Source organism: Fundulus heteroclitus, chromosome 22, assembly GCF_011125445.2.
Source record: "Fundulus heteroclitus isolate FHET01 chromosome 22, MU-UCD_Fhet_4.1, whole genome shotgun sequence".
Classification (NCBI taxonomy): domain Eukaryota; kingdom Metazoa; phylum Chordata; class Actinopteri; order Cyprinodontiformes; family Fundulidae; genus Fundulus; species Fundulus heteroclitus.
Genome location: NC_046382.1, coordinates 35,171,514 through 35,243,602, shown reverse-complemented (window position 1 = coordinate 35,243,602; position 72,089 = coordinate 35,171,514). Strand labels below are relative to the sequence as shown.

At 41.1% G+C, this 72,089-nt stretch overlaps 2 protein-coding genes across 4 annotated transcripts; one reads left to right on the top strand and one right to left on the bottom strand.

Moving 5' to 3' along the window:
* Positions 1–2,428: 2,428 nt before the first annotated feature.
* Positions 2,429–9,432, bottom strand: cnrip1b (cannabinoid receptor interacting protein 1b). The gene is made up of 3 exons (XM_012872787.3): positions 9,020–9,432; positions 7,554–7,698; positions 2,429–4,841 (listed from the first exon to the last, which is right to left on the bottom strand). The coding sequence occupies exons 1-3, from the start codon at positions 9,196–9,198 to the stop codon at positions 4,677–4,679; spliced, it is 489 nt and encodes a 162-aa protein (XP_012728241.1). The 5' UTR covers positions 9,199–9,432; the 3' UTR covers positions 2,429–4,676.
* Positions 9,433–30,581: 21,149 nt separating this feature from the next.
* Positions 30,582–59,359, top strand: LOC105923476 (B-cadherin-like). 3 transcript variants are annotated; one of them, XM_036126629.1, is made up of 19 exons: positions 30,582–30,684; positions 30,768–30,934; positions 32,560–32,665; positions 33,191–33,279; positions 35,984–36,196; positions 36,595–36,735; positions 37,003–37,149; positions 37,401–37,548; positions 41,565–41,737; positions 51,988–52,116; positions 53,029–53,217; positions 53,865–54,109; positions 54,271–54,413; positions 55,103–55,194; positions 55,303–55,435; positions 55,717–55,935; positions 56,518–56,645; positions 56,869–57,012; positions 58,443–59,359. In XM_036126629.1, exons 2-19 carry the CDS (start codon positions 30,866–30,868, stop codon positions 58,647–58,649), a joined length of 2,715 nt encoding a protein of 904 aa, XP_035982522.1. In that variant the 5' UTR covers positions 30,582–30,684; positions 30,768–30,865; the 3' UTR covers positions 58,650–59,359. The 3 variants fall into 3 exon arrangements, with proteins under 3 accessions (XP_035982522.1, XP_035982523.1, XP_035982521.1); XM_036126630.1 differs by having other exon boundaries at positions 30,675–30,926; positions 32,552–32,665; XM_036126628.1 differs by having other exon boundaries at positions 30,675–30,934.
* The last annotated feature ends 12,730 nt before the right edge of the window (positions 59,360–72,089 follow it).

Below are 72,089 nucleotides of genomic sequence, written 5' to 3'. Positions count from 1 at the left end.
TAGTTTGACATTTTATCTTTAGTGATGAGCTCTGAGTCTTTGAGACTGGCTCATCCAAAATGGGGTAAATCATTTTGGGATCAACTGTAGTTATTTGGTTTCAACCATATGTAAAGCAAAAGGTGGAGAATGTCTTGAAATAATTTAGGACTGCCTTATTTTCTACATAAAAAAACCCTGCCAATTAAAGGCGCTTAGTCACGTAGTATGACTTCACAAGTTTCTATGCCAGTAGCTCATCCTGGTTGCTGACAAGTTGTCACTGTGAGGCATTGCGGTAAAATGGGTCTTACAGAAGCAGCGTCAATTGTTGCTTTCTGATAGGTCTGTGGTACTGCCAGCAGATGGCACAGCAACGTTTATGTCTGCCGATCACAAACTCAAAAAGGACTAAACACTCTCAGGATGAATGCTTGGCATATATTGTTTTATTAGAAGAACAATATATGTTTTTTGTGTTTTCTTTTGGTTATAATATGTGACTAGGCCCCTTTAAACAGGGGTGTGTACACTACTGTGGGGTCACTGCATCAATCACATCATCTGAACTTTGATCCCTGAGGAAAAGTCTGTTTTCATTCTATTCAGGTGGAGGAACATGAACACATTTTAAAAAGAAATTTTAACCTCACGTTGGCTTGTCTTTTTCTGCAAGTCTTGTGTTTTTTCCAGACGCAAGAAAAAAATGTAATGGAAAAAGTGCTTAAAATAGTTGCGTGAGCGATCAAAAGCACTGTTAAACACTTAGCTGTGTAATGTATTCAAAATAGTGCCTTTATGAAAACACCTGAAACAGAAATAGTTTTAATTTTATTTTATTATAACATAATAAACACCACTTTCACAAAAGGAAAGACCTTTTCTACATATAAATCCCACCAGAACAGTATATTGCACATTTCCCTGTCATTGTGTTGCCTTGATTTTCTGCATAGATCAGTTTCATTGAAAATTTAAAACATTTTCTGAAAGGTGGACCCACACTTTGAAAAGAATTAATGGTTCTGTGTACAAAAAAATAGTTTCTATATAATGTCACAAGAAATATAAAAGAAAAAAACAGTCATTATAGAGGTCACTACAGGTTTAGGCTCTTAATATTCCAAATACACAATTTTTTTTTCTTCATAATGGAAACGTAGCCAAGTCCTTTTAGAAGAGGTAGAGAAGACAAACACACTGTGGACAAAAACACAACTGCACCCAAAATTAAAACACCTACTTTTAAAACTGCATTTAACGTACAAATACAGTACATTGCATAATAAACACCCAGTGGATTTCCTTCCGAGATGCTCCTTTAACCCATTCTGCTGGGTACAATGTCCAACGGGTGCCAGCAAGCAAGAATTCACAAACATGGTTTCAGATGTAGCAAAACCATCCTGAGGGCATGGGGGGATTGTTCGCCTATCATCTCCTGCTTATAAAAGAACAGGTCCAGCAGTGAAACCCAGACGTTGTTCTCTCCGGTAACATTCTCCAGCTTGTTCTGGCCAATCTGAAGGCATCCCCATTACAGGAAGAATATACAGTATAATCTCTCTAGTGGGTTCGGGGTCTGCCCTGGAGTCTCCTAACAGTGGGACTTGGCTGGAAAACCTCCAAAGGGAGGTATCCTGTTCAAAAGCCAAAACCATCAAAACTGACTTGTTTTGATTTTCAAGAGCAGTTGCTAGGGCTGGACAATTAATCACATTTGCAATCCAAATGCAATAAAAAAAGAAAAAAACGCAATTTCCAAATGGCAGAGGTCTGCAATTTTTGGCTATGTAATAATTAATGGATCAGACGTGTCCTTTAGGTGCCGGTAATATGTTTATATAAGTGGGTTTGCCTCCACATGGAAGGGAAGAGAGTTGCAGCAATGAGATAATATTTTATTACTTGTTTTAGAGTTTATGTAACCAATCATTTTGTTCTGTTTTTTTTTTTTTAACCAGAAACTCTCAGGAATCCCAACATAGCATTAAGTACTGGTTTAATACATGGACTTGTTTGTTGCGTGCACTTTGTGTTCAACAAGGATTGATGTACAACTCAATTACAAGCTATTCTCTTGAATAACAATATTCTGTTTAATAAAAACAGTTACATTTCTTGTTTTAAATAGTCCTTGTTTACAAGCGTCTTTACCTACAGGCCATTTTTGTTGCTTGTGGTTAATGCAGAGAAAAGTCAAAATGAAATCACAGTTATGGTTGAAGTACATCGCAATTTAGATTTTCACTAAATCATACATCCCTGAGTGACTCTGCTTTAAGCTCCGCCTGAATCCTGGAGCTCCTCACTTCATGGCTAAGTCCAGCAACCCTCCCCAGGGAAGCTGATTTCAATTGCTTTTATCTGGAATCCTATTCTCTCAGCCAGGATCCATATCTTATTACCAAAGGTGAGGGTTGAAATTACACGGACACTAAATCAGGACTTTTTTTTTTTTTTTTTTTTACTGCATTCTTACTCAACCACAACAGTGGAACATCGCCCGAATTACTGCAAATAAGACCCCAACCTGTCCATCCATCTCCAGCTCCATCCTACCACAACTCGTGAACAAGACTCCAAGATATTTGAACGCCTCCTTCATAAGGCAGAGAGAGAAGCCTGACCCAGAGCAGTGTTCCTCAACCATGGTCCTCACAATGCGCTGTCCGGCGTGTCTTAAGTGTTTACCTGCTGCTACACACCAGACTTAAACAAATGTGTGCTTATTAGGCTACTGCAGCTCTTTACTGCTTCATCATTTGAATCAGGCGTGCTGAAGCAGAGATACATCTAAAACATGAAGGACATCAGGCCCTGAGGACCAGGGCTAAGGAACAATGATATATAGCAATCAGCTCATTATTATCTGAGCGAGAACCATGGCATCAATCTAAAGGAGCTGATGGTCATCCTGGCCACTCCACACTAAGCTCCGATCTGCTCCAGTGAATGCGGAAAGGCGTGGCTTGAAGACAACAAAAGAACCACATTATTAAGATGAAACCGTGAAATTTTGCAAACCACGCACTTTCCCCGAATATACATTGGGATTCTTTCCATGAACACCACAAACCAGATCCTGGACAACGGAGCTCTGGCAGCATCCAACCAGCACTGGGAACGAGCTCAAATGTGTGATGGAATTGCGGGCACAGCCTCCAGCACCACCTCCCCCTGTTGGAAGTCTTCTCAAGATCCACAAAACACATATCAACAAGAAAACAAAACACCTGTCAGCCCCACAGCCTCTAAACACCGAGTGCTTATCCATTACCAGGACATAAGGCTCCACTCCTCCCCCTGAATCAGAGGATTAATAGTAAATTTGGAGTTTCCTTTCCAAAACCCTAAAGTAAACTTTCCCAGGGAGCCTGAAAAGTGGGATTGCTCTAAACTCAGAATACACTCTCCAGCCCCCTTTCATGAGAATGAGTACAAACCACTAGATTTCTCACAGGCACAGATGTTGATGAACCATTAGAAGAGGCATCTCAGCTGCACAAAATCTGATCCTTTCAGTATATCAGGACAAATCTCGATTTCTGGCAGCAGGTTGCCAGGGGTCAAGGAGCTTTTAAAATACACAAACCATTACTGCCATACTGTTGGCCTTCCATCTGAATATAGCACTGGGGAATCATCACTTGGGCGCCCATTAAATAATAATATTTAAAAAATAATAATAAATTAAAATGCACCAGGCATAAGGGAGGTGGCAAACTGTAATAGGTACCTTAAGCCAATTGTTGCAAGTTTTACCTGACTTTAGAGCAGAAAATTATGTCCAAGGAAGAGATCAAAGACGGTTCTAGCAAGCACTGGATTTTAAAATAAAAAACTGACCCCGATTTTTATTTCTTTGAGTCAAATCAGACAGACTTTTGGGCAACCTTTCAGGAAGTCTTGATAAAAATAATCTTCTATTATTTTTCCTTCTCAAGGTTTTTTCCAAAATGCTAGTGCTAATGCTAGCAGTGTGCTAATGGATCTTTGGGAATCCTCCAGTTGGTGCTTAAATAGCACAATTTTGTATGTCAAACTGTGTTATCATGGGTATCTCTCTTAGATTCAGCCAAAGAGATGGGAATTGGGGATAATTGTGTCATTGTGACAGGCTGCTAGGAACAAAGTGTTTAAATATGTGGTTCTTTGCTGGGTTTTTCTGTTGCACAACATTGAATCACTGGTTTTGGTGACCTTTTTGTCTACCACCGCTCAGCGCTAGGCAACGTAAACTATATATATATAAGAAATAAGACATGGCTCAAGACTTTTCCACAGTAAAGCATGTAGTTTAAAAATGCATACATATCCATAACCGTATCTATAGCACCGTCTGTAAGACAAACACTCATTTTCAATGTTAGCCCAGGTAAACTTGCACAACTACAGTACAATACACATATTTGGATTATTTTCCTACTCTTGAGGGGCAGAGTTCCAGAGCACAGGGGGAATTTGTTTTGACATTTTTTCCCATTTATTTCTAATTCCTCAAACAAAAAACTGGTCTGACAAATGATCACACACATTTATATTTTCACGGCAGTAGTTAATGTAACCTTCACAGAAAGGAACAGGGTATGGGTACGCTTGGGCTGCGAAGAGCTTCACATTTTCTGACACTGACAGTCGAGGGAGGGAGAACACGCTGACGTACACACCGACATCTTTCCGCCTGCCTCTGGCCATCAGACGAACATCTCCTTGTTGATCCACATGAGCGTGCGCGTGTCGTTGGGTTTGCATTCGTACTCGATGCTGTTGAAGCTGTTGCCCCACTGGCAGTGGTCCCGCTTGTTGTAGTTGTAGAACTTCACCTGCCACACGGTTTCAAACGATCCCACTTCTGTGAACTGGAGCAGAAACACACATCCAGATATGCATTTGCAGACTTCAAGGTTTCAGCATCATTGAGTCTCCTGCTGTGAAAACAAGATTATTGGACAAAATTATTCCTGTACATCCAGATCTAAAGTGCATTTTGTGGAAAAGCCTTCAAAGGTGAGCGTAATAGGAAAATATTAGCAGGACTGATGGTTGCTGCGATATGAACATATTTAGATCTAATACTACAACAGGCTGCAGGGGGCAGACTTGTGGATGGGCTGCATTTACGCACGTTTACATAAACATGAAAGGAGAAAACACACTGAACTCTAATCAGTTTCTTCATAGCACACTAACAATCTATTACATTTAGGTTATACACAGGTCCATCCACAGTTATTGGCAACCTTAGAGAAAAATCTTACATTGCATGTGACAAATCTAGTGAGTCGTTTTCTGTCTAGATTTTGGCTATATTCATTCAAGTCTCAGTGATGACGCATGATTTATATTTCTGGCAGTGGCAACTGAATCTTTATTCAGAAAAATCCGGGATTTCAAAAAGCTCCTGATGCCGTGCCCTCCAGTGACGTTCCCAGCACCTTCAGAAGAAAATACAGCTCTACGGCATCACGGATCCTCCACCGTACTCAATAGTGGGCAAAAGGGGCTTGTCTACATATTCATGTTGTTGTAAATTCTCAGCAGAGCTTAGAAAACCTCACACATTTAAGTTTTCTGCCAAACAACTGCTTGGCATGTAGATAGCGTGTCATTTTTTTTTTTACACTACCAAGATCACGCTAAGTTTGTGCTAGATGTGGTTAGACATCTCTCTTGTTTACTCTTTCCACATGATATTTTCCCCAAAGTCTTGGGAATCTTAAAGATATTTTTGGACAATGTGAGACAGGCCTTAGTGCCTTTTTGCTTGCCAGTAGTTTTAGCCTCTGAACGCTCCAATGAACGCCACCTCTGTCCAGTCTCCTTGTTATCGTTGAATCCCAACAACTGATAATAACTAAGGCAGGTGGAGCCTGCAGCACTTTAGATGTTGTTCTGGTTTCCTTTGTGACCCTCTGGAAAAATTGTTTTGGTAGACCGGCCATTCCTGGGAAGGTTCCTCTCTGCTCCATGTTTTCTCCGTTTGTAGATAATGGCTGTCAGTGTAGTGAGACATGACGGGTTACTTTTTGGGTGTATTTTAGCCTACCTCATGTTATTAGATGGGTTTTGTTTAGGGGAATGTTACAACTGGACTAATGACCCCCCCCCCCCCCCCCAAAAAAAAAACAACAACAACAAGAAAACAGGTAATTTATCATTATAAAAGGGGCTATTACTTTCACATGTAGGGCCAGGTTGGTTTAGATGGCCCTGTTCTTTAAAAAAAGATAAAGAGTTTAAAAACTGCATTTGGTAATTACTCAGGTTATATTTTCCTAATTTTAAAATGCGTTTGATGATCGGCAGCAAAAAAGGCAAAACTAGAAAAGTAAAAATAGATGAAATATGTAACGGGACAAATATTTTTTCACAGCACTGCCTATTAAATAAAATGCCTCAGTGACATGCATTGTGAATAAATTGTTAGAGGGGGTAAAATAAAAGTGTGAATCAATGTACCCAGATGGAAGGCTGAACTCTTTCAGTGTGAGGTTATGCTACTGCAACGACTACTTCAATTATGGAAAACCGTTGTTTGGATCTTGACCAAAAGCGCAAATAAATTCAGAGGCCATTGTAAAAAGAAACATTATAAAGCTGCATTTGCATCAATTGTTGTTATACAGGACACATAAAAAAAAAAAAATTCAGGCATGACATGACAAATGTGTTTTTTTTAAACATTGATTAAAACGTTTTCATTACAGTATGAGTACTGCGCATAAACTCCTGCTTCCCAAGTACTGTTGTTTTTCTTTAAAAATCAGCCTTTGACCCGGAGGTGATAAGAGTGCGACGAGTCGCAGCGAAAGACAAAGTTTCACAGACTCATGTGATCCCTTGGGTACGGAAGGGTTGAAGGAGGGGACGACACATGTTTCCAAAATTATTAAACAAATCCAAGGTAAAAGAGCCAAAGGTGACAACTTCATTGCTCTATTTTAAACTTACTCCTTTCAATGAGCAATATTAAACAGGAAACAAAGGTGCACATTTTTAAAGAAAGAACAGAATTTGCTATAACCATGGCAATAACGAAATGGAGTTAAACCCTTTAGAGTTGATTGCTGTTACAAGCGTTTACATTTGAAAAAGATGAAGGATGCATACATACATTGAATTACCACAACATAACGTTATCATTACCATTATCTGTAGTAGTAGTATTTTTAATAACATAATGATTATTCTAATGTAGCATTTACAATGATAACATCTTTAAATAGTGACATTTTAGAATAGTAAGTATTACTATCAGGCTGCATAATCCCAGCATGCATTAATAAACATAAACAATAATAAATATGTGAGAATTATTGTTACATTTTTGCAGAATAGAAAGTGTACTGTTTGATATTGTATTTTATGACTGATCTAATCTAATTTCTTAAAGTAGTACAGAAGCAAACATTGGATCCGCGAGCTCACTACCTGTGGTAAGACCAAACGATAACAGCAGTGTTGTGTTGCTTGACTTGTAGAGGGATTTTCTTAATAATCCAAATCAAAGTAGATAAATCCATCCCCAGGTATGGATTCATATTCCTCAAGCATGTGCAGTGTACCCATACCTGGATATTGATTTGAACTGGTTGCCTTTCTCCACTCTTGGTGTGTGCCACCCCCTCAGTGTCATACTGACCAGTGTAGACCACAGACTGGGGGTCTTTGGATTGCTGCTCCAAGGGAAAGGTCACTCCACCCACACTCATGGAGCTGCAGGCAGAAACACATCAAAACACGCTCATATCAATAAACGCGACGCGAAGACGGGTAGATGACATATGCAGTGCCTTGCAAAAGTATTCAGACTCATTTTGTCACATTACGGCCACACACTTCACTGTAGTTTATGAGGATTGCACTCAAAGTAGAAAGAAGTAAGGGGATGCATCTATTTTTATTTCCAAGTAAAATCTTCAAAGCTTGGTGCGGATTTGTATACACTATTTATGTATATATACATACAGTATATATATATATATATATATATATATATATATATATATATATATATATATATATATATACTGTGTATATATATATATATATATATATATATATATATATACTGTATATATATATTTTTAAATGTCTGCTTGTAGTTTGTGGTTGTGAGGTGGAAAAAAAGGCTTAAATGGTGTAAATACCTTTGCAAGCAACTTTAGTCTTTTGACAGGTTTTTGTTACTGCCCCATTGATGAATCAGATTTGAGCTGCAGGCTCCCAGCTGTGCTTTCTGCCCCACATTCAGCTAAACAGTGCTTCTGCATCGTGCCATGTGTGACCTACATTCACATATTCTTACTGAGGAGCGTGCTCAGGGATGTTTTACAGAATTACGGCCAAACATCCATCTCTAATCCTTGTTTTGAGATGGCAGTACAACTGTGTTCGTTACATAACTGGGAATCCAAACGACTAGAGCCCAATGACAACACACAAAGGCCTGCATCCTGGAGTAATCCTTGGTGGATTTGACATGGAACTAGTAGGTATTTATGCTGCGTTCAAGTGCTGCACGTAAAGTCAGTTTTAGACTTGCCTTGATGATTTGTGGTGGCCTCTGGGCCCTAATGTTAGACCAAAAAGAAAGCTGCTGTAAAATGGCTGATAAAGCTTTATCACGTTATAGCAAGAATAATAAAAAAATATTGCTTTTGTTTGTTTTTTTTTTATATATGTAGAAAAAGGCCATGCAACTACTTTTTATTTTCAACAAATCAACTATAATCTATAATTTGATTTTGTCCACTAGTCGACAGAAAGTAGACAGAAAATGTAGATCATATGTTTTATGTTTTAAAAGGGAAACTAACTTAGGAAAGAGTGTCATTGCAGTCGAAATGCACTAATTATTTGAAATACAGCAACAGCTTCCAAGAAATGAATCAAATACAAGCACTGAGCTCAATATATATCCACTCCATAAAAAGGAACGCCAAATTCAAAATCTGATACCTGTTGGTTTTGCCTCTCGACATCAACAGCTTTACCCTTTTTGTGACCAGATCGGGATAATCCACAGAGTACCTACGTGGCCTGCACTGCTCCCGGTTTCACCACCACCTCGATCCTGTACTTGGAGCCGGTCAGCAGCTTGATGGTCCGCGTCTGTCCGAACCGAGCGCCGTCCGACTTGAAGTACACGGCGCTGTTGTTAGGAAGCATCTTCAGGGAAATCCCGATTTTGACGATTTGGGGAACGTCGGCCATGTTGCCATGCAGCTAGAGGCAGTGATTGAGGAGGGGAAGAGTCAGGGAGCGCCTCAGGTGTCGCGGTCAGTTGGGGTGGACGGAGAAGCCCAGAAGCTCATCAGGCGATGCAGAGCGGCACATTTGCGTCGCTCCCCGCGCAGCGCAGGGTAATCCACTCCAGCCTACAACGCGGGCCTAATCCCAAACCATTGCTCTGCTTGATTCCCCCCTCTGAAGATCCCTCCCTCTCTCACGGCTGTATGTGTATGTATATATATATATATATATATATATATATACATATACATATACATATACATATACATATATATATATATATATACACATATATATATATATATATATATATATATATATATATATATATATATATATATATATATATATATATATATATATATACATACACATACATCCCACAGGCCAAAAAGGCCCTATCGGGCTTTTTTGGCCTGTGGGACTCCGGAAGCAGCTGATGTGTACCGGCAGTCGAAGCGGCAGGCGGCTCGGCTGGTCGCCGAGGCAAAAACTCGGGCGTGGGAAGAGTTCGGAGAGGCCATGGAGAAAGACTTCCGTACGGCTTCGAAGCGATTCTGGTCCACTATACGGGATCTCAGGAGGGGGAAGCAGTGCAGTACCAACACTGTTTACAGTGGGGGTGGTGTGCTGCTGACCTCGACTCGGGACGTTGTGTTTCGGTGGGCGGAATACTTCGAAGACCTCCTTAATCCCACCAACACGTCTTCCATTGCGGAAGCAGAGCCTGAGGAATCTGGGTCAGGTTCTCCCATCTCTGGTGCTGAGGTTGCCGAGGTTGTTAAAAAGCTCCTCGGTGGCAAGGCCCCGGGGGTGGATGAGATTCGCCCGGAGTACCTTAAGGCTCTGGATGTTGTGGGGCTGTGTTGGTTAACGCGGCTCTGCAACATTGCGTGGACATCGGGGGCAGTTCCCCTGGATTGGCAGACTGGGGTGGTGGTCCCACTATTTAAAAAGGGGGACCGGAGAGTGTGTTCCAACTACAGGGGAATCACACTCTTAAGCCTCCCTGGTAAGGTCTATTCGGGGGTTCTGGAAAGGAGGGTCCGTCGGATAGTCGAATCTCGGATTCAGGAAGAGCAGTGTGGTTTTCGTCCTGGCTGTGGAACACTGGACCAGCTCTACACCCTCAGCAGGATTCTGGAGGGGGCATGGGAGTTTGCCCAACCAGTCTACATGTGCTTTGTGGATCTGGAGAAGGCATTCGACCGTGTCCCCCGAGGGATCCTGTGGGGGGTACTCCGGGAGTATGGAGCACCGGACCCTTTAATAAGGGCTGTCAGGTCTCTGTACGACCGGTGTCAGAGTCTGGTCCGCATTGCCGGCAGTAAGTCGGACTCGTTTCCGGTGAGAGTTGGACTCCGCCAAGGCTGCCCTTTGTCACCGATTCTGTTCATAACTTTTATGGACAGAATTTCTAGGCGCAGTCAAGGTGTTGAGGGGATCCGTTTTGGTGGCCTTAGGATTGCGTCTCTGCTATTCGCGGATGACGTGGTCCTATTGGCTTCATCAGGGCGTGATCTACAGCTCTCACTGGAGCGGTTCGCAGCCGAGTGCGAAGCGGCCGAGATGAGAATCAGTGCCTCCAAATCCGAGACCATGGTCTTGAACCGGAAAAGGGTAGAGTGCCTTCTCCGGGTTGGGGAGGATGTGCTGCCCCTAGTGGAGGAGTTCAAGTATCTTGGGGTCTTGTTCACGAATGAGGGGAGGATGGAGCGGGAGATCGACAGGCGGATTGGTGCAGCGTCTGCTGTGAAGCGGGCGCTGTACCGATCCGTTGTGGTGAAGAGAGAGCTGAGCCAAAAGGCGAAGCTCTCGATTTACGGGTCGATCTACGTTCCTACCCTCATCTATGGTCATGAGCTTTGGGTCGTGACCGAAAGAACGAGATCCCGGATACAAGCGGCTGAAATGAGTTTTCTCCGTAGTGTGTCTGGGCTCTCCCTTAGAGATAGGGTGAGGAGCTCAGTCATCCGGGGAGGACTCAGAGTAGAGCCGCTGCTCCTCCACGTCGAGAGGAGCCAGTTGAGGTGGCTCGGGCATCTGGTCAGGATGCCTCCTGGACGCCTCCCTGGTGAGGTGTTCCGGGCACGTCCCACCGGGAGGAGGCCCAGGGGAAGACCCAGGACACGCTGGAGGGACTATGTCTCCCGGCTGGCCTGGGAACGCCTTGGGATTCCTCCTGAGGAGCTGGCCCAAGTGGCCGGGGAGAGGGACGTCTGGGCCTCCCTACTGAAGCTGCTACCCCCGCGACCCGACCCCGGATAAGCGGAAGAAGACGGACGGATATATATATATATATATATATATATATATATATATAAAAGTTTAGTATACGGTTAGTGTATTTCCATGCAGCACAGGAATTAGGCATCCTCTCTGATCCACGTTCACTACAACAGAACTTAACTTCTTTCTGCCACATACAGTATGGCGGTGACGTTGACATACGAACCCGCGCCCAATGAGGCGTCTACGTATATGATGTCTGTGGAAGTGCCACTGGTAGCTGGAGCTGCCACCGGAAGTCCCACTATTACCTCCACCGGCAGTGCCAATATGAGCAGCCAGCTTTTATTGCAAATAATATAAATAAAATATGATTATTTGGAAGTAGTTATAGTCGAACAGGCATCTATAACAAACAGTTTGCCTAAAAACAGAAACAGCAGTACGGGAAGAGCCGTGGCACCTTCTTGGCAGGAGCATTCCAGTGAAAGTTTCCCAGAAGGTGTCAGTGCGAGTCCCAACCTGCCTGTGGGTTAATCTTGGGTAACCTGGAGGAGGGGCCAGTTCTCTTGCTGTTTTAAGCTAAATTCACAGTCAGACCTTCTGTAACAACCACTCAAAGAATCTGCATAACAAGCTCTGACTTTTTCTGTAGCGTTGGAAAAACATTCCAACATTGGGTTGTATTGATTATTTAGAATTGTCTTTGTAAACCATTGAGCCTTGCCTGTCCCTATTTAGTATTGAAATCCAGTTTTTTGCTTAAAACCTCTCTTGTCTGGCTGAATACTGGGTCCATCTGTCTCTGGTTCCTGAAATCCAGTGTATTATATAGCTCAGTCGTCGGCACGCCTCTCACCCGACGACGCAGCGTCTACGTATACGTCTGTGAGTAGCTGGAGCTGCCACCGGAAGTCCCACTATTACCTCCACCGGAAGTGCCAATATGAGCAGCCAGCTTTTATTGCAAATAATATAAATAAAATATGATTATTTGGAAGTAGTTATAGACGAAAAGGCGTCTATAACAAACAGTTTGCCTAAAAACAGAAACAGAAGTACGGGAAGAGCCGTGGCACCTTCTTGGCAGGAGCATTCCAGTGAAAGTGCCACCGGAAGCGCCAGTGTCAGATGCCGCTGCCACAAATTGAGCTCGGCCCTACTGTGAAAATATGCACAGGAATTTCTTCCACATGTTCACAATAGGACCTACAATACACAATAGGTCTGGCTGTTATATCTCTGCTTGTCCACCAGATGAAGACAAAGTCTTGTGTTTTTGCACATATTCTCTCCACTAAAGTGTGTTCTCTGCATGCTTTTAACAAACTCAGGTCACCTGGTTTGTCGGCTTTTGTTGTTTGAAATTTAGAGTCACACATGGTGGCAAAAAGTTACCCAACACCAGGAAGTGAGGTGAGTAAGGCCTTGTTAAATTTCCCAGAAGGTGTCAGTGCGAGTCCCAACCTGCCTGTTAGGGGCCAGTTCTCTTGCTGTTTTAAGCTAAATTCACAGTCAGACCTTCTGTAACAACCACTCAAAGAATCTGCACAACAAGCTCTGACTTTTTCTGTAGCGTTGGAAAAACATTCCAACATTGGGTTGTATTGATTATTTAGATTGTCTTATCACAACAAGGAATAACACCTCCCCTCATACAGCAGATGATGTGTTTATGATGTTTTTTTCTTTTCTTTTTTTGTTGTTGGAAGCAGCTAGGATTCCTTAATACTGAGCATTTTCTGTCATGATGACTAAGGCACACAGTTTTAGTTTGAGTTCAAGATTAGATACCTAAACGCTTAGTCAGCAGGTCTCATGTGATCAGTTAATATGATTAGAGAAATGCAGTCTCACATTCATAACAAGAGACATAATCAAATGTTATTTAATATTACTTTATTTAACCAGGGAAAACATGTTGAGATTTAAAGTCTCATAAAGGGTGACCTGGACAAAAACAGCGCTAGCAGGAATTTACTCATAAACTTGAGTCCCAACAAGTTTCCTGTAAGGTCAGATCATGAAATGCTTAGAGAGAAAAAACAAAACAAACAGAGAGCGGCATCCCAGACTCTGCAGGCCTGAGCAGGTCTTGATATAACTGGAGAAGGGCTGAATAAGCCCTTCTCCAGGGCTTATTCTTCTGTGTCGCACATTTGCATGCGGGCACAGAAGAAAAGAATGAAATAATAAAAGGGGAATGTTGTTTTTCACATATAAAGTTAACCTTTGAGCCAATGAGCCACCTGTGTTGCAGAACTCTGGTCTTACAGATGAAAATTGTGATCATGACAGCACATGACAGTGCCAAAGGGAAGGAACGGGCGTACTTAACGCCAAAGGAAAGGTGTCATGGTTTAAGTTTTGTTTGGCTTCTTTGTTATTTTATAGTTCACTTAGCTCTCCCTCGCTCAGCTTTAGTCACTCCTCTGGACACTAATTAGTTTTCATTCCCGTCACCTGTCAGGCTGCAATTACCCCTGATCTGTTGCCACCTGTGTTCACCTCTTTATAAGACTCACCTCATTCTGTTCTCGTCGCCGGTCCATAGCGTTCACTCCCGCTCCGTCTCTGCCAGAATCCTTGTCAGCTCAGTTTTTGTTACAGTCAGCCAGAAGACTTACTTCAACTTTGTTTTTTTGTTCTAGTCAGCCATTAGAGTTTCCGTCAGCTTTGTTTTTGTTCCAGTCTCTGCCTAGATCCAGCTCAGCTCTGTTCCCACTCCAGTTCTCAACTCCTGGTGAGCTGTTCCGGTCTCAAGTCCATGGTTCGGATGTTCTGGTCTCAAGTCCACGGCTCCGACGTTCTGGTCTCAAGTCCAAAACACTAAAGCAGAATTATGAGACTAAAGCTAAACTAGAAATTAAGGCAAAACAAGAAATCTAGGACATGAACAAGTACACTAACGTGAAAACCAGAGAACTAAAGCTATAATGAGAAAGCAAAGCTAAAAAACTAAGGCAAAATCTAGAATCCTAAAACAGAGCAGGAAAAACAAAAGCAAAACAGAGACAAGAACTCTAAGAAAACAAAGAACCCCCTAAATAATTCCAAACTGAGGAATTCTAAATAACTCAAAACTAAGGCCGAGCTTTAACAAAATAAAACAGAAAGCACTGGCCTTAAGGGCGCAGGCAAAGACGGCTGCTAAGCCAGGCCCGGCCGAAAAGGTGGGTCTGGATCTGGCGTCGTGGAGGACGACCCTGATGAGACAAAATCAGGTGGCGCGCAGACCGCTGTCCGCGGCCCTGGCCGAGTTCAGAAGTCTGGCGCGCAAACGGCGGCCCCGGCCGAACAGAACCAGAGACGAGCGTCACAAACGGTGACCCCGACCAGAAAAACAAGAAGCAGAAGTAACATCACCAGAAGTCATGGATTGAGGCGAAGCAACTCCCTCGGAGGCCTCGGGCTGAGGCAGAGCGGCTTCCTATTTTCGGATCTATTTCCTTGGCGGCCGGCGGAGCGGAGCTTTCGGCGGCCGGCAGAGTGGAGCTTTCGGCGGCCGGCAGAGCCGAGCTTTCGGTGGCCGGCAGAGCGGAGCTTTCGGGGGGAGGCGGAACCATCTCCTCGGCTACCTCGGGCGCTGCCGGGCTACAGGCTTCAGAGGGCGTCGCTGGACTACAAGCTTCAGAGGGCGGGTCCTCGGAAGCCTTAACGCGCCGGAGTGACACGCTTCCTTGCCAGGAGGAGCCAGACGGGGAAACAGAGGCTGTCTGAGGGATAGCAGCAGGCCCACAGGGAAGATGGTCATCTCAGTCACCATAGTAGAAACTCCACAGCTGGTCCTCCTCGACGTGTGTGGCTCTGATAGATGGAATGATGAGCTTCACTCGAGGGGCCAGCTGGGAGTCATGGAGGTGGTGACCTAGACGATGAATGGATATGCGGTTTCTCTTCTCGTGCTCTGGGGTAGCCGTAACAACGCCCACGTAAACCACCTGGGGAGTGGAGTCGGCCCTGATCGGTGGTGCAGGGTCCCGGGCAGAAGCCATCTTGGCATACCTCTCTCTCTTCAGGCGTTTGCACATGTCCAGATATGCGCGGATCTCCGGGGTGTCAGCCCCTGCAGGTAAGTCCCATGTGGTGTCTGAGTTCATCCTTTGGCCGGTCCGTACTGTCAGGATTTGTTTAACAATGAACTCAGAACACACACACACAGGACAAAAGTTTGAGAGGTTTATTGAAGGGTAGATGATTGATGGGAGATGTAACCAGAGATGCAGAAATACGGAGGCTCAGGGGTGCAGGTGAAGGCAGAAGCTGACAGCCTGGAGAGAGAGAGTCCAACGAAACTGGAAGGCATGGCACAGAGCAGAGCCTTCTCAGAGCGGCTAGTCAGGTTAGCAGATCACAGGAGGCACCATGGCATCGAGCTGAGCTTTCTCAGAGCAGCTATTCAAGTTAGTTGATCACTGGAGACACCAGAACACAGAGCAGAACTTTCCAGGAACAACAGTGAGGTACAAAGTCTTTCAACGAGGCAGGACTAACCTTAAATGAGGAAACAAAAATAGATCTTCCAAGGTGAGGACGAGGACTGGCATGGAGTGGATGAAAACAGAAGACGGACCGGCACAAGAGTGAGACAGAGGGAGGCTTAAATAGGGAGACTATCAGGTGAAATGCATCTGACTGAATAATTATCAACAGGTGTGACTGACTGCAAAGGGAGTGAAGGGAAAGCTTAAGTGGCGACAGTATTAGCTTCGATACATTTTTCAATACTTTTCAAAATTTCAGTCTGATTATCCATCTTTGTGTTAAGCTCTCCTATCGCATGAAGAATGGCGTTCACTGTGTCCGTCTTACATTCAGTCTCCTGTAGCTTTATTTTCTTTTTCTTTTTGTTCTTAATGGCTGTTTGATCCCGATTTACCTTCTGTTCTTTACAAGAAGGATCAGACGTGGCCCAGACCAACTCAATTTCTTCAATAATTTCTTCGTCGCAAGCCTCTTGAAGAGCCAACTGGTTGTAGTCGTGGTCAGACATACTTGCCTTTGTATACAAATTCACAGACGGTGAAGAAAGAACTCGAACACGGAAATGGTTCAAAAGTTGTTAAACTAAGGGGAAAAAAACAAGGCGCCTTAAAAACAGGGGCTTAAGTACAAAAATTAGTAGTGATGTTACGTGAATTGCCGAGGCTTCGAGGCGTGTGTCGAGTAATGGAGGAGGCGTTTCCGTAATGCGCGTATCGAAGCTTGCTTCATTTAGGGGAGGAGCCGAAAACGATGACGTCCGAAGCCTTGCTGCCCGGCTGTACCACGTGACTGCTTCGGGAAGTGGCTCAGATTTCGGTGCAGGGTTTGACAGCTTTAGAAACCCCACAGGCTCCATTCAAAATGTGGGTTGTTGTAGGCGAGTTGCGGTCAGTTGAGAGAGTGGATAGAGTTTTGATAGTTTCAGTGTTTCACGCAGCATAATGTCCCCCCCCCCGCACCGCCAGCAGAATTTTAGATAGGAAAAGAAGATTAGATATAGGTCTGTAATTTAACTAACTCATCTTGATCAAGAGAAGGTTTCTTAAGTAAAGGTTTAATAACAGCTACTTTAAAAGCCTGTGGTACATATCCATTTACTAAGGATAGATTAACCGTGTCCGAAATAGGGCCACTGATCAATGGGAATATCTTCTTAAACAACTTGGTTGGGATTGGGTCTAACATACAGGTAGAAGGTTTAGATGAAGCTAAAATTTTAGATAGCCCAGAAAGCTCTACTGCTTCTAAATAGTTCAGACACTGTGCAAGTTCTAAAGATTCCTCCAACGCTGCCTCACTTACTGAGGACTAGGTAATCATGTTTGGGAGGATGCCAATTATTTAATTTTTGATGGCATCAATTTTATTTATGAAGAATACCATAAAGTTGTTACTGCTAAGAGCTAAGGGAATTGATGGATCAACAGAACTGTGGCTCTGGGTAAGTTTGGCAACCGTACTAAAGAGAAATCTAGGATTATTTTTATTCTCCTCAATTAATGATGAAAAATATACTGCTCTAACTCTGCAAAGGCTCTTATTATACAACAATAGACTGTCTTTCCGGATTAGGTAGGATTCCTCTTGGTGTGTAGAGCGCCATTTTCTCTCCAATTTCCTAACATTGTGCTTCAAGGAACGCAGCTCTGAATTAAACCAGGGAGCCAGCTTCCTGTGAATTATCAGCTTCTTTTTCAAGGGAGCTACATTATCTAATGCAGAACGCAATGAGGACATCACACCGTTAACAAAGGTGTTGATTTGTGAATGGGAAGAAACAGCATTGCTGCCATCTACAGGGCATTTCTGCAATACTGAGGATATTAAAAAGGGGACAGACTCTTTAAGTTTTGATACAGCATTATCCGTTAAAGATCTACTATAATGGAACGCTCTTTTGGGGGTGGAGAACTCAGTTAGATTAAACTCAAAGGTTATTAAAAAATGGTCAGAAAGGACAGGGTTGTGAGGAAATATTGTTAATTCTTCACAATCAATGCCATATGTCAGCACAAGGTCTAAAGTATGTAACCAGGAGTGCGTCGGTTTATGCACATTTTGAACAAAACCAATTGAATCTAGAATAGTTTTAAAGGCTACACTAAGGTTATCACATTCAGTGTCAACATGAATGTTAAAATCACCCACTATAATAACCTTGTCAGTGTTTATCACCAAATCAGATAAGAAGTCTGACAGCTGATCCAGAAAGGGCCTGGTGGCCGATACAAAACAACAAACAGAAGAGGTTTTATTGCTTTGAAGTTTGGGTGAGGGAAACTGAGGGTTAAATGTTCAAAATAACTGTAGTTATTAATTGGCCTGGGACTAATTAATAAATCAGACTGAAAGATAGTTGCCACTCCTCCTCCTCTTCCCACAGATCTGGGAATGTGGAAATTTAAATAACTGGAGGGAGTTGACTCATTTATACTAACATAGTCCTGTGAGACAAAATAAATCAATCTGATTATCGGAAATCAATTCATTAACTAACAAAGTCTTTGAAGGGAGAGACCTTATATTTAATAAACCACATTTAATTGTTTTATTTTTTGGTTCAAAGTGAGCTGTATTGATTTTTATTAGATTTTTATGATTTGTTCCTTTTAGATTAGTTTTTGATCTGTTAAGTTTTGGCCGTGGGAAAGACACCGGTGCGGAAAGCCTGTGTTCCTTTAAATCAAGATTAAAAACACATTTGTTTAGGATTGCCTTCAACTGTTCTAGTTAACTGAATCACCACTTTTTTGTTCTATTTTCTATCTACATTTTATTCCTACTTGCTTTTATTCTGTTTCATTTTGCTATATTTTAATCATGTAAAGCACTTTGCATTGTCCTTGTACTGAATTGTGCTATATAAATAAATTTGCCTTGCCTTGCCTTGCCTCAATAGGGCAATGGGTGGGTAACAGTACAGAAGCTACAGAGAGGTGTGTTAAACTACGGCTCTGCTTCCTGGTCTGGGAAGATGCGTTGACGAAAATATTTTCGTTTAGTTTTCGTTAACGAAATTAACACTACTGCACAAAGCTCTAATCTTGGAATGGTCAATTCGGGGTGAGGTGCGAGCTTGGCTTTACCCATTACAAATCCAGCATAGCAGTTGCCAACTGGATCAATGACTCTCACATATGCCACTGTAGCAATAGCTTTCATGATGCATCACAGAAGACATGCAGCTCACTTCTGGAAGCAGCTGAAGGTGATGTTTTTGTACACAGTCTGGGAACAGAAAAATCAGACAGTTCGGACAAGGATGCTCTCCATGATACCCAGATCTGCTCCATGTTTTGAGGTAATGGTGAGTCCCAATTTTCTTTTCAGTTGTGAGTTATCTCAGGATAGCCTTTTCTTCGATAGTCACTGGTGCTACGAACCCAAGAGGGTCATAAAGTCTGTTGACAGTGGATAAGACACCCCTAGAGTTTAACTTCTTTGGAGACACTTAATATGAAGCAGTCTGTTTGGAGGTTCCAGTTAAGACCGAGACTGTGCTGCACTGGCAGTGCATCATCATCAAGGTCAAGATTCTTGAAGATGTTTGCATGATCAGTGGATGGAAAAGCTTCCATGACTTTCTTCTTGTTTGAGGCTATCTTATGCAGCCTAAGACTTCACTTAGCGAGAATATCTTGAGTCTTTTTTAGCAGGTTTACTGTTGCTTAAACTGTAGGCATAGATTTAAGACCCTCATCACGTGTGACAAAGTTCTTTAAATGTCTTGTACAGACTGATGGAGGCCGGGAATAGCCACTGGTGGCGAGGGTCTGTTTCCAAAGACATGGGTCACTGTCCTGGAACAACAGAAAACGTAAGAAGTTTCTGTCATCTTCCCTCACATAAAAGCAGTAGAACATTTGCTCTATATCCACTGTGAAAGCCACTGCTTCTTTTTGTTAGCGCAGTAGTACACCCAGAAGTGAGTTGTTTAGGTCAGGCCCAGTTAGCAACACGTCGTTGAGTGCTACCCCTTCATACTGGGCACTGGAGTCAAATACAACCCGAATTTGGTTGGGGTTCTTCGGATGGTACACACTAAATATGGGTAAGTACTACTGCTCTTCATCTGCCATTACAGGAGGAGCCACCTCGGCAGGACCTTTCATGATCCATCCATCCATGCATGAGTGTGTGCGTGAATGGTTGTTCTGTCTGTCTCTGTGTTGCCCTGGGACAGACTGGCGAGCTGTCCAGGGTATACCCCACCTCTCACCCATTGACAGCTGGACAGCTGGTTGCCCTTTGACTTCTAGAAAACAACCAGTACACCCCCTACAAAACGGATGTATAGATAATGGACCTGTGGATAAGGGAGCAGCTGAAATGACTTACACTCATTGAGTTTCATGGACACTCTGTATCACAAACCAATATGTTTTCACAGCTCAGCCTATCCTTTAAAAGTAGAATGGGAGGCTCCTCTCCTGTGGAACCAACTCCCAGTTTTGGTCCATGAGGCACATACCCTGTCTACTTTTAAGACTAGACTTAAAATGTTCCTTTTTGACAAAGCTTATAGTTAGAGTGGCTTAGGTTACCCTGAGCTATCTCTGTAGTTATGCTGCTACGGGTTTAGGCTGCTGAAGGACATTAGGGTCTGTTTTTATCGCTCTGCTAACTTCTCCTACTGCATTGTTTGTTGTTATTTCAACTTTTACCTTTTTGTTCTCTGTAATTTTTCTCTTCATAGTAGGTCCACGTGTATGCCGTTCCGTTTGCTGTGACATCATCCAGGGAAGGCAGATAATCTGTCATTACCATATAACAAAGAAAGGATTCCTGGATTAATGTGTGCTTCTGTGCTTTGTGTCTCTGCTCTGTCTTCTCTAAGTCCAAGTTGGTCAAGGCAGATGACCGTTCCAATCCCACATGCAGTGGATGACAGGAGAGCATACTTTAAGTTTCCAATTTCTGATCAAGTGTTCAGGTTTTGCAACAAGTTGTTAAAGAGCAAAGGTTGAAAATGTTTAATCTTAGATGTTTCATATAAAACAAACTGGAATAAATAGAAAATAAGAAACAAAATCCTTAAAAAGTATTTGAAGTATTTGCTTCGATGTCACTTAATGCAGGTTGGGTTAAAGATTATCCTCAGGTCGCAGCCCTCTGTGCTCGTGGCCAATTAGCACTTTTTTTGTCCTTCTTCATTCATTTTTTTCTCCCCAGTGTCCTGTCTAGCAATGTGGCAATAAAAATTGATGTCTTAATTCCAAATAGAGCTCAACAAATTTTACTTTCACAAGTGGAGCAATCAGCTTTCGCCATAGTTCCGCTTGATTTATGCATGTAAATAGTTTCATTGTGATTCCTGCGGGGAGTATTTCAAATTATCTGGACACTATAATGGGAAAGTTGGAGAGTAAAGGAAGAACAAGAAGAGAAAAAAAAGAAAGAGAAGAGGTGAAAGAAAGAAGAGATAGAAGGGAAAGAATGGTAAAACGTCTTCAGTCTGCTTCATCACCTGGAAAGAGAGATGTAAAAAGAACAGCACAACCAACGGATATAATATAACAGATACAATAAAGTAACACCTTGATACCATTGCTAAATTATATGTATTATTATTTAAACTGACATGTATAATGTGATAGCTGAGAAAAGAAAGTAAATAAATAAATTATGGGCTTTCTGTATAGAAGTGAACACTGAGTACCTGGAACCCAGCACCTGTGGGTGTTTGTGAGAGTGCACTTGTGTATGTGAAATTTATCCAGAAGAAAAATACTCAATAGTGGTTGTGAAGAACCAAAGGCCTGCCTCCACCGAGGCAGGCGCCGGGGGACCCTTAACCCCAGACACCCAAAGGGGTCCCCAAAGCAGGGCGCCCAAGAGGGGCCAACACAGGAAATCTGGCCCCCCACCAAGGGAAGAGGAGAGACGACCCCGAGGAAATCCCCCAGCCACTGCAAAGCCGAAGCCCCCAGGAGCCGCGGGGGCGAGCCTGTGGGCTCAGCCGGGAGCTAGCTACGGTGAAGTGGCCTCGGCCATGGACCCCAAGGCCCCAAGGGCGCCCCGCCGGGAGCCCCGACCGAGCCCCGGGGGGCCAGGCCCTGCGAAGCAGCCGCCAGGAATGAGCCGGCACCCACATGGGAATCCGCCCCGAACCCGAGGGCCGCCAATGCACCAGCAGGCCAAAGCGCCAGCCAGCGGAGGGGGGCAGGACGGGAGGGGGGATGGGCTCCACACCTAGCGGAGATGTTCTTGGGAGAGGGAGTGGTTCGGACCCGAACCTGGCAAGAAAAAAAAAAATCTCATTCACACCTTCCCACCCTAGTGCCCCACTCACCACACACAGACTTTCAAAGAAAAAAAAAAAAAAAGGACGACGCCGATCCCAAGTGGGGGGGCACCACAATCCGACGATCCAACTGCTCGTTCCTGACCCCCCGTCCCGCACCCGGACCAAAATTAGATGCATAGAGTCACTGTAGTATAGGAATGCAAACGGAAAAGTCAGACAACAGCAAAGACAGAAAATTATGTAGCCACAATAGAAAATACGGTCATTTATATACAAAACAATGATTTCAATAGGCTTTTAATGGAGGAAAAAAGGCAGATAAGATAAGGTACGTTTCTTTATATAAGTAACTTGGACCGGACCGGCCAGACATAAGAATCCAGCAGCAGTCACATGACTATGGATGGATTTAAGTTCAAGTAGTGGTGGTAAACTCTGACCTCTGTCGAGGTTTGTATTCAAATTATTTTGAAGAATTGTGCAGAATAAACATGATCATGGGTCAAGATGTGAGGGAAAGATGGTGGTTGAGGATGCAATAAGATCCATGTTTTATTGATACTATATAACAACATAAAAATTCATGTTCTGTCTTTTTAACTTAGTTCAACTTTGTAATGTTACAGCCTGTGGCTTTGTTTTGGTTGCTCTGTTACTGTGTGCTTGACGTCACTCCCTGCTTCCTGTGCTGTAGTAGTAATTATGTCTGAGTGATTACACCTGTAGAAGTTCTCATTACTGAGAGCTGACACCGTGGAGGAGCACTATATATATCTGGCTCTCCCAGTGTAAGCGCCAGATTCTCGAAAGTCATCCGTGCAAGTAGACCTTTTTCTAGCTTCTCCTGCCGGGTTCAATCCTGTAAGCTTCACGGACCCACTCAGCTTTGATCCAGTGACACCCTCCGGATTTAAGAAAGGTTAGTGGCTTTCATTGAGTGTACACAACCATCCACTGTGTCCCGCAGTCACTAACCTGTTCCTTTCAGTTCCAGTGGTTCCTGAGGACGTGTTTTTAGCCCATCTATACCTGTTGATTTAACAAAACTCTTAAACTGCTCCTTGTGTCTTGGCTGTATTATTGAGTCCAATCTTGATTCATACCAAACTTTTTCATTACACAATAAATCTAACTTTATGACCCTCAGTGTGTTAGTTCCATCTCTCAGTTCCTTTAGTAAAGGACTTCCGTATTTAAAATTTCCTCAAAGAACATTTTTCACACGCCCTCCCCCACTAGCACCCAGCTGCCTTCTCTTCTAATAAACCAAAAACAAGCAAACTGGAGGCTGGGAGGTTGGTATACATTCCAGAGAGATAGTGAAAGGACATTGTGGCTTCTTGAGTGAAAACAAGAGTAACGAGGGTAGGCAAAAAAGGAAAATAGGATGATAGTGTGAAAGTGTCTTTATCAGATCGTGCATTAAGGCTATATCTTGAAAATGTTGCATCTTGCAGCTGAGACTTTCAGGCAGATGAAAGGTCAGCTGTGAATGTGATCCAATGAAAGCAGGAGCAGGTTTTGGGGAGCGCAGAAGCTCTGGTTCTACAGGTCTTACCTGTATGTTGGACTGTCCAAGTTTCTGCATTACAGTTTGCATTGCCTATAAAAAAAGTAAAACTTTTTTTCCACAATTGGCAAAAACCTGTCTGCAAGAGTGAGTGAGCTAAACAGCCCTTCAACATTTTTACAACTATGAGCAGAAAAACACACTTTCTAAAAACTTCACATAATGATTTCTAAACAACAACAACAAAATAGTTATGGTGGATGCAAGTTCCCTACTGAGCTTTCCTGTAGCTTCCCTGTTGTAGCTATATGGAACAAAATTTGACTTCTTGTTCTTTGATTTAAAAAAAGCCACTTCAATCAAAAAACATTTTGATCAAAACTTTCTTTTATTTAATAAAACAAAGACCTTCCTCCATGTAGCCATTGGGGTTGAAACACAACACCAACAAAGTTGTCAATTCAACAACTTTTAGTCGTTTGAAGCATTTATGCATAATTAAAATATTTGTAAGTACTAAATGTGGTGCAGTAGCGAAGGAATGAAAACAAATTGCTCAACCAAGTCAAAAATCTTCACAACAGAATATTAATATCAATATCTTAAAGCAGTGGTTTTTCAGACATTTGCTCCATGTAACAAAAGAAAAAGAAAGCTTTGAAGAATCTAGAACCAATCATGGAAAAAAATTAAGATCATCCCATGATCTATCAGTCCTTCACATCAAAGTCACTTTGGCTCATTCTGCTTCACAACATTGTTTTCCCATCACTGAGACTTTGTGGGTATTCATCCTGCGCAGGTCATACAGCATTCAAGTCAGGTTGAGGTCTAGATGATGGTTTACTAAGTTTTTTTTTTCCTCATGGTTGGACCGACAGTGACTGAAAAATAGTAAGGCCTTCATTGTTTGGAATGCCTGATACGCTTGACTAATCTTTCTGCTAAGGTGGCAAAAACTGCTGAAAATGTATTTATAGAACTTTGATTGTTTTATTGTGAATATCTTTTATAATTTCAATTCCTAAAACCAAGTCCAAGTGAGCATAAACACCAAAGAGTAAGTGACGTAATATCCATTTATTCTCATCAACTTGCTAACCAGCATGTTCATTTAGCCTCCCTGGGTTCAGCTCTTTTATGGAAAACCTAATAAGAAATATTTGTTCTTGTGACAAAATTGTGTGCATTGCAGGATGACTGTGGACCTTAAGCATGTAGTTGTGTGTAGGTCAGTGTCTGTTCCATAAGACAAAAGCAATCGCACAAAATAAAAATCGAGGCACACCTGTGGCCAAAAAGTGAAGGTTGAAGGGTTAGCTTAACATGCCTAAATATTTTTTATAACTTCAACATAAAAGGCAGCAGTTTTTTTTTTACCAATATAAAACAAGAATAAAAGAAAGGTTAATCCTTTGATATAATTTTCAAATGCCTCAAAGCCATATTCATGTGTAAATACAATTATGCGCAGGTTGAAACAGCATGCCATACTGTTCATACTAGTAATTTAGAAAATATATTGAAAAGAAATGTATGTGTTTGTATTAAACAGTATTCAAAAAACTATTGTGAAACATTTGTGTGTGAATACCATAAATGTTTGGCAAAGGTCATACAGTTTACAAGCCTTGTCATGGTGCAGCTTTGCCTGCTGCACCATGGGCATTTCATGGGACTTTCACCTCCCATACAGCTCCTGTTGCACCTCAGTAATCACCTACACCTGTCAGCCACTAATCAAGCCCGGACTCATTTCACCTGTCATCACTCCTACTTAAACCTCCCTCAGTCAGCTCTTCCCTGTCGGTTCGTCTGCTCATTACTACTCACCTCATCCTTTCCTTGTCCTGCCCAGTGCTCCGAGTTAGCTCGCTGCTCGCTGCTTGTTTTTCTGCTACAACCGTGTTCCAAGTACTCTCTCTGCCTTGCAACTGGTCCTCCTGCTACTTCCGTGCTCCAGGATTATCTCTCCAGTTCTCCAGCTCCTGCCCGTCCACCTGGTCTGCTTTGTTTGCCAGTTCCTGCCTCACCATCCTCCTGTTCCAGCCCAGTACAGACTCTTGGTTCCTTCCTCCACAATCCATCATCTTTCGATAAAAACTCTCAAACGTAGCTCTGCGTGTGGTACTCTTCCAAACTCTAAGGAAACGTAAAATAAATGTAAACCTCTGAATTTGAAGATAACAACATTTAAAATAATGCTCTTGCTCATTATTGCTCTTACTCAGATAGAAATTATTGTTGAATCATACCTGGTTTCTACCGTCTATCCCTCAGTGTACACTGAAACATGAATGTTTGTGGAAAAAGTGGAATCATTTCAAAATGTATTTATTTTATTGTCTGAATATTCAAGTATCTTTAATTAATGTTTTGTCTCTTTGCTGGTCGGTGTAAAAATCACTGACTTCCCTTTATTTAGACTAATTTTAACATCACTTTAGAATAGGGCTGCATAATTATAAACATTAAAATAAACATCTTACTTTCAACATTGTTTTTGAACAATTGGCCTTGAGGTGCAAGTGGACTGCTGAATTGTGTCCCAAGATGCTGTATAACGGCTGATAGAAATAAAGGAAACCCAAAAATAACACATTCTAGATCTGAATGAATGACATATCGTTATTAAATACTTTGTTCTTTACATTGATGAATGTGCTTTAAACAAGTGAAAATGAGGCTCAGTAGCGAGTGTGGCCTCCACGTGCCTGTATTACCTCCCTACAACGCCTGAGCATGCTCGTGATGAGATGGCGAATGGTCTCCTGAGGGATGTCCTCCCAGACTTGGACTAACGCATCCACCAACTCCTGGACAGTCTGTCGTGCAGCATGGTGTTGGTGGATGGAGCGAGACAAGATGTCCCAGATGTGGTCAATAGGATTTAGGTCTGGTGAACGGTCGGGCCAGTCCATAGCATCAATGCTTCCGTCTGGCCGGAACTGCTGACACACTCCAGCCACATGAGGTCTAGCATTGTCTTGCATGGAGGAACCCAGGGCCAACTGCACCAGCATGTGGTCTCACTGTGGGTCTAAGGATCTCATCTCTGTACCTAATGGCAGTCAGACTACCTCTGGTGAGCTCATGGAGGTATGTGTGGCCCTCAAAGAAATGGCACCCCACACCATCACTGACCCACTGCCAAGCCGGTCATGCCGGAGGATGTTGCAGGCAGCAGAACGTTCTCCACGGCTTCTCCAGACTCGGTCACGTCTGCTTTCATCTGTGAAGAGCACAGGGTACCAGTGCTGAATTTGCCAATCTTGGTGTTCTTTGGCAAACGCCAATGTCCTGCATGGTGTTGGACTGTAAGCATAACCCCCATCTGTGGACATTGGGCCCTCATACCACCCTCATGGAGTCTATTTCTGATTGTTTGAGTAGACACATGTACATTTGTTGCCTGGTGGAGGTCATTTTGCAGGGCTCTGGGAGTGCTCCTCCTGTTCCTTCCTGCACAAAGGTAGAAGTAGTGGTCCTGCTGCAGGGTTGTTGCCCTCCTACAGCCTCCTCCACGTCTCCTGATGCACTGGCCTGTCTCCTGGTAGCACCTCCATGCTCTGGACACTATGCTGACAGACACAGCAAACCTTCCTGCCACAGCTCACATTGATGTGCCATCCTGGATGAGCTGCGCTTCCTGAACCAATTATGTGGGTTGCAGACTCCGTCTCATGCTATCTCTAGAGTAAAAGCACCACTAGCACCCCGTTCGATCGACCCTAAACAATGTGCGTTGCTCCAGCGTCAACGCTTTGTCAGAGATGTTGCCGTTGTTAGAAGGCACCAAAAAAAAAAAAAAAAAAAAAAAAGAAGGCACCATCCCCGTTGATTTAGTGTTAAACATTGACAATATTATTATAGTGAGGGATTTTAACATTCATGTTGACACTGAATGTGATAACCTTAATGTAGTCTTTAGAATTGTCCAAGATTCAATTGGTTTTGGTCAAAATATCCAACTACCCAGTATTCCCACATAACCCTGTATTGTCTGAGTATTTTTAAAAACCATCAGGTTTAGCTTAAAGGAGCTCTTCACCAGCCCAAAAATATGTCAAAAACTGCCACAACACACAAAACACCCGCCCAATCAAATAATGTTATATTGATTGTATGGGCGGACCTTACAATACTACGCATTTTTGAAAGCAGCAATCCAACAGAACCTGACAGAGTTCTTTTCCTAAAGACCACACAACATAGCACAGCAACAACAAATCCAGTGTGAGTGTAATATGACATCCTTGCCCCTAACATGTTTTCAGATTAGCTTCAAAACAACTTTTGTTTCATGTTTGAAAGACACAAACTATGATCAATGTGCACACATAAATATGCAAAGCTTAGCAAAGGGAAGGAGTGTCGGTAGTAGTCACCCACATCTACCGTGACCTTAGATCAGCCACAATGTCTAATATTATGTATACTATCTCTAGTAAAATGGATATATGCCACGGCTTTTAACGTAGCTCTTATTGAACCTTTACTTAAGAAATCCTCTGTTGATGAAAATTACTTAATAAATTACAGACCTATATCAAATATCCTTTTCCTATCTAAAATTCTTGTGAAAATAGTTACTCGTGAAGTATGTGAACATGTACACAGTAATGACCTGTTTAAAAAGTTTCAGTCAGGCTTAAGAGCTCATCATAGCTCTGAAACAGCTCTGGTGAAAATCACTAATGATATTCTCATGGCCTCAGACTTGTGACTTGTGTCAGAACTTGTCCTGTTGGACGGAGGGGGGAGAACGTAACCATTGTCCCCTCTATCTGCCACAAGACCATTGGTTGCTGAGCTTTTTCCTATTCTGCCCCCCAGCTCTGGAACCAACTGCCTCCTGACATCCACAATGTTAACTTGCTCTCCCATTTCAAAAGTCACCTTAAAACTTACCTTTTTAAAGCTGCCTACATTCTATAAATGTTTTATTTTGCATTTGTTTTAGATTATTTGTGCTTTGTATTGCCATATGTTTGGTTTTATTTTGTAAAGTGTTATTGAGTGTTATGAAAGGCACTTTTCAAACAAAATGCATTACTGTGGCTCTGTGCTCTTTCAGGAGGAATGAACAGTGCCACACAGAAAACTTTTGACAAATCTGTCTGTATGATTTGATGAAACTGACTCTGTAAAGGGCCACCAGACGATATCTGTTGTGATGTGGCACTATATAAAAAAAGATGATTTGACTCATAAACTGATTCATAGTCCATTATCAATAATAATAATAGTAATAATAATAATAATAATAATAATAATAAGACATTTTTGCCCTGCGACAGACTGGCGACCTGTCCAGGGTGTACCCTGCCTCTCGCCCAGTGAACGCTGGAGATAGGCACCAGCAACCCCCGTGACCCCATGAGGGATTAAGCGGGTCAGACAATGGATTGATGGATGGATAAGACATTTTATTTATTTTTTTATTATTTAATTCCAAACATATGTATATTGTTTTTACTTCCTGTTTGTCTCTCCCTCGTACTCCTGTCTCTTGCAGCGTCCATTACAATTTCATTCAGAGGTATGCAAATAAGATGATGATGTCATTTAGCCCCTTCTAGCCAGTTTCAGGAAAGCCTAGAACTACTTTGGCAATAGTGATTAGTATCACTGATACTAATCCTTACAGCCTGGATTGCTGGGAAGAGTGGAAGAACTATGAATTAGAATAAAAAGAAAACTTAAAAAAAAGTCAAACTGAATTAAAAAAACAACAACAACTGAACAAAGAAAGGAAAATCAAGGACAAACACATCTTCAATGCACAGACTAAAATGGATTAGCATGAAATGTTGCTAACATTAGTTGTTTGAATCTGGCTGTTATTTATGGTAAGTAGACTGGGATATAGTGCTTTGTTTGCTTTCACCACTTTATATGGTATATATAAATAAATGGTATATGGTATATACAATAACAAAATTATGTTTTTACAAACAATACTAAAGCTAAAGCTAACTAAAGATGAAATTACAGCTAATATCTGACGTCTGATTTTAGCTAGCAAACTGGTAATCCAAGGCAAAATTTTGTTGCAGGAATTTCTGCCGAACAGTCATTGCTGAGAAGATTGAACCACAAACAATATTCAGACTCATATGTTTGTTGTAAAAAGCCTTTCAGTCTCCTAAATAAGACCCAAAGCAACTGTAGGCTACCCTGTATAAGTGATACAATGCTATGATAGTGATAAAATCCTCAGCTTTTCATTTATGTTGCTTTATATTTTTAGTGTCATGCATTTGTGCTTTGAAAATCATGGTGCATGCTGACACTGCATCAAACTAACAAAAACCACATTTGGACTAAGGGATAGCTTTGATGACTGGCCTCCATCAACATTTAAGCATGGGAATTATTTTAAAGGTTCCACTTTTTATTTCATTATAATGGACAACAATGACATAAATAATGACATTAATCTGTATGCGTTTTTATTTGTCTGACCCACTGTTGCGCTCAGCACTTCAATTAAGGGCACACATCAATCACATTATATTGTTCTGAGGGTAAACCAGACACGTGATGACATTGTAAGCAGTATATTCAAACAAACCACATTGATTAGAATACCAAAAAATGCTAATTACTCAATGCTGTATTTCTACAATTTATGACCCAGCCAGAGCAAAAAGCTGTTTATGTTTTTAAGTTCAATTAACCACAAAATAGTTTTCTGTTTATATTTAAAAACATTTTTTTTGCATGCTTAGTGTGAATGCAGATCTGAAGGGTAATTTAGATATATATAACTAGTTATAAATAGGACTGTGATTTGATTTCGTGTGTGCGAGAGAGTATGACAGAGAAAGGGTGGGGGTGGGGAGTCTTGTTGGAGAGTGTGTAAAAGGAAATGAGACTAAAGCTATGGCGAGCAGCTCACTGAGGTTAGACTTGGATCACTGCTGAACACTGAGTCAGATGGACACCGATGACCATGATCTGCTGTATTCCTGTGAGCGTACAAGTTATGAAGAGAAAGTTAGCGAAACTCTTGGTTTCTGTCTGCTCAGGTATGCCGCTTTATGCCCATATTAGGAACCCGGAAGGGGCACACCTGTAAAATGACGTCACCTTCTGAGAGCTGCTGAATATAAAGTCGTTTTACTGCGTTGAAGTTGCGAGAATGATTTGACATGAAGCTTCACTCACAAATGGGGACCGCTTGGTTTGCGGTTTGTGGCGTTTTTTTCGTCTTCTTCAGGGTAGGTTTGTTGTCCCTTTACTCAAAATATTGCTTCGACATATTTCACCATTATTTCATATCTGAAGTTGCACTGTTTTATTTACATGCTGTTCTGTGTTAAAACGTTTAAAAATACTGGTATGGTTGATGAAACTTCTGGAGTAAGTTTCTGACGGTGAACGGAGTTAAAGCTGATGATGGATGAAACCCTGATTTAACACACACACACACTTTTCTTCCTGGATAATTGTCGTTGCTGCGTTCAGAGGCAGACTCTGGTCTCGCTCCACACGTTGTGACTGCAGGTTCAGCGATAAGTCGCCATGTAGGTGTCTTCAAAAATTCAAAAATGAATTCCCGTAATTTTCTTCTCCTATAGGAAAGGTGATGTCATAGATAATTTACCCCCTTTTTTAAGAGTCGAGATTTATGGTTTTAGCTTATAATCATCTCCATTTAGAACAAGTAACAAATGAAAAGCCCCCTGAGACATTACTAAACAGTAAAGTTCTAACGTGGAGTCCTTTTATTGTCAGTAAAGACAGCAATAACAGCAATGGTCTTTTTATTTTTTACCAAAACCGATTTTGGACTGAAAGTCAAGTCTGACAACTTAACAGGGTACAAAAGAAAATACAGTTACCCTCCAAGAATCACACACGGAATTAAACAAAAGAAATACGGCAGTGGCCTCTGGATTCCACAACAGTATCTCAGTTCACCCTGAAGAACACAGTGGATCTCACTGCAGATCTTCACACATGGGAAATGGCCGCCCTGCACCAAACATGCAGGTCTTTTTCACCATCCGTTTCGGAAATACACCATCCAATTTCTGGCCACAGATTTCACCTACTCCTGATAACCAAAGTTCACAAGAAATCAGAAAGAAAACAGGAAGTCCATTCGAGCCATGGGGAAGCTACAGTCAACTTTAAACACTGCCCTTTTGTGAACAACAGATGCAATTACAGGAGACCAAGGAAATGACCCAGAAAATAATGATCAAGCATCTAACATTTAGTTTTTTGTTTTGTTTTTTTTACACAAAATAACAATTTGTTAATGCCCCTTTCTTTTCGTTATCGGGATGTACAGCTGAAGTACAATATATTCTAATATTTACCACCTGCCCACGTTTTGAAAACGTTTTAACACCTATCCAGGGGTCGGTTCTTCGTACGTCGCTAACTCAGTTAGCAGGATTTCATTGTTGACGATTTGGCCTGATCTTGGATCGTTTGGTTCTTCGAAAGACATCCTGCACTTGTTGTCATAGCAACATGTGCGCCAGCTTAAGCCTGCTCGAGAGCAGGCTTATTTCATGTAAACAAGATTAGATCACGGCTGTATAAGCGGAGGAGATGGAGAAGTCTGTCGTAGCCAAGTCCATTTTTACGACTGCAACCTGTTGCGGAAGATGCAAGAATAATTTGCAGAGTTTTTCAAATTAATCGCAAATGCAGATGTTAACAAAGTATTGTCACTGATAAATATTTTCTGTTTGGGTAACATTTCTAAAACAGACATTTCTCTGCTTTTTCACAGATCTAATTTACCACTAATGTATGACGATCAGTTAATGTAATAGAAGTATGTTCTCTCCCCATGATTGCAGGTCTAAATGAAATGCTTATCTTCCAGATTGCAACTGCAGAGGAGTCACCATGTGTGCCTGGATTTGAGTCAGAGCTGTTGATATTCAAAGTGAACAGAAAACACCTGAGGGCAGGCACAAGTCTGGGCAAAGGTATGATCTTTCTATGAAACTCTGATTCCCAGCAGAGAACATGGTGTTCATTTTCACTACTGTCATATTGTGGACTTGTTCTTTGTATGTTAGATTTCTTATAATATTCATATGTTTTCAAGTTATGGAGAGTAATGTTTGTGTTACCAATGATTAGCTCTCCACACCAGTTCACATCTTCCTCTCAGTCCAGCAGCTGGGCTTCAGCCAGGCTTTGACTTGACCCAAAGCTTGTTCTGCTGGGTTTTTAAATAATACACACTGGGGACAGGAGCTTTGTGTGTTTGACAACAACCCCCCAGCGATATTATCAGCGATATTAAAACAATAAAAAGCTTGCGATATTTCAGTTGATTTGTAATGAATCCAGAATGTATGACGTTTCATGTTTTTTAATTGCATTACAGAAAATAAAGAACTTTATCACAATATTCTAATTTTCTGAGACAGTCCTGTATTGTGAAGTAGTAACTAACTTTGAAATTTGTGCTGTTTTTTTTTGTTTTTTTTTTTGTTGATTTCCAGTTGCCTTCACTGACTGCACGCACCGCAAAAGATTTCTTTTCAGCACAGATGACAGCCGTTTTGTGTTGCAGACAGATGGTCTATTAACTGTGAGTAACAGATATGCAGTCCAGATTTACCTCAACACACTTACAGATACTTCTTGAACATTTTCTCATTTTTTTCAGGTTACTCGGGGTTAGTGAAATTTAATTTGATGATCCAACAGAAAATCATGCATATGTAGCAAGTGAACAAAAAATGCTGTATGGTTTTCTGATTTTTAAATTTAACTAATAAAATTCTAAAAGGTGTGGTATATATTTGTAGAACTCAAAGTCAAACCCAATCCTACCAACTTTACCTTATTGGTAAAGAGTCCTCCTTTGTGAACCTTTTAAAGTCAGTGTGAAGTGTAGGCTGTGTGCCAAAATCTGTAGGACGTCTCCTTAAGAACTTTCGTATGAACTGTCTGGGGGCAACTTTCTTGAACTTGGATAAGTTGCTACACATAGCAGTGATCTCAAAACACCAATGTTCCCACGTTTTCAGTTGCACATTAATAAGTTATAGCCGATTTAAAAAAAAATAAAAAATAAAAAATCTAAACTGTTGCGCTCCGGTCCAAGAGGTCACGTGATTTGAGTTTTGCTGCTCAGCCAATCAGATCTCTGTATTGTCAGTTGTGCGAGTTCAACCAGTTCATCATGGCTGCGCCCGTAAGGTGTTGTATGCATCTGTATCCAGATAAAGCCCAATACCATTTGCTGGTGCTGGTTGGCAGAGATCTTGATGGCGAGGATAAAGAAATAGTCCATCCGTCCATCCATTTTCCTACATGCTTATCCCTGCTGGGATCGCCAGGGGTACCGGTGCCGATCTCCAGCTGTCAATGGACGAGAGGCGGGGTATAAACTGGACAGGTCGCCAGTCCATCGCAGGGCAGAAATAGCCCAGACTTTTTACTGTGATATCACCAAGACCTGCTGCGCTAGGATAGCACAGGCGACAGGTGTTGTGCCAAACAACTTATCCCCGCCAGAATTTGTATCCCCTGCGTCGAGAGCGCATTCAGCTGGAAGAATGAATCCAGTCAACTCCGCCTCATTTCCAACCTATTAGGTGTGGACATGAAGATGTTTTACTTTTCTTAATGAAATATAGCAATGGTGTCGTTACATTATCGTTCAGTTAGTGGGTTAAAACTGAAAATATAACACTCGTTAGTGCTATCGTAACGGATTGCTATGTCAGTTACAACTCGATTGATCACTCAATATAACACGTTCTGGGAAAGAAAACGGCTCTGTGGTCATTTCCACATGTGTCACGAAAATATTAGCTTTATGTTATTAGATTGTCGCATTGTCTGTCTGCTGAAACCAAATATCCAGTTTCCTGAGTCCATCACAGCTGTCTGCTTGTTTGTCTTTTTTATTTTTATTTTTTGGTAGCTAAACCTGCATGAATGGATAATATAAAGCGGATTTCACGTGTGATCAAATGAACACTGAATAAAGGTCCAGCCAAAATGATCAGTTCTGATAAGGTTTGAATTCAATCAAGAACCATATAGAGATATTAACCATATTAAGAAAACAAGATGTGGTGCTTTTAAAAATGGAATAATATTAGGAGTATAAAAAAATCTATTTTGTTTTATTAGAATGTGATGTTTAAATTTTTTTAGACTTCACAACGTTGGAGGTTAAAAGTTTTAAATTCAAACACTCTCCCGACTCAGGGGATACAAATTTTGGCGGGGATAAGTTGTTTGGCACTGTGGCATCCTAGCGCAGTAGGTCTTGGTGATATCACAGTAAATTGGGCCAAAGTCTGGGCTATTTCTGCCATGCGATGGATTAGCGACCTGTCCAGAGTGTACCTCGCTCATTGACAGCTGGAGCGCAAGATGGAGAATATACTAATTGTACAAGGTTGGTAATATAAGCTGGAGCTTGGCCACTGAGGGCTCTAAAAGTAAAGACTAAAATTTTTAAATTAACCGGTAGCCAATGTAAAGAGATTAAAACTGGGGTAATGTGCTGTCCTTTTTTCTTGTGTTGGTTAAAACTCTTACAGCAGCATTCTGCACTAAATGCAGATGGCCAAGATCTTATCCAAACTTATGAAAATGCTGTTTCGATAGTCAAGATTAGATGAAATAAAAGCATGAATCATCTCTAATTCAGCCTTTGACGCCAAAGTTTGAAGCTTAGAAATCTGTCACGTCTGGCAAAGGTTTGTTCCATTGACACTTTGATGTTCAGCAAAGTGCAAGGATCATAGGAGAGGGTAGCGAACACACTCTCATGGTATATTAAACCTATGACTGCAAAAAATTAAATAAGTGGGGGGAAAAAAAACTATGTGCAGGAGCGGCCAAGCCCAAAACTGGCATCATCTTCCTGCCCGTCTGTGAGTGATCCCATACAAGGGAGTCCAGTGGCAGCAAGCTACAGCTGGATCAGGTATTGGGCTCTCTGTAATTAAGGGGTCTGTGTGGTATAGCAAAGGACTCGAGCGATTAAGAGTAGGTAAAGAAGAGAAAATGATAGAAATGGTGGAACATATTAATTTACATGAAGCAATGCATTTAATGGCCATCTCTGCTGCTTCTCTATGAATTCAGAAACTAATGCAGTGCTACCCTCTAGAGGCTACATTCAGGGATGCACAATATGAGGGGTTCACCTTTTCAGGCTTCCTGTCAAAAGATTTAAGATGTTCTTCTACCTTCTGGAGGTCCTGAACAGTTTAAATCCTCATCTTATGTAACCCTGTGCTGAACTTCTGATGGTCTTCCTCCTCCAGGTAAAGAGAGAAGTTGTTCTTCATGAGGGTCACCGGGACTTCTTCATCCACTCCTGGGATTCCCAGGGTCAGAAGTTGACTGTTCCTGCCATGGTGTTGTATCACGGGCATCGTCACGGAAATGACGATCTGAACACTGAGCACCACCACGACAGTCATACATCCAACAGCCACAATCATGATCAGACTCAGATGGACTCTGTCACTACAGAGGTAGGTTCAGACGTGGTGTGACATGGGTCAGAAAATTATATTGTTAAATATGAAGATCTCAGTTCTGATATACTTGTCTCCATAAGCTACAGTACTGTTTTGCTGAACAAATGCTTTATCATGCAGAGATGCTTTTCATTCTCAGCTTCCATAGTTGTATTTTCAATCCTGTGTTATTCAGTTTCTTTACTGAAATAATTTTGTTACAGCTGGTTTCAGCTTTTACAGCTGGTTCACGTGAACTTTTAGCCCAGAGTGAAACCATATTAAGAGTTGTACCTGAGAAGACAATTTCCTTGTTTTCAAATTAGATATCAGGATGAATTTGTTTTCAGATTTTTAGACATCTCTTTCTTTACAGTGTCAGTAGCTTACTGACAAAATACATGTTTCCTTAGGATGCAGCTGATCCCCAGATCCACATCCTGGATTTTCCCAAATCTAGTCAAGGGCTGAAGAGGAGGAAGAGAGGCTGGGTTATCCCTCCTCTTAGTGTTTCTGAGAATCACAGAGGACCGTATCCCCTGTTCATTGCCCAGGTAAGAGGAACTAAAAAATTTTAACTGGGGAAAATGGCATCCAGTCCCCTCATCCTGGATCTTTCATATATACCTTGCATTTGTACGATGAATAGAGATTGCTGTCAATATTTCTATTATTGTTGACTTCAAAGCTGTATTCTCGTCACATACTTGAATAAAATGACTGTTTGTTGGGCTGTCATTCAAGAGTTAAAATAAATTAAACAATCTAAACAAAGCAAAGTCTGGAGGCAGCAGAGCAACTTTTTTTTATTCTTTGTTCAGATACGCTCTGATGAAGATAAAACAAAGACTATCCATTACAGCGTCACTGGTCCAGGAGCAGATGCTGGTCTTTTCACCATGGACAGGGTCACTGGTTATCTGTATGTCACACAGGAACTGGACAGAGAAAAACAAGAGAAATATGTGGTAAGTGTTTTCTCTATTTTAAAGTTCTAATTGATTTTCTTTGTTAAACATGGTTATAAAGGTGTGAGAGGAGCTATTTTCTGCGACTTTTCTCAGGTTTTTAAAAATTATATTCAAAAACATAATAAATAGAAAGTGTACTTTATATTTGATTATATTGAATATAGTTATTAAAATTTAACCTAGCTTGTAGCATAGGTTGAAAGGATCCCCAAATATAATAAGTTGTACTTTTCTTTTTCTTTTTTTAGCTTGAAGCACATGCTGTGGCACTGGGAAGCACTGGACCTATAGAGAAACCTATGGAGGTTATTGTCTATGTAATTGATCAAAATGACAACAAACCAGTTTTTAATCAGTCATCCTATGTGGCAGAAGTTCCAGAGGCTTCACCAAGAGGTAAAGTCACTGGTTTCTGGTGTTGAATACACAAAGAATGTTTTACAAACTAAATTGTTAGTATGCTTGGAGGTTTAGGCAGGACCCATTATTTTAAAACTTGGTGTATTTAAACAAAACCAGAATATATTCATTCAGTTTTGAACTTTAGAGAACTTTATAAAATAGCAACCGCCTACAAGGAAAACACTTGGACATCAGAGGATAAATTGGCATTTTCTGTCAACACTTGGACATAGATTTCCAGAAATTCTTGACTCCTCTGTACACACTTCCTTTTGGATATTTAGGATTCTTTTCTGTACAGTCCATTGTTAATTTGACATGTTAACTAGGATTCTGTTTTGATCCTCAGTTCAGATAATTATCTCTGTGGGACAACAGATTACCCCTTGCAATGAGTACAGTCTGCATGCCTAGGAACTTGATTTTTATCTACCTGTGGTCAAGGAAGGGATTGGGTTATATGTATCCGTGAGTGAATTCTTTTTCAATTGAACTAAAAACATGCAGTCAGCCAATCAGCTTTCATGTTATTGGTTAGTCCGTTTCACTCCACTTGATTGTCCATTTGCAGAAACAGAAGTAGTGCTTGTTGTTTTAGAAAAAAATTGACAACAAAATAACCAGTTTTAGGCTTGGTTAAAGTGCTTCAAACAGCAACTTTGAAGCCAACTGCTGCTTATGCAAAAAAAAAAACAAATGTGAAATTAGGGTGTATGGGCCGTGGAGCTGCATTTAGAAAGCACTGTTACAGCTGTGACTGGTCTGAGAAAGACGGCGGCTCTGATCCCGGCCCAAACACTAGTGGTGGTTCTTCCACTCTGACTCGGAGGGACAACAGTTCTGCAACCCTCGTTAATGACCTCCTTGTAGTCTTTGGATCAGAACCTACATCAGGGGTCGGGAACGTATGGCTCGCGAGCCAGTTGTGGCTCTTTTGATGATTTCATCTGGCTCGCAGATATAACAAAATGTTTAATTTGGATGGATTAAAAGCTGTTTTAATCCATGCATCGATTTTCCACTGCTCATGTCCTGTTCAGGGTTGCTATAGACCAGTTCACTGGTCTATAGCGCGCATGCGCCAGCGACATATACAGCTACCTTATAAACACGGCAGGCCAGTACAGACGAGAGAGCATGAAATGGTTGAATGTCGGCGACGTTGCAGCGTAAACACAGACGTACTAGCGCGCGTGAACAGGGGCGTAATGCAGCAGCTGTCTGGTGCACATTATTGCACAATGATTGCACGAAGAAAACAAAAATGATGCGACCTGCTGCTGCTGCAACGCATCGACTCCGCTTCTCCCGGCCCCGTCTAGCGATCGCCACCTCCCCTTCGCGGCTATTTAAGTAGAACAATGACCATTGCAGAATTAAGTTGTATTTACCGGAGATGAAGTGTGGACTGCAAATTCTGTCGTGGTATGATGGCTCCCACAGTCTGCCTGCGCCCTTTTCATTGAAATTATCCATTTCTTTCTTCGTCCTTCGGTAAACGAAAGAAACGTACATCCGACGATTTGGAATGCCTCTGTGTGCAACCGGGAGCACAACAAGTCGTAGGCATTGTTTAGATTCCAAAAATAAACTAACTAAAAGTACGCTCTAATCAGTGTTGGGCAAGCTACTTGTCCAGTGTAGTGAGCTAAGCTATCAGTTACTCAACAATAAATTAAGCTTCACTACACAAAAGCTACCACCTATAGAAATATAGCAAGCTAAGTTACACAAATGTGTTAAAAGTAGCTTAACTACATCAGAAGCTACTTAACGTTGTACCAACCTAATGTCAGATCAATTCAAAATGAGTCTGATACACTGGTTAAAACATTTATTAAAGATCAGCCAATGACCTAACACAGTGTAGACATTGCTTTATGAGCAGCATAATAAAATAAAAACTGAAATAATTACTGCTAGAAATAAAACAAAAAGGTTATTGGCCTAGTACGTGCGGTGGCGTTAATAACGTTTGGTGGCGTTTTTTGCATATTATATAATCAGGAGGTTGTCTTTTATGTGTTCAGCCATTAGATTTAAAGGTGTTTTACCCAATAGGAACACTGCAGCACCAGACACAACCCTGATCGTTGGGGAAAGGCAGAAAGAAGATGCACCATAAGCTTTTTCATATTTCTTTTGTCATTTTAAACATGAAACTACCAAAGCACAAGCCAAGTAGTAGAACTAAATGTTGAAAAGAAATTAAAAGCTAAATAAAGTAAACCAGGTCACTTAATAAAACTGCATTTTCTGTATGCTTTATATTTATATTCACATGTTAATATTTTCAGAATTAATAATAACATTTCTGTTAAAGATTTAATTTATCTTCTGCACCAAGGGCATAAGTAGGGAGAACAAGCAGAGTGAGTTTTGTGTAATATCAGACTTTATTATTGAACTAAGCAGGATTTAGACAGGATCAGAAAGGAAGGTGCATCTTCTTTCTGCCTTTCCCCAACGATCAGGGACCTCCTGGTTGTGTCTGGTGCTGCAGTGTTCTTATTGGGTAAAACAACTTTAAATCTAGTGGCTGAGCACATAAAAGACAACCTCCTGATGATATAATAATCAAAAAACGCCACCAAACGTTATTAACGTCACCGCGCGTTCTGGCTGGAAACGCGCGGTGACGTAAAAAACGGGAACTGCGCGTTATTGTACGGACGATAATTGGCCTCATCGGCTTGCCATAACAGACAGGAGAGGCAGAGTAGAAGCTCGCGCATGAACATGTCCAACCAACAACTCAGATTGTTCACTCTGAATGTTGTTTCAAAATAGCAAACCTGGTTTAATTTCTTAGTTATGTCCTGGATTTTGTAGCGTTTGTGGACGCTACGTCGCTACTTGATCAAAAAAATAACGTCACTACAGGAAAGTTACTTGATTCATAAAGCAGCGACTCTACGGTCAAGCTACTGGAAAATGTAGTTTAACTAATAGCTTCGCTACATGTAGCGGCGCTACTGCCCATCACTGGCTCTAATTCACCCGTTTTGTCATGTAGTAGACGAGAACAGTACTGTTTTTGCCTACCAGCGGGACCCGGACGTAGCACGGATGTCACACGTGAATGGCTCTCACTGAAATAAATTTCCAGATATTTTGCTTTCATGGCTCTCTGAATCAAAAAGGTTCCCGACCCCTGACCTACATTATGAGCAGAGGTTCGCTTAATTCTCCACATGGTGACTAAAAGCCAGTTTTGCGTTGCAAATGGCTCCAAACCATTTTCCCAACTCTGACACTTTTAAGTAACTTTACATTAGTGGATTATCAGGAGAGAACTCTGTTCCAAAGTAACTGGACCATTCGGGCTTTTGTTCACTGGAACAGCTTGGCTGACACGCATGTTTTTGAGCTCCAGGTACCTGGAGTCCAAGCTCATTGGGCATGCAGCAGCCAACAATTTAATGAAGCTGGTTTAAGTAAATATTTTAGCAAACATGATTACTGACATGTTTATTCAAGTATTTGGTAAAATGGATACTCAAGTAGCAACTGTTTGATCATAGCTCGGCTGCTCTTACTATGTTTGTGGCATTCTCAGTAGTAATACCGACAACCGCCTCTTTCTTGTTGTCCCATACAGATAGCTTAAATCGGGTCCTCGTCAGTATCGACTAGAAAATATGCCTCTCAGTTTTTCCTTAGCAGGACCCCTACTCTGACATAAATTAAACTATAAAGCTCATCAAAAAATCCAAGATTTGTCTTTTTCTTGTAAATTTTGTCTAAATCTAAAGGAAAGTATTGTAATTTGATTGTTTTTGTAGGCCATGTAACTTTTCAGGTTTTGAACAGGTGTGTAATACTGGTGTAGCGTCAGTGTGCACATGTGATGTTGCTCAGTGTTCAATGAATGCTCAGACACATGAAACATTACTGGAAATATTGGTGATGAGTTTTTTTCAGGCCTGCTTTCTTGTTAAATCTGATTGTTGCGGAGATTGGGACAAATCCTTTACACTCATTGAACTGCATTGTTTTCTCTTGATTAGGTGTGGATGTGATTCAGGTTGTGGCCACCGATGCTGACGATCCAAGAACTGACAACGGCATCATCCGCTACAAAATCATCAGCCAGCAACCAGAGGAGCCCAGTAAATCCATGTTTATCATCAACCCTGTATCTGGAGGCATCAGAGTCGATGCTGCTGGACTGGACAGAGAGGTGATATTTCTGACTGTTTTCAATAGTCTGATTAATACCACAAACTGGCTTAAAGCTATAGCCAGTAGCCCGGTTCAGAAACACTTTTTCTACTGGGTAAAATGATCCTTCATCCTCGGTAGTATTCAGAAAAAGACACCAGAAAAAGTAAACCTGTGAAAGCCACAGGCCTGTAAAAACAGTCAGACACATGGCAATCATTGTGACGCACTTCCGTAATGCCAGTTAGTGTGCTCGTTCCATGCTACTTTCCTCTTGCTGGCTGCACACTTCTAGTGTTTATGTATCTGGTTAGCTTTGGTTTTAGCTGTTCATTGTAGCTCCCCTGCTCTCACCCTCCATTTTGAAAATGGCTGAGAGTCAAAGGAAGAAAGTACAAGTTTATTAGAAGAGGAAGAAATTACCAGAGTGGATTTGAAAGATTCTTCACGTGATCCCCCTGAGGAGTGGAAGAGTAGGTAGGATAGTCTTATGCATGCCCTTATTCCAAAAGTGCCTATGGTATTTCTTGGTTACATTTCTGGGAATATTGCCATCTCTACTTTTTTATTTTTATTTTAAAAACAGACTTTCTCTCAGAGAACTGACAGACTCTAGGATAGGTGTTGAAATGTCTGCAGGAAAACTGTTATGTCCCCACTCTGCTAGGAATAAGCTTTGTCAAAAAGGAAAGTTTTAAGCCTAGTCTTAAAAGTAGACTGCCACATGGACCAAAACTGGGACTTCGTTCCACATAGGACTGCAACAACGAATCGATAAAAATTACCAATTAAAAACGTTAGCGGCGAACTTCAATATTTTGTGTTGTGCGATTAATGCGTCACTCGTCATGTTGCGGAGCCATTACCTCAGCTGGGTGGGTGACTGGCTGCAGAGCGAGTTGAACGTAGTGAGGCTGAGACAGAGCAGAGGGGGTATTTTAAAACACTGCTTTTTTTGTAGTAAATTCTATAAATGACGACACGTTGCACTTCCTAAACCAAAAGTGTGTTGGTTCTGACTGTTCATAAAATGGACTAAGGCTGGGAAATATGGCCAAACTATGTTTTATAGTATTCAGGAGGTAAAGAGAAATCCAACAATATAAGTTATAAAAAAACAGGTTGCCTTGAAATGTTCCATAAAATTGAAATATTACACAATGCTTAGTGGAATCACTTCAGTTTTAAAGTATAAAAACAAAAATCACAATCTGTTTATTGGATTGAAAGTCTGTATATGACAAACTAAAATCTACCGCAAATTCTAAAGTGCAGTTAACTTAGAAAGTTTGACTCTACATATAGAGAATTTCTCAAACAATTTGAGCTTAAATGTGATGATCAACAAAAATGTTGCCTTTTTAACAGGAGGTAAACTTCCAAAGCATTCAACAAATGCTGAAAATAGTTGAAATGCTGCCTAAAAAACTACCAATCAGTGGCAGAACACAACCATCTAGCTGGTTGTTACCACTTGTTACAGTTTCATGTTCTTATCCAAAAACATGAGCCTATTCACTGAAGCAGGCTTCAGTGCAGACCTACTACAGGTAACAATGTTCCCTGCTGTGCTAAACAGCCTTTCAGAAGCTGAACTTGTAGTTTTGATGCACAGGTATTTTAATTTTTTTTGCCAAACAGCTGACCCAAGGAAAGTTAACCTCTTGCACTTTCCATCATTTAAGGGGATCACTCTCACTATCGGCTGACGGACAATCTAGGTAGCTGTTTAACTCTGTCGTGATTTTCCCTGTGGGAGATGGTCCCTGTACGTCACTTACTGTTACCCTCTTAAAAAAGCTTCCGAGGGTTCTCTTTGGCAACTTTGCATCACTTGGGCCTGGAACGCTTTCAATTGATTCTGGAACTTGTGATGCTGTTTCAGCGTCCTCTAGTAGCAGCAGGGATGATTGCATTTCACCAACTGCTCTGTCTTTGATTACCATGCTCTATTCTAAATCCATGTACCGACTGTGGAACCTTGGGTCTAGCATGGTTGCCAAATCCATTAGTTCCACAACATCTGGGTGTTGTTCATACTTGCTCAGTGGCGTAGGAATGGGGGGGAAGGGGGGCAAGTGCCCCCTCATTTTTTGCACAGGGGGGGCAAAAGGTATGTTTTTTAATGTTCAAATTCATTAATATTTTTTTAATATGGGTTAAGCTTCAGTACTCTTAGTATGTGTAAATTGTTTACATCTTGTATGACTATGTACTGTTTACTGGGACCTAGTTAATAAGTAATGTGTGGGCATCTTCTCGGTATCCAACTTTTATGAGTCTGTCCACTTAATGACCTTTTGACTCATGCGCTATAGTCACTTCCTTTAAAAACATTAAGAGAAAGAAGACAAGATTTAAACCAAGACCTAGGATAACCTGAATTTTTACAAGAACCCTCCGATTCCCAGTGTAGTTGTCACGAACCAGAGAAGGATGGACCCAGTATTCAGGCCGACCAAGCAGGGTGAATGAAAAAGCAAGTTTAATGGAGGCGATCTTAAACAATACAGGGGCAGGCAAAACTCAGTGGTCAGAATTACAGTCCAAAAACCGGTACACAGAGAGGGAGTCAAAAAAACAGGCAGAAAAATCAGAAACAGAGCAGGAAAATCAGGATCAGATGTCAAAAAAGGCAGTTGGGTTAAATCTACAGACAATAGGGATGCTGGACAAAACTCACCAAAGGCTAGTTAGACAATGATCTGGCCAAGTGCAGGAGACAGAGGCAGATATAAGTAGGGGGGTGAACAGGTGAACAGAGTGAAACTAATTACCAGAATGGGAGGAGCTGATCAGGGGGGACAAAATGGCTGGAAGTAAACTGAAGCTGATTGGATGGTGACTGGTGAAGGGGAGTGACAGGAAGACAAAAGAATGCTGGCAGGTGATTTGAATAAAGGCTGGTGACAGAACTGATCAGAGCAGGCCAGAAGAAACTGTTAATATAAAACAAAGTACAAAATCAAACCACATAAAAACCCAAACTATTCAATTAACCAAAATTAATACATAACCTAAACCTAAGACAGAATTGATTACATGAAGAGAATTACTAAACCAAAACAGAAGTTAAACTAGACTAATCCAGAACCAAAATCAACATAAAGACCAAACCTGAGACTAAACAGAACATAAGCAAATAATAAAAACCAGAGCTAATACTAAGACAGGAGAGTGAACTAATTAAAAAGACCAACATAAACCATAACAAAACCCCAAATCATGACAGTAGTAAGTTATACTATTTTTATTATCAATAATTATGTCAAAACCATTTTACTCTGAAATCAATATTAGTAACTTTAAAGGGGAAGTCCGGTCAACGCCGAAATATCCCTCCGCCTCATAACTCGCTGCAGCTCATCGTGACAGCAGGAGCAGAGTAAACTCAGAAAGAGCCGCTCTGCCCGTATTTTCTGCAGTTCACGGTTGCAATAACTGATAACTGCTGAAAGTAGATTAGGCGATGCAGATCACCATTTTGAGCAGAGATTGGTTCTAAAGATGAGTTTTATACTCATCTTATAACATTGCAGAACCCAATCCATAAACCGTACTTGAATGCTTATTTGTTGTCTTTTTATGTCTCTAAAATGTAAAATTAGTATTAATTTAAATTTAAAGGCTTAATACCATGTCTATCCTTGTTTAAGAGGTTAAATAAATATTTTGGCATGAAAATGGATATTTATTTACAAGGGGACAGATGGGGCATTGGGACTTGCTCTACAGCCGATACCGCACAGTGACGTCACAAACTGGGAGGAGGCAGTACTGTTCTTAACCAAGATGGCGGTCCCCATAAAAGGACTTTCAAATGAAAATTACTCTTAATTAAAAAAGCCTATCATTTATTGAACAGTATGTAATAATTGTATATTTAAACATTGTTCTTTGTCTTTGAGATAATACCAAATTTAATCTGTCAATATGTGTTGCCTCTTGGGGTAGGTCTTTGTTTGGTAAATACCTCCTAAATGTTGAGAAGATAATGATGTGCCTCTAAAAAATAACTTTTAAGCCTACAGTGCTGATATAGATGTAGATGTACTGATTGCTTCTTTAATCAGCATGCTCATTAAACATGTTAAATAGGGGTGCATTTCAGATTTCCTTGCCTATGGACCCAAAAGATTTTTTGGTTCGCTCCGCTCGGCATTTGGCTATAATACCTTATCTGTCTTATTTGCCCCCCCACATTTTAAAACCTTCCTACGCCCCTGTTGCTGTTAAATTACTCCAAAATTGAGCTTTTTATGGATTTTGTGAGCTCTATCATTTTCATTCACTAGAAGAATGCTGGTGTTGAACAGCTGAAGGACAGGTCTCAAGGATAAGATGGTGACATAGGTCAGGTCACCCAGGTCCTCTTGTTGAGTTCACAGATGCTCTGTCTGCTGAGAACTAAGACCTGAGTGATGGGCTTTTCTTGCTCCAATACTCACTGGATCATCTTCTGTCTCAACCCCCATCTTGTGAGAGATTCTGTGACGAGCTTGTGTTGAGCCGTGCCTCCCCTTTTTTATTTTTTTTTTTATTTTTTTTTTTTATTTTACCTCTAGCCGTGCACACTGCTTCTTCCAACTGTTTGAGAAAGAACTCACAATCTTTTTACAAACTGTTGCTGCTCTAGCAATCCTGGGATCCTTCATACTCCTCTGCAGATGGAACAGGGGCAGGGAGGATAGGAGAGAGACAGTTTGAAATCAAAATTTCAGTATTTACCATTACCCTAACACAGGAGTTTTCAAATTCATTGAATGTGAGACTCCCCTTGGAATAGGTAAAACTGAACTAAACAGACGCCAATGTCAAACTGAACTCGCGTCAACAGGAGACGTCAACTGAAATAATAATAAAAAAGATAACCTGAATTTAACAGATGTCAACACATCCATATTCCGATTTACTTTTTAGGCTAATTATACACAATTCAAACCTATTGCTATTTTAACAACCAAGCATTTAATTAGATTTTATCTCTTATCTGATGTATTTCTGATGTTTAGCACTTTGTTTTACCTCCTCTTAAAGTGCTCTTTAAATAATGATAAAAATGAAACAGCCGAGCGACCGCACAGCTGTTGTTGAGCGTGGATTGAGCAGGTGCGCGCGAGCAGAGATGGAAGTGAGCGCGAGGACAGTGGGTTGAGAAGAATTTTTCAGAGTTGAGCGCGCGCCAGACCTGTTTTGAGCGTTGAGAGTTGTCTCTGCGCGCTTGGATTAGTTCCTGTGTGCGCAAACAGAAGGCACGAATATCGCTACAAAGTTTCACAGAGTTGAGCGGCAGCGCTGTCTTCTTCTGTCTTCTTCTGTCTTCTTCTGTCTTCTTCTCTGTCTTCTCGCGCCTCCCCTGTGACTCTTTGGCGCCCCCCAGGGGAGGCGCGCCTCACCTATTGAAAACCCCTGCCCTAGCACATAACAGCTGTTTTCTTTCATTGACATCCCAAGACTGGAGGAACTCCTTTAAGCCAGTCGTGATATTTTCTCCCGTGTGTTCCTCAGGAAAGTAGCTGGTCTCAAGGTTTGAGCTGTGCAGCTCCCAGTTGCTGTTAATATGGTGCACAGTTAGACTGAGGTAAGGCTACGTCCTACTTGACCATAAATCCGTGGTCGAAGCAAAAAGAATCCGCAGTTGACAGTAACGCTTGTACTTTTTCACGGTATTCTTCATAGACCTCTGGGAGAGAAGTCTTTCAAAAATATTTCCTTTTCAGGAGGGCGTACCTTAGTTCTAGCTTATAAACAAGTTGAATGAAGCCTTCCTTCTCCACCGTTTGGATTGGCATCATATCTTTCTCCAAACAAATGGTAACAGCTCGAGTAATATCTTTCCAGCGTTTGCTTTTTCTGTCTGAAACTAAGGCTACGTTCACACTGCAGGCCTTGATGCTCAATTCCGATTTTTGTGAAATCAGATTTTTTTGCGTGTCCGTTCACATTTCCAAATATATGCGACTTGTATGTGATCTACTGTGTTAACTGCATTCATACGCCTAAGTGTCCCGCATGCGCAGTAGAGGACGCGATGACGTCATACGTAGCAAGCATGCTGATTGTTTACGGAAGTAAAAATGGGTCTTAATGCTGCAGCGTATTTTGCGTTCTTTACGTTATTCTCCAACCGGAGCCAGCACATTACCAACGCAATCTTTTTAAGAAGATCATAAAAGGAAGATGGCCAAATTTTAGTGATGTGAGCGGATTTACTGATATGGACTTCATTCATAATTTTCGAATGACAAAGGCAACCTTTATGTGCGTCTGAACGGCTCTCTTTAGCGCTTTCGCGTAAAAACACACATCTTCGGCGGCCATAGCAGTGAGTAAACGCGTTGCCGTGGGGCTGTATTGACTTGCAACAGGTGCTTGTTACCGCACAATAGCCAACCTTTTTTTTTTGTTTTTTTTTTTTAGCCAACCTCTTTGGCATAGCCAGGTCCACCGTTGGTGACATTTGTCAAGTATCGATGACGTACAGGTCGGATAAATGCGACCTGGCCGTACTTTGAAAAGATCTGATACGTATTGGATTCAGGACCACATATCCAAGCGACCTGGGTCGCATTTGAAAAAATCTGATCTGTGTTGTTCAGACTGTCATGAAAAGATCAGACACAGGTCGCATATGGGCAAAACAATCGGAATTGGGTCACTTCAGGCTGCAGTGTGAACGTAGCCTAAGACAAAATAAGCTAGGTCAGCATGGCATTGCAAAGTCTCTTAGCAGTTGTATTCGGTGTTAGCTCCTGAGCTTTCGGGCTTTAAGACTCTCCTCGCACAGAATCGGGTGCTGGTGCTTGAGATGGTGAAATAAATTAGAGGTAATTCCCCCTTTTGATATTACAGGCTTCTTGCACTCCTTGCATATTATTGTAGTCTGTTCTATGTCTGGTTGTTTGTAGCCAAAATAATTCCACACCACCAAAGTAGCTCCTTTTTTGGGAATTAAATCAGCATTAACGCTACCATCCATGTTTGCCTTCACCTTTACAACTTCAAGCACGTGCTGCACGACCAACGTGGGCGTAATCCGTTACGTGATGGAGTGAAATGCCAATTTTCCCCGGGACCAAAAAACTTACCAGTATTATTGTGAATGATATGGCCAACCCCACCAGAATATTGCCAAATGTTGGCAATATTCTGGGGGTGAAAAAAGGAAACCCTGTAAACCTGTTTATTTTTTACCAAGACATGCCATATTAAAGCGTTTGGTATGAACACACCTTGAGGGGGACATGCCAACACCGAAAAGTTGTTTGTGTAGGCTGCATATTTGGTCTGTCTTTTAAAGCTTTGGTTCTCATTCTCTGTTAGCATGGTGACATCTGTTCTTTTCTCTATTTTTCATTCCACAGTGTTGCTGATTTTAACAGTTGGAAACCATGCCTCATCAGTCTGTTTTGTCATCACTCATCCTAGAAATGCAACTTGGCCCTCATCATCCTCATTAGCAATCAGGATTTTTCCTACAGCTCCAGATAGACACACCCTTGCATAATCTCTAATGCAATTTCTTTGCATTAGTTGCAAAATGATAATCTAGTTTTCTTTTCAATGTATTCAATTTAGTGGCATCCTCTTCACTGAGCTGCAGTGAAGTCATCACATTCTCTGCTTTGTCTCCCATTGTCTAACTAGGTTTTCCTCACTGTTGCTTTAGCCCAGTGACCTTTTACATCCACACAGGGTCATGTATGTCGCATAGCGCTGACACCATCTGATTGTCATAGCTGAAATTAAGACTTTATTGTTACAGTCCGTTATTGTTACATTTTGGTGAGTCTGTGTGAACTGTAGCCTCAGATTCCTGCTCAGGATTGGTGCCTGGTGTAATCATTTGCTGCTGTAGCCCATCTGCTTCAAGGTTCATTGTCTTATACGTTCAGTGATGGGATTCGGCAAACCTTTGTCCTCATACACGAGTTTTCACAAATCCATTTCTTATGTTTAAGGGCAGGTATGAAATGCTCAGATCAGCCAGTCTGGCACCAACAACCACTCTATTGCCCTTTTTCCACCAGCCCTACCTGATTCCGCTCAAGTACTCCACCTTTAATCAACACGTTTTTTTATTCCAACTGGCCTTGAAATTTCTGGAAGAGGGGAAACACCTTTGCTCCCTCTACTCTCAGAGCACAGGGACAGCAGCTCCGCTTTTCCCCTCACTGGTTAAAAAAAATTGGTTTACGGCCACTGATCAAACCACTGTGTTTGTAAAATGAGAGCCTTGTTAAATCCGCAGATCAGATGCATAGAAACACGGTGTCATTTTCCTTTTTTCCCCTTTTTTTTCCCCCAGGCATGGTCTTTAATATAAATTTTTCACTCTTCAGTTTTAGAGCCTGGTCAACCGAGGCACTGGAAAAGGGGCCTAAATTCAAAGTTAATGAAATGACCTATATTGACCTAATGCCTTAAATACATTCAGTTGCTTTCATGTAATTGGCTGACTTGGTAGCTCATAAATGAAGAATGTATCAAATATCTCGTGTTTCAATTCATTCATAGATGGTAGGGGTGGAAAGGTACCAAAAATCTAGGTTCGATGTGTTCCTTAAATGTGAAGTCAATTTGTTACATTTCATTCAAGAGAAACAAACGATATGCTCAATTTCATAAATAAAAATGATGTGCATTGGGCAATTAGAATTTTTCAATCATTATACAACAAAAGAATTTAAATTGTCACTATTGCTTATCAGGGATTATTGAGTAGGAATGTGCTGATAATTTAAAGAATAAAGTTAAAATCTATGGATTTAGTTTGATATCTAGATGGTCCAGTTTGAACTTTACTTGAGTGCCATGTTCATTTTGACACCATATCGTAGTCATATTAGGGCTGTCTTTATACTAAAGTTTTCTAAGTCTAAGAACAGTTTGATAACATCAGGCTGTCAGTAGATTTACTGACGTTCACTTATGCTGTCCAGCTTGTCTACTCCTGCACAGCACCAGACACAGGAGCATTTCTGACCTTTTTTCAGTTACTCCAAAATATTACCGAGTCTGTCCTAAGGTCCTTTCCTGGGTTATTCTGCAAGCACAGCTAGCTTCAGGGCCTGTCAGCGTAATCTTGGTTTTAATCTTTTTCTGAAGTAAACAAAACAACCTTTTGCCTTGTCTGCTAAGGAAGATTGCAAAGGATCCTGCCTGGGTGGTCTTACCTGTTACCAGAATGTTAAACTCCTAACAGCAGCTAAATGCTTGGATTCTCTGCCGGGATTATTCCAGTGTCTCCACTTCAACGAGGGGACACGAGCTGAATCGATCATCTCCACCATTAATGACAAAATCCTCATCACAGTGAGGGGGTGATTTTTATAGAGGCTTCCTTTTTGGTTTGCTGATCTCCAGAAACTAGTTGAACCAGTCTTAGATGTTGTGACTTTGCCTAAACTTTGTTGTTCAGGAGTTTCTGAAGTCTTTTGTGACCGACGAGACATATTGGAGAAAATATTAACACATACTACAGTTATTGAATATTTGAGATTTTATGACGTGAAATCAGGTTATTGCTGCTGTGTGTAAGATGAGGCAACAGGGAAGCTCCTAAGGCTACATGAAGCTGATAGCTTCCAACAACTCCTCTGAGAGCTGAATTGTATGATGCTGCCTGGACATCTGAAAGCAGTATATATCAGGACTACGTACAACAAAAGGCTGGCGTGGGTTGTCCAAAGAGGACTTTGGATATTTACTGAGATCAGCTTTATGCAGCTCAACATAGAGAAGAGCTGCTGGTAACAGCCAGCTGCTTCTCCAATAATATTAACATCGCAGCCAGTCAGTTTCTAGCCTTGCTTGTGTTTCTGCCAGTTGGTGTTGCTCCACACACAGTGCATAATGTTCCCCTCTGTTTTTCATACTTCCTGGTGTCCAACTGTTCCCATCACTCCAGCAGCTTCTTCCTTCAGTCTCTAGGGAGAACCACCACTGGAGACCTTGACCTCTGCTTTGAGCTACAAATGCATGTACCGTTCAACAGCCCTAATTTATGGTTGAACAGGATTTTCTTGGTTATTTTTTTCATGTAAAGGTAAATGTTGTAATTTCTCAACTCAAGTTCTATGTGCTATATTTCTCGGAATAAACTATATACTGCATGTTGAAACCTAAACCTGTTCAAGTTTTTCTTGAAGCATCTAAGTTCTGGAGGGAAAAATCTGTGCTGTTGCACTGAAAGTAGTATAGAGTATTTTAGAGTGTCTTACAGCTCAGTGATGGCCAACTGTCTGTCTTGTTAATATCACATAACAGAAATTCCCTCAGTACAAACTGAGAGTGCAGGTAGCAGACTTGGAGGGAGAAGGGTTGGCTGGATACACTGACGTGATTATCAAGGTGACGGACAGCAACGATCACGCTCCAGCCTTTACAGAACCCTCTGTAAGTAACACACACACACACACACACACACACACACACACACACACACACACACACACACACACACACACACACACACACATGACTGTGTGCTTTTAATCTGCTGTTCATTTATTGTGGGAGGCCATTAGGGGTGGGTATCTTTTCATATTTCAGTGTTGTAGTATGGCTGTCATCTAGAAGCTGTGTACTGAGCTGCAGTGGAGCAAAACCACAATAGTAAAAGGGACAAAGTCATGGAGGTGGCAACATGAAGTGGTCCAAGCTGAGTCCAGTGTGGGATTATTTCTTTACTGTTTGACGACAAGGATGCACAGGATGCGTTCTGCCTGGCGGAACAGGGTCAACTTCTCAACCAAAACTCACTGATGTGCTCAGAAGGCAAGAAATACAGAGAATTGTAACAGAAAAAGACACCAAAAGCATGGTTGATGGTGAGGTCTTTTGTGGGAATTTAGGGTTTTATACATTTTATTTTATTAAACTTATTTTTTTATTCAGTACAAAGTTCCTGTTTTATAAATGTATCCAAGTTTAATAATGTGTGATTTTTGTAGTAACAGTTTATTGTGCCATCTGTATTAAATACTGACTGAACAAATTTGATTTGCCTGTTTTAAAATTCAGCATATTAAAAAAAATTCCATGTTATGGAAAGACACGCTTGTTACAAGAGGAGAAAACTAGGGCTATTAATAAAATGGGTGCTTATCAATTAATCGTTAGTGAATTGATAAGATCCACCAACCTTAGATTATCTCCTAACTTTCATTCCTAGTCCACATAGATGGATAAATTAAACATACAAGGTTTATAAAGAGTAATTTCATCTAATGTATATGTGGCCAGTGAATTATTATTCCTGTTGTTGTGCGGTAAACAACTTTGAGCACATCCTCTATATTGTCTCAGTATGCAGCAACAGTAGAAGAGAATAAAGCGGATGCTGAAGTAGTTCGGATGTCGGTGACAGACGGTGATGAGCCACATTCTCCAGCCTGGAATGCAAAGTTCAAAATCATTGATGGAGATCCTGGAAAACTTTTTACTGTGAAAACATCAGAAACTAATAGACAAGAAGGCATCATTACTACAGCTAAGGTAGGTGGAAAAGCTGTTTTTTTGTTATTATTGTTTGAACCTAGTTTTAAACTTTTTACACAATTGTATTGACTAAAGTTACATTTAGTTTACCTGACTCCGCCAGATAGATTTGCTCCGCATATCCATCTGGAAACCTTCCATTGAAGTAACTTTGGGAAGGGGCGAAAATACTGGTTAGCTGATTGGCCTATGTTGGTGATAGACGGGCCAAATGAACCAATCAGATTCGTCGTCGTTCTGTTACGAGCGACGACGAAAACACAACCACAAGCCAAGCTACTCTTGCTGCTGCAGGTAAAGGCTCGTTAGCTCAGCAAATAAATACTCTGTAATTCCGATAAAACTTGCTCGATAGCCACGCTAACGCTAGTTTCATCGGCTGAAGCCGCCATGTTCTTTAGACTGAACTGACGCGCTTCCCGTTGCGTCACACCTCAACCCGCCTCAAAGCCAACGCTGATTGGACGTTCGTTTGGTGAACGGCTCCAAATTTTCTTTAACGGAGAGTAGCCAGACTGATCTGCGAGTGAAACCTTGAAAGCTCGCGAGATCAGGATGGTCTCACGAGGCTAACATTTAGTAGCAGCCTGATCCATTAATTTCTGATCAGTTAACTTATTATGTTCTTTCTTCCATTGAACCAGGGGCTTGACTTTGAGAAAACCAGTAAGCACACTCTACTGGTGATGGTGGAGAATGAGATTCCTTTTGCTGTTTCGTTGCCCACTTCCACTATTACAGTGGTGGTGACTGTGAAGGACGTCAATGAACCTCCCATCTTTGAACCAGAAACAAACACTGTGTCCAAAAAAGAGGATCTTGCTGAAGGCAGCACAGTGGTGTGGTACACGGCTTCTGATCCAGACACTGCACGCAAACAGAAAGTCATGTAAGCAACCTGGAAATCTTCACACTTAGTCACAACATAAGTTGAATTAATGTTTTTACATTTAGTGCTTGTAAAGCCCAGCCATATAATTTATTACATATATATGTAGATATGTGTATGTATGTATGTATGTTTATATGTGTGGTTTTCCTAATGTTCAGGTACAAAGTGATCCGTGACCAGGCTGGCTGGTTTAATGTTGATGAGAACACTGGTGAGATTAAATTGAGAAGCCAAATGGACAGAGAATCCCTGTTTATCAAGGATGACAAATACACAGCACTTATTGGTGCTTATGATGACGGTAGGTGTTTCAGTTGTCTTGTTCTTCGTTGGTTTTAGAAGAAGTCTTTATACATCACTTTTTAGAGGAATGTGGATTTATATCTTTGGTTTGAGATAAAACTGTTAATCTTGGCCTAAACCGTGCTGTGTATGGGCTCAAGACACGGAGAGCGAAGCCGCTCCCTCTCCATACATTTCCTATGGAACTTGTGCAATGAGGCAACAGTTGCCTGCCCAGCAGTATACCTGGACCACCCGTGAGGTCCGCTCTTAAAATAATGATATTCTGCAGGCTGTTTCCTTGTCTGTGATATAAGATGAGCCCAGTGGTATTTTTCCTTTATATAGTAGACATAAAAGCAATATTTCAGTTAATTCCAGCAAATTTTTGTGTCGGGGACTATTTGAAAATATTGAAAGGCCTCCAATTTCATAACCAATAGAAATTGCTGGGAAACCAGCGATTCAAAAACGCTACCGTCACTGCCGTATCCCGTTTGTTGGGTCTCCACCAAGGTGGCGATGAAAGTCTTTAGCTGCTGTCGTTTCACTCCCCTGTGTCGAGCCCATGAGAAAGTTGTAACCTGTAGCACCTGTGAATTCCTCAACCTTTTCATCAGGAGGAGATTTTGGAGTTCTTCCTAAGATTATTGAAGGTGTCCACATGATTGCTCATGCCTCACTGTTGTATGCTTCCCACCTCTCCAGATCAACTACCAGCCACAGGAACTGGCACTCTGGTCGTTGTGCTTGAGGATGTCAATGACAACGCTCCCATCATTGAGGAACGAGAAATCAAAGTATGTAACCCCCCAATTTATAGTTTAATCCCTTTTATATAAGAGGAAATTTTTAAGTGTGCTGTAACATGATCTGTACCAATGTTTTAAATCCATTTTTTTCCACAGGTGTGCAACAAGAATCCAGATTCTCTGCTGCTCACGGTAACAGACAAAGATGGACCAGGCTTTACTTCTCCATACAGCGTCATTTTGCTTGACTCTGCGAAGGCTGACTGGACTGCTAGGATGAACAACACCAGTACGTACACTAGCAGTGGGTTATATGGACTTACAATAGAAGCAACACAATACTGTGAAATCATTTTTATAGTCTACACTGTTGCAATTATATCAAATGTCTATAGAATTTTCTTTCTAAAATTCTGTAGAGGGTCAGGGGCTTGCAGACAAAACTCTAAACACAAAACCTGCCAATAGAAATACTCAAAATAATTAAAGGAACACTCTTATGGAGTATATCAGATTGTGGAGTTTGCACACATTTTTGAAAAGTTTTAATTGTATATTTTTCTATTGCAGAAACGGGAATTATCCTGACTATGAACAGAGAGCTGGAAAGTAGAGCGTACAACGTTGGCATGAATGTTTTTGACCACCAGGGTCTGTTTCAGGCCAACACAGTCAAAGTTACTGTATGTGACTGCTCTGGAACAGATGTGAAGTGCCTCGGTAAAATTGCAGGTGGCTCCAAACTCCCCGTCATCATGGGAATACTTGGCGGCATCCTGCTGCTACTCAGTGAGTTTGAAATTCTAATGCGTTTTTCGATAAATACAGGTTCACGAAATGAAAGTTATGGTTCAAAGAAAAAAAATGCTACGTTTGTCATTTAGAAGGGACTGAACAAAACATCAAAGTTCAACTGTACAGATGGATTAAATACAACATTTCAAAGTCTGAAATTGTTTTCGTGTCAAATTGGTTCTCGGAGGGTTACGTAATAGTTTATAGAAATACTGTTTTCATGAATTCATCAGGTGATGATGCTGGTGACTTTTATTGATTTGTAATTGATGCTAATACAATGGTATCATACACTTGGTATTATAAGCCATGTTCAGATCTGACATGCGGCCTGAGCTGCTTCTCCCTGTATTAGTTTCTCAGTCTTGAGTAGGGTCAGATCTGTAGATGGTGCCATCTGTCCAGGTTTGACCGGGTCACCCAGGATGGATTTTGTCAGCTAAGGATCAAATGTTTCATTAGATAAAGACTGAAACAAGTAGGATGTATGATCCATTCAGGACTATCCCCTCAAAGCTTCACAGAATTGTTTTGGTCTTGGAAATGAGATGCCATGTAAAGTTAATGTTCTTTCAGTGCTGGTCCTCCTGCTGCTTCTGTTGACAAAGCGAAAGAAGCCAGTGAAGGAACCGTTTTTACTCCAAGATGACTTCAGAGACGACATCTTTTACTATGATGAGGAGGGAGGTGGAGAGGATGATCAGGTAGAGGCTGCTTCTGCTACAGTCGGGACCAATACACTAAAACATTGTGTACATAGAATACATTTTTTACATCTGGCTTTGTGCATTTGAGAATTATACATTTTATATCACATTCAGTGAGCTTTTCTGGGGATTTAATCCAGTGAAAAATAGGACTTAGATTTTTGTGGTCTAAAAGGAGGTCTCTGTGTAGAGAAACAAATGTTACATTTCTCTCCATCAGGACTATGATCTGGGTGTTCTCCACCGTGGTTTGGACAACCGTCCAGAGGTGTTCAGGAATGATGTGGCTCCAGTTTTTTTGCCAGCACCTGTATACAAACCTCGGCCTGCCAACCCAGATGACATCGGAAACTTCATTGATGATGTGAGCTCAGAACAATACAGAATAACTTATTTCTGTGTTGAAAAATTAGCTTGTAAACATACATGGCTCAAAAAAAATTAAAGGAACAGTTCTTAATCAGAGTATCAAGTTGGTTAAACTTTTGTATTGTTGATCTGGTCAGGTCATTAGTAAGGAGGGTTGTTGATCGGTGTTGGCTGATCTGGTGTTAATAAGATTAAAAACAGCTGCACTAAAGCAGCAACAACCCCAAAAATAGGAATGGTTCTGCAGGTGGAGGCCACAGAAATCACATCAGTTTTGCATTAGACCAGGATCGGTGTCACTACTAATACCATGAGGCGATATCTGGAAACTACACAGGTTAGACAGACAGTCCAACTCCACCAGGATACCCCATCTATAAGGGCCATCATTAGAAGCTGTGCTGTGTTTCGCAGCACAGTCTCGGGGGCATGAACAAGATTCCACAAGACAGGCAGTTACTCTAGAAGAGCTGTACAGGGCTGTTAGAGGTCCTTAACCCATCAACAGGACCGAGATCTGCTCCTTTATTCAAGGAGGAACAGGCTCAGTTCTGCCAAAAAAGTGATCTCCAGTAGGCCACATGAGTAAATATCTGACCTAACCCTAACCCTAAGAAACAGACTTTATGCGGGCAGTCTGAGGGACGGTTTCCTGTGCTTACTGCCTCCGGTAGATGAGAGCAGGCTCACTGCTGCAGTGAAAACGATGCTGCCTGCTACAATGTTCAGCATGATCGGTTTGGTGGTGGGTCCGTTTTGGTCTGGGGAGGCATCTCCATGGAGGGATGCATAGACCTATACAAGATAAACGATGGTGCTCTGACTTGGCCTGTTCAGCCAGACTGACTTAAGCTATAAACATGGTACATCATTCTGGAAAGCAGCTGGTAGAGCCCAATTTAAAAGGCGGGGTGAGGCTAACAGGGTCACCGGAAACGGGGTAGAGCCAATTAGATACAGATGTGACTCAAACTCCAAGCAACATGCTCTGTTTTAACTCCTAGTGCAGCCAGTTGTTGAGGTTTTAAAGATATATCGATTTCACTCAGGACATAATAAAGGGCATCATTAAAACATTGTTTGCTGTGATGTGGTTGCCATCTTGACTGTTATAGTTACAGAAAAGCACTGCTGCATTATGGGTAAAGAGTGACGAATCATAAACTCCCCCCTCCTGTGCTGTGATTGGTCTGGTAAGTTTTAGACCCGAGAGTCTGGGTATTCAATACACAGTTCGTCGGTCTGGCTGGAAAAGGCTAATACAGTAGGCTTTTTTACATTTGAGAATGGGTGTTTTCAAAGTGTTCCTTTAATTATTTTGAGTAGTGTATTTTTTTTAAGATGCACTCAATAGTTACTCACACTATTTAGTATATAGAGTTACATTTGTGAAATATCAAACATGTTTTGCTCTTCGTGACCCAGAACCTGAAAGCAGCAGATAGCGACCCAACTGCTCCTCCCTATGACTCCCTGCTGGTGTTTGATTATGAAGGAGGGGGTTCTGAAGCGGGAAGCCTATCATCTCTAAATTCATCAAGCGATGGAGACCAGGATTATGACTGCCTGAACGACTGGGGCCCTCGCTTCAAGAAACTGGCTGACATGTATGGAGGAGATGACGCGCTGTAAATGTACAAAGGCTGGTGAAAATGGCTGCATGCAGTTTAACTGCACTTAAATTCCTCACATCAGTGAGATTTGGCTTGTGGTCTTTACTTCAGTCCCATTGGCAGTTAGGAGCCACTGCAAAGAAGCTAAAGAATACGTTTGTTTTTATGAGTTTTCTCAGTGTCTTTCTGCTGCTTTTTTAGGCAAACAAAAACATTTTTTTTTTAATCCTTTTTGGTTTTTAGTTTACTAGTTATACTGGCCTTAAACATTCAAAGGCTTGCAGTATCGCTGACAAAATCTGTGTGAAAATGGCAACATGTGATTTATCTATTGTGTATTTTTTTTATCTTTGGGGTTTTATATTTTTTTTGCATGGATGAGTAATATTCTAGAAATCATATAAAATGAGTGACTCAGCCACGGGTGACTATGTAACTATGGTCTGTTGTACTGCTTTACTAAATCTCGACGCAATTATTGCTATTGTACTGAACGTGCATTTTTTTATTTTATATGGTCATTACATGTTGTACTTGTGTATGGTGTCTTTGTTTTAGAGAATTAATACTTTGACAACCAAATGTTTTGAACAGTTTTTTTTACTATATTAGAAATCCATGGTAAATGCATGAAAGCAAATAACTTCAATCTTTTAACTACAGCATGGAAATTAAACACTGACCAGTTTTGAAAGAACTTTCCAAAAATATTAAATACTTTTATTTTAATGAAAAGTATACTTTTGTCTGGTTTAGGAAAAAAGGAGTTAAAATATGTAACTTGATTAGCGACTAATTGCGCAATTGAGCGAGTCCATTTTTTTTTTTTTTTCTAAATGGGAATTAGCGACAAACTTGGTACAACCCTGGATGACTTTCTCCTATTGGGATGTTTCTCAAATTATGTTACATTTGCCCGGAGACAGCCCAGGTTTCGTGGAGGTAGCACAAGCGGAGTACAATCTACAATGGCACCAACCATAATACTTATCATTTTGGTAGATGATGGCGTCCCGAAAGGTAAATTTAAACCTGCTTAAATCAAGAAAACCCAGCATAAAACAGCTTAAACGTTGGTTGAAATGTAGAGACCTCAAAATCAGTGGAAAGAAACGAGATCAATTGCAAAGAAACCCAGTGAATTTGTGTAGAATTACAGCTATTGAGAGATATGCATATATTAGGGCTGTCAGTTTTAATGTGTTATTAGCACGTTAACTTTGTTATACCATAATGCTGAAATGTGTGTTGCACGTCAAAACGCACAGTTCCCTTTATTTTTATTTTTTTGGCCCGCAACGCTCTCCGGACTGTTTCTTTAACCCTCTGCGCTTTCCATAGTTCCAACAATGCTAAGTGTGCGGTAGCATAACGGACTCGCACTTACTATTGCCAAGTCCGCTTATTATAAGCGACTTTGCACTTTTTTTCTAAAGTCGCTTGTAAATTCTGAGTATTTTTTTAGGCTCGTTTCTGAAAGTGAAGTCGCTTATATGGGCTCTAAAATAAGTGATGATAAACAGGAGTTATAAAGAGACCTGCTTGCAGTGCTGCATTACAGACACCGTGAGTATAACCAGCTGAAATATGCCTCTACCTGATTAAGTGCTGGAGAGCATTGGCTGGGTCTTTTCTACTCTAGACTGACAAAGGAGTCGACAGGAGTAAAGACGGAGAGAGCAATGTTGCTCGTATTTTCTGCTGTTTACGGTTGCAATAACCGGTGATAACTGCTGAAAGTAGATTACATAGTGCAGATAACCATTTTGAACAGAGATTAGTTCTGGAGACGAGTTTTTACATGCTGATAACGTTGCAGAAACCGAACCCATAAACCGTACTTTAATTCTCCATATTTGACAAACTAATGCTGAGTCATGTTGCCAAATGAAGTACCCTGGAGTTACAATGTCAGCACATGCAAGCTGTGCTAAACAGTCTCTTTCAAGGATATTAAGCTCCTGCCCCAGTTGCAAGCAAAGTGTAAGACTCTGGAATGACCTGGAAATTTTAAACCTTTTCTAGGCTTTAAAAATAAAAGTGTATGAACGTGGATATAAACAACATACAAAAAAATATGAAGAAATCATTGTTGGCGTAAAAGCTCAGGATTAGATGTGAGTGAAAAAAATTTAAATGTATTTATGTTGATACGTAATACCATGTCTATCTTTAAGAGGCAAAAGAATATTTTGGCATGAAAACATTTATTTACACATCAGATTTTAACATTTTATGGTACCAGGAGGTTGTTGTGCAATTATATACTGTTTAAAGTTATTTAATGTTTCATAAATAACTCTCTGTTAAGTATTGTCTGGTGACGATCAGCTCTTAAGCTGATATCAAGACAACGGTTGAAAGGGATGAATTCGAGCACTAGCGATCTTTTAACAGCAAAACCTGCACACACATAGAATAAAAGGAGTGACAACTTCTTTTCAAGTTCAAGAATTTAATAACAGAAATAAAATGAACATCACTATGTAATGCTGTTTATCTGAATTAACACAATATTTCATTTAACAAATCTTCTCTACTAGGCTAGTGAAACTTAACTAAACTACTAAGCAAAATGAAGATAAAAGGAAGCTAAGGAACAATTTACATGCAAAAACAAACAAAAGTAAAACAAGAGTGGTTGATCATAATCCGAAAACATCAGTGAATCCTTGTTCACTCCAGATCTGATTCCAAAAAGCATGGAATGGAGTTAAAAAAAAACATTTGGTATGTGTTTCAATCCATTCACAATGTGAATCCTGAATTAAACAAAACATTATTTGATGAAATAATATTTTGTTTAAGTTAAAGAATCAAAGCTCAACTCAATGAAGGTGGAATTGGGGTAAATTAGCTTGACTAATTCAAAACAACATTGGACATATGTTTCAACCCATTCACAATGCAAAGCCCCAGTTAACCAGAACATTATTTTGAGTAAATAATATTCTAAAGACTGATTTGCTCAGTAAAATCATTTCAACCTTGTGGCCGATCTTATTGATGTGATTCTCCCTCCGAGCGCCTGGGGGTCGCTGTAGCAATCGGTCGCTAAATAGGTTAAGGTCTAAAGTTATAAAATTTTGCCTTTAAAACGGTTGTACGGAAATGCCAGGGGACAACAAACATATGAAAAAGCTAGGGGACAACAGGCGTATGGAAACGGCTGGGCACAACAGCGTACGGCAACGCCAGGGGACAACAAACGTAAAAAAACGCTAGGGGACAACAAGCGTACGAAAACGCTAGGGGACCAGAGAATATCTAATCGCCAGCGAACCGACAACATCTAAATGCCAGGAACCAGAGGGCGTCCAACACGCCGGGAAACAGAGGGCGTCTAACACGACAGGGAACAGAGGGCGTGTAACACGCCAGGGAACAGAGGGCGTCTAACATGCCGGGGAACAGAGGATGCTAGCATGACTAGGAGCACTAGAAATTACTACGCTAACATCAAAAACTAAAAACACTAAGATAACTCAAAAACCAAGAACACTAGGATAACTAAATAACTCTGAAACTTAGGGATGATAAATAGCTAAAAAATACAGGAGTGCTAAAAATAAAAACGAAGGGGTACTAAACAACTTAAGAACTAAGGCAGAGCTGAAACAACTCAAAACTAGGGAGCACTGGGACCTTATGGGCACAGGGCAGAGACGGCTACTAGGAGAGCGGCAGCAGCTTGGTCACATGAAGTCGGCGGAGGACGACCAGGGTGTGGCAGGCGGCGGAGCAGCAGCGCCCGGTGGAAACCTCGCCGCAGTCGCCGCAGAAATAGGCAGGTCTGGCACGGGCGCTGCAGTCGGTGGCCCCGGCCGAGCAGGGCAGTCCCAGGCGGGCGTCGTGGAGGACGACCCCGGCGAGGCAGAGTCAGGAGAAATTAAATTATACAGTGAGACATAAATGTATATATCTCTTTTAATTAGCTTTACACACTTTACAAAACACACTTTACATAAAAATATGTGTTAGCCATCTGTAAATTTTAATGATATTTGCAGATAGATCATTTGATAAATAAAGTTACTTTTTAAAAACAATGGTAACAGAAGGTTGTTCTGGCAATTTTACCTAGAGAGTTCCAACACCTTTTTCATAGAAATAAGTATTGATATAATATATACCACTACTACCGCTAATAATAATAATAATGATAGTGATAATAATAAGAAGAAGAAAAAGAAAAGTCGGTGAAGTGAGTTGTTTTAAACTATATTGGTTTTCTGTAAGGCTATGATCTGACCACTAGAGGTCAGGCTTGGATCAAAACGGCATAATGCACTCAGGTCTAACTGCAAATAATTTTTATTCGTAATGAAATGTGCAATGAAGTTAAAACCGTTTTCGTAATTCGTTTTTAAAAATTAGTACTATATGAATTAAATAATGATTATTTTGATGAAAGAAAGATCACTACTTCAACTGCCAACCACTACCACTACTACTACTATTACTACTACTAAATAACAACATTATTAATAATTATTATTAATAATATTAAATATAATAATAAAACAACAGATTAATAAAGGAAAAGGGGTTGTTCTAGGTTTGTTGCTCTGCCTCTCTGCCTGCTCGGACGCTTTTTTCTCTGCTCCCTGCTTGCTTGCATTTTCCTGCCTTTTACTTTTTATCTCCTTTTTATCTCTTTGCCAAAACCACGGAAAGTTGGATTTAGTTATTTTATTTATTTTCTTTTATTTATTTTTGATTTTGGAAAGATGCCTACCTTCACCACAGCGGACTTTGGCACGCTTCTACAGAAGATCGCTGTTATAGAACAGAAGATATGCCGACTCGAACTGAATTATGATGTAAACGGCGCGTATGGAAATGAAACAACCTTGCCTGCGACTCCAAACGGCGACCACCAGCCCAGCAACTCACTGAACAAACAGATCCCTGAGGAAAACGAGAATCCCTGGACCACTCTGGGTGCAAGAACAAAGGATCAACAAACCCCACGCCTAGACAAAGAAAACTGGCCGATACTACAGAGAGATGTCCCAGGACAAGTGAAACAGCAGCGGGCTGTTCCCACAACAAATGATAGGAGAAAACCTGCTGGAAATGCTGGAATTCCATTATGAAACTGCTCCAAAATGTGACCCAGGAGAATCATGACAACATTCAGAGGTATGTCAACACTAAGCTACCAGAGAAAAGACATGCCACGGGGCCAAGGACCCTGATATTATGCAATGGGTCTGTATGTGGGATTAAACATTTCTGTAACAAGAAAAACACAGAGGTGTTGATTTATAACGAATTAAACTATGGCCTGGTGTCTGATGTATTAGACATCCTTCCAAGAATCTTGAAAGAACGCCCGACCTTGGAAAAACTCATAATACAAGCTGAAGCCCTGGGCGACATCACCCGGATAAGAAAATCAGAAGTATTGAAAGAGGATTACATTCGTCTGTTGAACTTAGTTGATGGCCTGAATGTCGAGGTGTTTCTCAGTGGCCCTCATGTACCCGTTAATTGTGGAGACGAGATTTTTTCCAGAATTCTGATGCTAAACAAATGGCTGGAAAAAACATGCAAACAAACAACTGTAACCTTCATAGACAACTTTAACATCTTTTGGGAGAGGAGACATCTGTTCAACAGAGATGGTTTCTCTCTAAATAGGTCAGGTGCAAAACGGTTGATTTCAAACATCTTCTATTCTGTGAACCATGCACCATCAGCTTTGTTCCAAAACAAAGTACATCCAGTGCCAAAACAAATGATAAGCCCAGTACAGCCCGAACAAACCAAGATAAAGATGGCCAGAAAGATGACACAAAAACAGGCTTCGTCAGAGCTACAGGAGGATTCATCCCAGATCTCAGCAGGTCACGAACACCGGTCCAGACTACACCCGCCTCGCCTTCCTCTCCACAAAGCCCAGAGGTTCCTTTTCTGGATTTTTCTCATAACATGAACAAAGTCCTTAAGATTGGCCTACAGTTGACTCCTCTCTACATATTAATTCTGAAAGCCGCTGTTCTGTGACTAAATCAGCATCTTCCAAAGGACGCAGAGGTCCAGATCCTCCTCCTCCTCTACATATCACAGAACATGCCTGTCCTGAAGACCTTCGGATAACTTCCTTGTGATACACACCGGGCCCTGGCCACACGTTTATCAGACAAGACCGCTTCCAGCATCAGCCTGGGCCCCCTGACGGAGAATATGGAATATCTGTTATGATACGTGGCAGAAATAAGAAAAACCAAAGGAAAACAAACAGGAATAATCAATCGTACTTAAAAGTCATAAACTGTCAGATGCAACCTGTCACAGAGACATCATCAACCACTAAGTCATATAAACTGGGTTTATTAAATATTAGATCTCTGTCAGGAAAATCCCTTTTAATTAATGACTTCATTATTGACAATAATCTTGATGTAATGTTTTTAACAGAAACATGGTTACATGAATCTAATGAAGAAGTTATACTGATGGAGTCGACACCTCCTAACTACAATTTCCTTTGTGAGAGCAGACAGGAAAGGAAAGGTGGAGGAGTAGCAACATTGTTTAATGATTCACTAAAGTGTAAAAAGGTGTTTTTAGTAAAATTTGACTCTTTTGAATATTTGGCTCTCCAGGTAAAGAGCCCGGTACGAACTATGTCAGCCGTCAGCCACAGCCCTCAACATAATGACTTCACGTGTTTTCCAACCCAGCCATCAGCCCCCCTCGCTTGAAACAGCTTCCAGTGCGCCTGCCTTTAAGGACAATGTCACGGAAACTTTTATTCAAGCTTACTCTGCTACTTCAACCTTGGGCTGCAACTCAGTAGATGAGCTAGTAGATAACTTTCAGTCTAAAGTCTCAAGCATCATTGACCGCATTGCTCCAGTTAAAGTGAAAGTTGTTTCCGGGAAGAATAAATCTCCTTGGAGAAATGCTCCAGCAGTTAGAGGTGAAAAAAAGGGAATGTCGAAAAGCTGAACGCAGGTGGAGAAAGAACAGACTCCAGGTTCAATATGACATCTATAAAGAGAGACTTTACAGATATAACTTACAACTGAAAAATGCAAGAGAATCTTTCTTCTCAGAGATCATCAAGAAAAACATTAATAATGCTCGTGTCTTATTTTCCACAGTTGACAGGCTAACAAATCCTCCAGTGTCAGTGGCTTCCGAACTCCACTCCACCAGGGCCTGCAATGAATTTGCTAACTTCTTTACTGAGAAAATCCTAAAAATTAGAGGATCAGTCTGTACATCCACACCAGCTCTAGAACCAAAGCCGTATTCAGCTGGGACTTATCCTGACAAAATGTCCTAATTCAGCCAAATAAACTCCAAAAGCTTAGAGGAGATCATTCAGCAGCTAAGTTCTTCCTCCTGCTGCCTTGATGTTCTACCCACAGTTTTCCTTAAGAAAGTTTTGCCTGTCATAGCGTCTGATTTGACTCAGATAATAAACACGTCCCTTCTGTCAGGTGTTTTCCCCCAGTCCCTAAAAACAGCAATTATCAAACCACTGCTGAAAAAGAACAATTTAGACAAACTTCTACTCCAGAACTACAGGCCCATCTCAAACCTCCCCCTTATGAGTAAGATTATTGAAAAAGCTGTGTTTCAACAATTAAACACCTTCTTAACAATGACCAGCCGCTTTGACGTTTTCCAGTCTGGCTTCCGTGCTCACCATAGTACAGAGACTGCCCTTATCAAGGTGTTTAATGACATCCATATAAATACAGACTGTGGAAGAACCACCGTGCTGGTTCTATTGGACCTCAGTGGAGCATTCGATACTGATGATCACTCCATCCTGTTAGAACGCCTGGAGAACTGGGTCGGCCTCTCTGGTACAGCTCTCCACTGGTTTAAATCCTACTTAAAGGACAGGGAATTTTTTGTGTCAGAAGGTAACTTTACATCAGAAATGACAAAAATCACATGTGGGGTTCCACAAGGGTCCATTCTGGGTCCCCTCCTTTTCAATATCTACATGCTCCCTCTAGCACAGGTAATAAAAAACAACAATAGCTACCATAACTATGCAGACGACACACAGCTCTACATGTCATCAGGTGACTATGAACCAGTTCAGGCACTGAGTAAATGTCTAGAAGAATCAATGCCTGGATGTGCCAAAATTTTCTTCAATTGAATAAAAACAAAACTGAAGTAATAATATTTGGACCAATAGAGGAGAGATCAAAAGTTAGCACACAGGTTCAGTCGCTTCAGCTAAGAACCACTAATTGGGCCCGAAATCTGGGAGTAGTAATGGACTCAGACCTGAACCTCCAAAAGCATCTAAAGACAGTTACAAGGTCGGCTTTCTATCACCTGAAGAACATTTCTAGGATTAAAGGACTAATGTCTCAGCAGGATCTGGAAAAACTAATCCATGCGTTTATTTTTAGTCAAATAGATTACTGGCTCCCTGTATCTCAGAGAATGGACTTTAAAATACTTCTGTTAGTCTATAAATCCCTAAATGGCTTAGCACCTAAATACATCACAGACTTGTTATCAGTGTATCAGCCATCCAGACCACTAAGGTCTTCTGGCTCCAGCCTGCTCTGCATACCGAGAACCAGAACTAAACAAGGAGAAGCAGCATTTAGTTCCTATGCTCCGCTTATCTGGTACAAACTTCCAGAAAACTGTAAAAGTGCGGAAAACCTGAGTTCCTTTAAATCAAGATTAAAAACACATTTGTTTAAGATTGCCTTCAACTGTTCTAGTTAACTGAATCACCGCTTTTTTGTTCTTTTTTCTATCTACATTTTATTCCTATTTGCTTTTATTCTGTTTTATTTTGCTATATTTTAATCATGTAAAGCACTTTGCATTGTCTTTGTACTGAATTGTGCTATATAAATAAATAAATTTGCCTTGCCTTGCCTGCCTTGCCTTACTTTGGTTTTCTGTAGTGCTATCACCTAACCACTAGAGGTCAGGCTTGAATCAAAACGACAAACTATCTTTTGAACAAAAAACACACAACAAAAAGGACAAATGGTGTTTAAAAGTAGAGAGGTTCCCTCTTTGCTCACTTGTGGAGGATATTGAAGCAGCACTGATTTCCCCTATTTATCTCAGTCCCTAGAGAACAAGATGCTCTCAATGAAGTGCAAATGTGGCAACATTATTTTAGATCATTGTTTGTTTGTAGTGCAACACTTTGTTTATAATGAATCTGGAAGTGTTCCTGAGCTCATGTCATTATTGTATTGACAGAATTGAGCCTGTTTCAATTGGCATTACATCGAATACTGGATCTTCATGGACATAATTTTATGTTTATTTAGTTTGGACAGTTGTTATTGCTATGGAGCACATAAATATATGGTTTGCATAGGACATATGTCCTTCCCAAAAGTAGATTTAATGAAGAAGATCAAGTTCAGGGTTGGTTAGCTTGACTTTTCATGCCATATCAACCCCAACAACTTTTCAACCTCATTTAAACAATGCTGACATCTTGCTGGATGTGTCTTTTTTTACCTTCTCTTTCCCACCACAAATTAACATTGATTAAATGACTGACAAAGTTGTTTTTTCAATGACTTTTCAACCAAATTTTGCTTTCCTTTTCTTTCCTTTAGAGCCTGAACGTCTCCTTGTGTCATTCGACACAAGGATTTCTTCAGATTTTTTTTAGAGTATTTGTTCCCTCCAGATGGGTACTTAGATATTTGAAATTTTTAGTCTAGGGACATCCATCCATCCATCGTCTTTCGCTTATGCGGGGTCGGGTCACGGGGGTAGCAGCTTAAGCAGGGAGGCCCAGACGTCCCTCTCCCCAGCCACTTGGGCCAGCTCCTCAGGAGGAATCCCAAGGCGTTCCCAGGCCAGCTGAGAAACATAGTCCCTCCAGCGTGTCCTGGGTCTTCCCCTGGGCCTCCTCCCGGTGGGACGTGGCTGGAACACCTCACCAGAGAGGCGTCCAGGAGGCATCCTGACCAGATGCCCGAGCCACCTCAACTGGCTCCTCTGGACGTGGAGGAGCAGCGGCTCTACTCTGAGTCCTCCCCGGATGACTGAGCTCCTCACCCTATCTCTAAGGGAGAGCCCAGACACACTACGGAGACAAACTCCGTAGTCTAGGGACAAATTCAGCAAAATTGCTCTACAGTTTTCAGGGGTCCTTAAAACACCATTTCCCAGTTGCAATAGGGTAGGGCATCTTGATATTGTTCTATAAGGCACTGACATTTTTTGGATTAAAGTCTTTCAGAGTTAAGTGACTTTAATGTAAATCAGAGACCCGTTTACTCCAGTGTTTCCAAGACCAGAACAAATAAGGGGATGGAGTGTCTAGTTTCTGTGCTCCCCAGCTCTGGAACTAACTTCCTGAAAACTAAACTCTGTGGGAAATATTGGTTTCTTATAGTTTCCACCAAAAACATTATTTTTTTCCAGCCTTTATCTAATCAGGTTTCAATGAACATTTCTGACTTTGTTCACAGCACCGATAACCTAATGTAGTTCACTTAATGCATTTCTTGCCTTTTCCTTTTTGTGTTTTTTAATGCACTTTTTTCTGTATCATGCTTTGAATATCCCTGTGAATGAAGGGTGAGATACAGATAAACTTGCCTGGCCTTCTCAGGTACCTGGTCCATTAGTTAGTGACACACCGCAGCAATCCAAATTTAACAAGAGCTAAAGATGTGCTTTAGATAATAAAATGTCACTTTCTTCATTTTGACATGGTACTTCAGTCATATTGTAGGAAGCAAATACTGCGTCATCATATTTGCTTGATTATACTTATATTTAATTTTTAATCCAGATTAACTCTTGTTTAAATGAGTTTTGAAGTTAGTGTTTTCTTTAAATTAAACTCCAAAAATAATATAAAAAACTAAAAGATACATTCCAAATGTTCGATACCTGTCAGAAATGTAGACGCCAGCGTCACTTTTGGGCTTTTAATGATAGATTTAAACAATTCTTTGTTTTTCCATGGTTGAATGAATATACAAAATAAAATGTCAACGAATTAACAAAAAAATGTACAGGGTGAACAGCTTCGAATTTTATATTTATTTTCAAATCTCAACAGAGTTAAAATTACATATTCATCATGACTTATATACTTAAACCCCTATTAATTTTGGGGTAAATGTCTCTTAGCAAGTTGCAGAGAAACTACACTTTGTAACCGTCAGCAAGATATTGTCATAATTCTCCTCAGATATCAAATCAATATTCTCATCAGAATAAGTTGGGCGTCATATTTTATTTTTCCTGCCACAGATTCAATATTTAAGCAGAATCCAAACAGCTGCATCCAGGTGAGGTCTGAGTTCTCCTGAAAGCTCCGGGTTTGCCCAGTTTATCCATTGGAAGACCAGTTTAGATGTGTGTTTTGGATCATTGTCCTGTTAAAACATCCTATTCTGTCCAGCCTTTAAGCATCTGATCCAAACTGCGATTCTGCAATCAACTGAAATCGGGTTGGATGATCAAGCACAAACCAAGAATCCCCAAAGCTGAGGGTCTATCATGAACTGGGCGATGCTGGACCAGCAGTGTCACTGTCCACAGCTGAGTGAGTTTGACGCTGACATGGAGTGAGTGGGCGCAAACCAACAAAGAAACATCCAAGACAGACAACACCCAACTTGATGCGAATTTGGAGTTACCCAAATTGACAAGCCAATGGCCACTTTTTTCAACTTCACCGGAAATAATCAGCTAAGTAGTTGGTCAGAGCTAGGTGTCTCAAAAGGTCAATGAAAACCGGCTTTGGAACGGATCAATCAGGTTTACATTAAACCTTTGAAACAGCCCTGACCTCAGCTATAATCCAAATGTATGGGCTATGTTTCAACCAGAATTATGCCAGGAGCTGCGTACAAAAAAGATGGTTTCTCTGCAACTTATTTAAAAACCATTTGTGGGGGCATATGCACAGTATATCTGAGCCTATATGTATAATTTGGGTATTGTTTAATGTAAAGAAAATCATCTGTACTGCCTCCTATAGAAGAAAGGTTTAAAAAATCTATAAAAAATTAAATATTTATACGGCAATCACAAGAATAGGTACTTCCGTAAACTTGCCAGATATAATAAAATAAAATAATACCATCAGAGGTCACATGGTCTGTCAGATGAGGGAATGGGTAGCTCTTGACTCTGGCTTGCCCGACCCATTGCAATAGGGGCGAGTACAGATTTTTTTTTGTGCGCCAGCAAAAGTTTGCGGATTCAATTTTAAGTCACGGAGCCATACCAAAATTACTCCAGGGGTGCAACTCATGCAGCATGTTGCAAACAAACCCAGACCAACATCTAAAGCACCTCACTTAACTCTGTTAGGGTCAGTGTTCATGATTCATCAACAAGAACGTGACTGAGCAAAAATGGCATCCATGGAAAGTTTCCAAAGCCAGGACCACTGCTGACCAAACAGAGCACTAAGAGCATCATCTGATTTTCCATTGTTGGGTAACATCTTGATGAAACCCTGTGATTTTTGGCAAACTATTTTCTGGACTGAGGAGACAAAAGTGTGTCAGTCAAGGTGGAGGCAGTGTGATGGTCCGGGGCTGCTTTGCCGCTACAGTACCTGGTAAATCCAGTATTGAATATCTAGTCATTGGTTTGTGACCTGCAGTTGGATTAAACATCAGGACAATGATCCAGATCACACCGGCAAGAGTAAGAGTAAGAGTAAGACAAGAAAAGGAAAATTAAAGGTTTTGGAGAGACCTAGTCAAATTCTGCATTTAAATCAGATTAAGATGCTGTGTTACGACCTCATACGGGCAGCTAATGCTAAAAAGACATGTTGCTGAACTGAAACAGTTCTTCATAGAGGAGCGGCCAAATGTCCTCCACAGTGATATAAAAGACTCACTGCCAATAATCGCAGATGCCTGATGGCAGTTGTTAATGCCAAGGGTGGCACAACCAGTCATCAGGTTTAGACATCAATAATCCCCTTATAAATAAATCATCTTTTGCAAATTGCTTTTTGTATTTACTAAAGCTATCTTTGTAGCTGTCGCTCTGTCTGTCTGCACCTATATATAGGCCCACGAAGGCTTAAGACTAAATGCGTTGGTTTGATTCATAAAAATAGAACTTTCTTTTTTATTGTCATGTAATAAAAGCAACATAAAAGTAAAAGAAAATAAAGTCCAAATCGCTTATTTTGGGGCTCCTGCACCACACCCCGGTCTGTCAATGGCACAAACCAGGGAGCAAGCAGGGTCTGCTGCACTGTACAGTCCAGAGGGTGTGTGAGGGTGAGTTGGTTAAAGAATGAGAGTGTGGGAGGGTGTATGGGGCCCTCCCTTCCGACAAATGTCTTCATAGATCCACTCCTTCATAACCCAACTCTTTCCCAGCCTTGCGCAGATATAGCCAAAGTGTCCAAACCGGAGCCTGAATGTGTTCAAATATGCCTAGTGAGACAGGACGAGAGTTCTTTAGTCGTTTAACCCACAGCTAACCTCTTTATCCTATT

Excerpts from the sequence above, each read along its gene's own strand:
- LOC105923476 (XM_036126629.1), top strand. The coding sequence starts at position 30,866 with ATGAAGCTTCACTCACAAATGGGGACCGCTTGGTTTGCGGTTTGTGGC. Across the intron at positions 37,150-37,400 it reads AAAAACAAGAGAAATATGTG|CTTGAAGCACATGCTGTGGC; the intron begins GTAAGTGTTTTC and ends TTCTTTTTTTAG. Across the intron at positions 55,195-55,302 it reads TTGAGGAACGAGAAATCAAA|GTGTGCAACAAGAATCCAGA; the intron begins GTATGTAACCCC and ends TTTTTTCCACAG.
- cnrip1b (XM_012872787.3), bottom strand. The coding sequence starts at position 9,198 with ATGGCCGACGTTCCCCAAATCGTCAAAATCGGGATTTCCCTGAAGATG. Across the intron at positions 7,699-9,019 it reads CCGGGAGCAGTGCAGGCCAC|CTCCATGAGTGTGGGTGGAG; the intron begins GTAGGTACTCTG and ends TTCTGCCTGCAG. Across the intron at positions 4,842-7,553 it reads CAGTTCAAATCAATATCCAG|TTCACAGAAGTGGGATCGTT; the intron begins GTATGGGTACAC and ends TTTCTGCTCCAG.